At 35.1% G+C, this 69,247-nt stretch overlaps 4 protein-coding genes across 4 annotated transcripts; 2 read left to right on the forward strand and 2 right to left on the reverse strand.

Annotated features, from left to right (window-relative positions):
• The first annotated feature begins 9,638 nt into the window (after positions 1–9,638).
• LOC127857414 (period circadian protein-like) lies at positions 9,639–21,295 on the forward strand. Its single transcript, XM_052393809.1, has 3 exons — positions 9,639–9,660; positions 12,234–12,436; positions 21,011–21,295. Exons 1-3 carry the CDS (start codon positions 9,639–9,641, stop codon positions 21,293–21,295), a joined length of 510 nt encoding a protein of 169 aa, XP_052249769.1.
• Positions 21,296–21,363: 68 nt separating this feature from the next.
• On the reverse strand, positions 21,364–25,921 carry LOC127857415 (keratin, type I cytoskeletal 9-like). Its single transcript, XM_052393810.1, has 2 exons — positions 25,916–25,921; positions 21,364–21,720 (listed from the first exon to the last, which is right to left on the reverse strand). Exons 1-2 carry the CDS (start codon positions 25,919–25,921, stop codon positions 21,364–21,366), a joined length of 363 nt encoding a protein of 120 aa, XP_052249770.1.
• A 14,817-nt stretch (positions 25,922–40,738) lies between these two features.
• Positions 40,739–51,665, forward strand: LOC127857780 (alpha-amylase-like). The gene is made up of 10 exons (XM_052394435.1): positions 40,739–40,905; positions 43,807–43,946; positions 44,951–45,102; positions 45,561–45,975; positions 46,432–46,657; positions 47,414–47,522; positions 48,157–48,268; positions 50,005–50,131; positions 50,697–50,900; positions 51,547–51,665. The coding sequence occupies exons 1-10, from the start codon at positions 40,863–40,865 to the stop codon at positions 51,582–51,584; spliced, it is 1,566 nt and encodes a 521-aa protein (XP_052250395.1). The 5' UTR covers positions 40,739–40,862; the 3' UTR covers positions 51,585–51,665.
• Positions 51,666–55,860: 4,195 nt separating this feature from the next.
• On the reverse strand, positions 55,861–58,818 carry LOC127857781 (isopenicillin N synthase-like). The gene is made up of 2 exons (XM_052394436.1): positions 58,641–58,818; positions 55,861–58,125 (listed from the first exon to the last, which is right to left on the reverse strand). Exon 2 carries the CDS (start codon positions 58,109–58,111, stop codon positions 57,107–57,109), a length of 1,005 nt encoding a protein of 334 aa, XP_052250396.1. The 5' UTR covers positions 58,112–58,125; positions 58,641–58,818; the 3' UTR covers positions 55,861–57,106.
• Between the last annotated feature and the right edge of the window lie 10,429 nt (positions 58,819–69,247).

A 69,247-nucleotide genomic window follows, 5' to 3' on the forward strand; every position in this document is an offset into this window, starting at 1 on the left:
TATATATATATATATATATATATATATATATATATAGCTTATCAATTAATATCCTTACTGTTTCATACATGTCTTGTTTATACATATTCTCATCACGACTTGTGATACTTGACCTTTGCTGTTGAATGTATAATTTTTATCTTTTGAATTGTGATATAATGATGTTGAATTTTTATCCTGTTCAATAGCATATTGTTCTATAATGCTGTTGAATTTTTATATACTATCGTAGATCAACTGTAAAACACACATTAGTATTGTACCATGAAACCGTTTTCATTTACTTTTGACGCGTCCTTAGCTGTCGTCGTCGTGATTTTTTTTCACAATTAACTGTTGGTTATTATAGTGTATATATATTTATATCATCTTGTTGCAAAAATTAATAGCTTATTCATTTATCACGTAAGTCTGACATAATCACCATGTTTATTATATGAACTTCTTTATGAACTTCTGCTTCATAAAGCTTTATCCTTTTTTCTTTTTTTTTTCTAACTGTTAAATATCCATTATGTTTTTTTCACCTACATGTTACCGATAAGTTAATCATACTGAACCCCTCAAGAGTTTGCATGAACATCCTCTTGTCGGCTTTGATTGGCATGACAACTGCTTACATGTTGTTTTTTTGTTTCTGCTTCACATATCATGAGTAAGAGCCAGACAAGAGTAGCTGTCATGTCCAACTAACGCATCAATTACTTCTTACTGCTTGCAATAACTTTCTCTTACCTCGTCGCTATCTTTAATATGCCCGTGCTTGTAAAATATTTGGCTGTTAATATTGAAGCCGCGTCCGAGTGTCATCTGACAATACAGATATATATGTACTTATCAGTCCAGACAGTCACATAGTAATGCAGAATATCATGTTCTTTTTTTCGATATTTTCAATCTAAGTGACGGACATAGTCAGGTGTCACCTTAACTCCCCTTAAAAATAGACATACATAGTTATATCTTTTTGTTATCTTCGCAGTCAAAAGCATGGCGTAAGATGCTTTGATTATATCACTTAAAGAATTATCAGTAATTTAATTTTTTTATACATTTATTTCTTGACATCGGCAACTTGCACGCTTTACGCAGGAGTTGTGATCGTGTTGTGCGCATGTGCAATTGCATATTTTACGAGCCTTGAACATTTGGAAAGGATATTAAATGGGTTAGTCGTTTTATCCACAGATTAGTGGTTCTTTGTCCAACATCAAACGCAATACTTAGTAAGTATATTATATGGGCTTCATATAATAGTATAATAAAAACCACCACTTTACAGTGCACTCCTTAGAGATAATCCGTGTGTAGTTATAATATGAATGTGAGTCTGGGTGTAAACAAAACAATCCGTATATTCCTTTTATTATGCCATAATTAAATACAAACACAACCATAATATTTACCACACAAATGAATTCATGTCATTATTTGCTAACTATTTAAATTCGGACTTTTAAAAATGTCAAATATCTAATAACCTGTAAGCACAATAGTCAAAATATTGTGTTTGTTCAAAATATACGTCAGAACTCTCAACTGTCATGTTATTATGACACACATTGTTAAAAGATATTGATGTTGCTCGATTAAAACCGAAAGTGAAAGTACATACCACAAAAAGATTTTGCATTTTTATTGGATTAAATAGATTTTCATGTTTTAATATGTATTTAATCATAATCCCTACTTCTCAAGTGTTTTCGTAAAGTCAGAACCATAATTCTACCAAATAAAGGTTGATGAATAAGCTAGTATAGTGGTTGTTATATCGCAGAGACGTCGTCATCTGGTAAATGGAATTATGTTCAACGTCTGTGTAATCAATACCGTTGTAACAAAGACATCGAACAATACTAACGATACCAATCATGTTAAAAGTTAATGTTAAGAATCGGTTTTAGTGACTTTACCTATACACTGAAACAACGTTTTTGCTTTATCATAGTTTAAATGCTATTGGTAAAACAGACAGCAGTAGTGAAAACTTAAAAAATGAATGGTAGTGCGCACTATTGGTTTAATGCTTATTAACAAAACTTAACTACAAACTGCATGATATATAGAGAATAACATGTCACTTCACTATCGTTGTTTTATATATCTATCTATATATATATATATATATATATATATATATATATATATATATATATATATATATATATATATATATATATATATATATATATATATATATATATATATATATATATATATAAGGTGAGGCTTAGAATAGAAGAACGTCGAGGCCTACTTAGCCGTTGTTTCATTTATGCTAATTCTGATAAATTACAAAACGATAAGACAGTAATATGATTTTTAATATATCTTTACTCAACGTCCCTATGTTTAAAGTGTTAATGAAATATATTCGCTGCGACGCTGCATCTGTATCACGTTTTCTGTGTTAATGAGCGCGTGCGCTTGATATTTGTAAACAATGTGTTGTTTTTGTTGCTTTTTGTGTCTAGAATATTTCATCTTGGTATAACTTTGTAAGTAATGTTAAATCTGATTTTTTTTTCTAAAAATGATGACTTTATATTTGATTCCGAGTAATATGACCTATATCCAAACATTTACCGATGTAAACCATGTTGACCTGATATAAAAACATTATATCAGGCACATTCATTTCAGGCAGATATCAATGTAGAAATATGCTATATGTTTTGATTCCAAGGTCATTTTCACACAAAAATGCATAGATGCTTTTGCCAATAATATAGAATGTTGTTTGTATCAAAAATATAAATGGGAGTTCTACAAAAAATGAACAACAAAAATTAAACATTAGTATTAATTAGTAATACAACATGCGGATGGAATAGAATTTAAAAATTAAAGTCGTACACGTTAATGAACCATATGAACATTAAATCACAAAAGCTGAATAAAACTAAATCTGCAATAGAAGTCAATGTTCTAATAATAACAATACACAAATGTTTTATAATATATATTAAATATAGCAACATTTCATACTCAAATTCGAACATCTCGCATATCGCTCTCGTATAAATATTGTCTCATCTCAAAGAGCGTCTCCCATGGTATCATGGGGAATAATGCATAGTTAAAATATAGCATAGACTCATTCATAGTGTTATTACACAAGTATATTATATGCAAAGACGATCATACAATTGAAGGACAAGATAAAACTCGTATCATTCCACGTATAAATGAGCCAAGCTATTATTATTTATATACGCAAATACAATCCCATCGACGTATACAAATGTTTAAACAGTAACGTATAATCAATACATTTTGCAACGTTTTTATTTCATTGGTTTCAATTTTTAATAAATTTGTATTGGTTACCTATTTGTTGCATATCTGTTTGCTCCCAATAGCTACCCTTTAAGCTACAAGTATGTTTAAGATCTTCAACATTGATCAAATTACAGTTAATATCAAACCACATTCTTTAACGCATCGTCAATTTGTAAGATCATTTAACAGATGATAAGTTTCGTATTTAACCATTTTAAATTTGCATGACGTATAATGCTTTAGGAATGTTACATGAATGTCGTGTTGAGGAATATCGCACGAAAAGCAGATTCTAAAGACCAATTCGGTACTTTGTATTTAGAGAATACATTAGAAACATTTCAAACAGGAAGTTTATAGGGCCATTTTTAAGAATGTCTCGCACATGCATGGGGTATTTCCATCAGTGTAATTTATGCGTCGTACAATATATGTATCTTTAATCTATCCTTTCCTTTAACTTTAGCCAAACAGAATATCGACTGACATAACCAAATAAATGGGTTAGTTAGGTTGCCTTGTTGTGGAAAACGTCTTCTTACAATTACCCAGTTTTATAAGAATATTGAATGACATGCAGAAATGCTCCTAATCTATATTGAGCCTTATATGTTATTAATTTTTTGTTAATTTAAATTTTCTGAAGAGAAAGTGATCAAGTGCAAAATTTAGTCTTTAATTTAGTGAATATGATCAAATTTAGCAAACCTTATCGCAAAGTTAACACTGAAAACAACACATTATTTAAAGAAAAGGACGTCTTATTAATGGTTTACTGCTTCTATGTATAAGTGCTTTATTCAATGATAATTAAGTTACAAAGCACGTTGACCAAAACAGTTCTCCAGTATAGACGGATACACTACACGCAATTAGGTTGGGGTATAAATTAGTAGGATCACACACTGCTTGTATGCATTGAATTAATGGTTCATAAAAGATTTGAGCATAAATATTCAGGTATCTGGTATTCAGCATGTCTACCCATTATCATGAATTCCGGGAATAATCAATAAGCGGTGTGCTGGGTGTTGCTAGTTGTGAATAAATTTTATTAGTATACAGCCAAACATATATTATATGTCATGTTCTTGACGAATAATCAATAAGATGGCAATTTTCTGTAACACATATTTTAAGATTATTTATCCACAATATAATTTGCCCCCAATTCCAGAATTGAGTTGCACACATTATTCCAGCTGGTCATCAGTTCGTATTTTCCATCATCATTCAAGCGCCATACAATCCGAACATATGTGTAAAACAGGTCCTTAATTGCCTGTGGAGCATTTGCAATATCAACCTCACCCTTCAGCATCAGAACAATCGGCTTCCCTACGTGAAAGGCTATATCAAACTCTTTAAGGCAATATCCACTGTTACAAAAGTTGTCTGACATTAACACCACAACGGCTGCAGACAGCTTTGTGCACCTAATTGTCTCGTTTAAAATACATTGGCCGATTTTAAAATCCTTGTCTCCAAAGGCCACTTATTCCCGGTTGCAGTCAATTTCATGATGCATGTACTCTTCAAACTTCGCATAGACGCATGATCTAACAAATTCATCGTCCTGGCTTGAGAACAGTATAAATGCCGCATAGTGCAGTTCATTGTTTGCTATCCTGTCGATCAGTAGTTGTTTTTTCCGTCGGTTGAGTCCTGTTCGTCGTCTTCGTATAAATCCTACTATCAAACAAAGACCGATGCAGACGCCACAAAAGGTTGTCAAAATGGAAACTATAATTGTATTTCTAACATATATGTGTTTGTTACATATTTCGAAAAGATTTTGCTCTACAGACTCAGTTATAGCCACGGCTTTTGTATTCATACTGATACAAGTAATATTATTATAACCTATCACTTTATCTCGGTGTCCAACGATCCATTTTACTGTACCATGGTGTTCACATGTAGAGCACTGTATTATTTGACTATCAACAAACTTGATGGATGCATTTAAAGTAATTGAGGCGAATTGAGAAAGAAAATTTGGATCTAAATCAAGAAGTGAATTTGAGTTCAAGTCTAGTATTTCTAAATTATTCAGATCATTTAAATCCAAACTTACGTGTACAATATTATTTCCTGATAAATTCAGTAGCTTCAAGTTAGGGTTGCTCGTAAATGTTTTCTTTGGTAATGTAGCAATGTTGGTTTTCGATAGATCCAGGCTTTCAAGTTGAATGAATGGAAAAAACAGCTGAATAAACAATTCTTCATTGGTTGATATCATTTTGCCGAGATTGTTGTTGGAAAGAACCAGTGTCGATAATGCGGTGAAATTTGACCATGTCTGCGGATTAATATACGTAAGATCATTGTAAGAAAAGTAAAGAAATTCGATTGACAGATTACAGTTAATCATAAGTTCAAAGTCTAAACCCGTAAATTGATTCCTTCGCAGATACACGCGTTTCAGTTGATGTAATTTTTCCAAGCAGTTAATTGTTATTGATGAAGATATCATCCTTGTTCATTGCTTTTGTAAATAACCGCATAGATTGTCCATATAGAGTGTTTCTACTATTAGCCCAATCATATTGTGATCAGATATAACGTATTCATAGGGTGGCCACATGCACAACATGTATGGAACCCTACTTGTAATTGTATATGAACGACTGGCATCAAGAACCTTAAATGGAGCTGAAAAATTGCGTATATTTTCATTGCTGAGTGTAAAATTAATTACAGAAATTCCAGAAATATTCAAAAACAATAGATGTTTTGCGTATCGACCTATCAGCTCTAGATCATATGCTTCGATAATCATGTCCGATATATCTAACACATACACAGGTCTAGTCGTAAGCAACTTAGCGAACGAGTCTTTGAATACAAAATGCTTTGCCTTGTTACCGGTCATGTGTAAAATAAGTTGTTCAAGTTTAGGCAGGGTCAAATCGGACTCAAAAGCGGACATAAAACTGTCATAACCCAGTTCTACACAATCGCTCAGATCCAATATCCGGAGATTGTCCAGCCCTCGAAAGCAGCCGGGATATAAAGTCACTCTTGGGGTCCAAACGAATCGTAACTCCTCTAAACGGATGAGTCCATCAAACACATCTTCGCGCACGAATAAGTCGGCTGTGTAATCTCCGTATTTGTGGTTCCAATTCCAATCCCCAGTGATGTACAAATGTGTGATATTTGACCATTTATCGTCATACAACAATGTATTTCTTAATGTCAATTCACACCTGATTTTCATTTTAGCCATGTTTATTCGTTCAGAATTCGATCTTTACACATGAATTGATTTCTTCTATTCGTATACCAAAACACGCTTGCTGCACTATCAACAAGGATGTCCCCACAATAATCCATAGAGCTGTTTGGGGCATTTTTGCTCAGTTCGTTTGTCTTAATATCACCTGTCGCTATAACTTCAACAGGGCATTTGAAAATGCATTACACCCGTGCTTAAGAAAGAGTAGCAAAGCTTAACATTTTAAGCAGGTAAATACTCCCGGGTGCACAAATACTACTGAAATCCAATATCTTATGCTTTATTTGCTGGTCGTAGATTTATAAAACAACATGTTGATCGATTGTCATGGCTTGTTAACAGCATGCACGGCACACGGTTGATAAATTGTAAGTCTGTGCAACAATTGTTTCATTCTTGGTCTGTGTGTCATATAATCCATATAATGTGTGTCTCTTTTAAAAGCACTGTATCAACGTTTTGATTGAGAATATACTGGTTCACCCTCGCGCGATTCAAATGATCCCTTAAACCTTGTATATGAAAGGAAATAATATGTTAAACGTTCTTAATACAAATGTATTTAATACATATTTACATAGTAAGAAGCTATAATGAATATTCGGCATAAACCAAAAAGATTATAAGTTTTAACCAATATCATTAGCAAAGGCATGACATTAAAAAATGTTAAGCAAACGTTTTCAATGTGGACATTCACATAATTACCGTAAACCGGATTAGTGCACGATGTGTTGGCATGCGTTATTTGCATTAAGGTCAAAATAGAGCAACATGGTGTAAACCCTGAAAGAGTAGCAAAAGAAGAAATGGAAAGAGTTATAAAATAAGTTTAAACTCAGAATATATACAAAATGAACGTGAATCAGACTAGTGTACAACGAAACCGCATGAAAAATATCGACCATGGCATCGTATTTATCATTGGAAGTGATGCAAAGCAAAGTGATTGAAACGCGAAACAATAGAGACATTTGGAATTATTCTGTTGTTTCTATTAAATATTTGTTTCAACACGCAGATCACTTATATCAAGGTAATTACGGTCAGGATGACCGAGGGTTACACTGCTGTATACATGTACTATTAATCCAAAGGACGCGGGTTCGATCCCCGCTGAGCACAAATACCTTCTTTGTTATTTTTTTTTCTTTCTAAAATGCTATTTTTGTTATAGTAAAAATGCATTTACTGACACATTTCAAAATCTGTAAACAACTTCATGTCAAGCCTATTTAAAAGTAGCGACATATGAAAGACGCTGTATATAAGGATACGTTTATATAAAAAGGTACTTTCATTAAATTCCACTACTGCTATCATGCTAGCATTAATTTTCATATCGTTCTGATAATTATAGGGCTTCCATAATCTTACTGTGAATATCACAAACGCACATAACAATGCTGTTTCTAAGATTTGATCTGAATAGGCTTTGAACCCATTTGGCATAGGTTGTTTATGTATGCATATTTGGTCCTAATTTCATCTAGGTTAAGTCATTAAATAAACAAGAGCTGTCAGATGACAGCGCGCTTGACTATTCAAGTGCTTGACAGTATAAAGTAAGCCATCATGGGGAAATTGTTCATCTTTAATGAGGTCAAGTTAAAATAGTCATATTATAACTGGAAGAGGACCATAATTAAAACATATTGATCATTTATGTTTTAAAGAAGCGGTACATTATAGACGATTCTGACTGTTAACAAAAATGTTGGGAGGGGGGGGTGTCGGAGAGGATGAATAATGTGTGGATCTGGTTATTTATTAGATTATCTTTCAAAAATAAGGGAAAAAAGGGAAACAAAATATTTATTTTTTTAGGGCGTGGGGGATTTCTGGGTTGGGGCGTGTGGGATGGTTTGGGTGAAGTCCATTGTGGTATGTCAGGTAAGTGTTGTTTTGTCAAAGTATGAATCAAATCTGATCCTAAATAAAGAAGTTATGGCAATTTAAGCAAAATTTATTAATTTGACCTTAGGAAAAAACAAGGTGGAAAAAGGGCCATTACTCTTACCAAATGCTTGTTACAGTTGTTTGCTCTCGTTTATAGATTGGGGTCATGTTGGTAAAGAAGTATGCAAAATATGAATGCAATATGTCAAGGGACATAGAAAATATTTGAGGTGGTACGCAAACTTGAACAAAGATTTATCAATAATATGCATACATGTATTCTCAGTGTAAAAAGGGGCCATAATTCTTACAAATGCTTGTTACATTTGTTTGCTCTTGTTTATAGATTGGGGTCATGTTGGTTAAGAAGTATGCAAAATATAGAAGCAATATGTCAAGGAACATAGAAAATATTTGAGGTTGTACGCAAACTTTAACATTCCAACGCTCACGCTAATGCTCGCGCTCACGCAAACGCCGGGGTGAGTAGGATAGCTCCACTACTATATATATATATATGACTAACAATCAATAAAATTCATAATAATTATAGATATGTATGAAGATGATATACTGCTTTATTATACCACCACATTGATATCTGCTTGATATCCTGTTGCCTAATATCTTTTTTTATATCACGGTCAACAGGAAGTTCATATATAAGTCATGTGTGGAGGCTACTAAGACTTAATTAATATGTTTTGTTTTATTGTAAAACTGAATCAGATTTATCAAAACAAACAATTTGATACCAAGTTGTATAACATTTAATCCACAAACAGAAACAAAAACAGAAAAAAACGTATTTTCCAAATATTAATAATGAATAAGTACATGCTGATGAGGTCATGTAACAAACGGACTACTTTTTTTGGACACGCCTTCATATGCATACATCAAAGGTCAAAGGTTATGTCAAAAGTTCAGCACTTTATATAAACAGACCAAACAAATAAAACAAACAATAAAAACCAGTAAAAATAGTAAAAAATAAAATAGTAACACACTTCACAATAAAACCCAATGTAATATGCATTAAATAATGAAATAATTTTAAATCATAAATGATTATTAAGGTTACATTTGTCGTCTTCTACAGTTTGCCAATTTTGCCACAGGAATTGTGTCTGATAAGGCTAGTTAAAGCTAATTTCATTTGAAAATAAGGACTTAAACACAAAAAACATATTTAATACAATAAATAAACATTACCATGTCAGACTTTGTGGATGAAGGTAAGATGACGTTGTTTGGGACGATTTAATGGAGGAAGTTGTTATGTCGATCTTAGGAAGACTTTGCCAATTAGTTTGGAATAAATCTGAGTGTTTAATGAACCATTTGATAAAAGCACGAATGCAAATGTCAATTCAAATAGAAGTCATTTAGAATCCCTTACTGAAACAAAATCAAAAACTGAGAACAGTGAGGACATATCAGACGCCATAGAAATATCAACCTAAGATGTAAAAAATTAATTGAAGCCGAACAAAAACACCATCCGGAAAACACTGGCAGATGTAAGTCGATTTCAAAAATATCTTGCCAAGAAAGGCGAAACGAAGGCAATCCACAATTTATCAGGCGACCATCTAGATGAGTATCTTGTTGCATATATCTGCTCTCCATTCGCAAGAATGATGGTAATGAAAACGAGCTTGTCACATTGTGTAGCATCGTGGGTAGCTTTGAGCGGAAACTTCAAAGAGCAAAGTACCAATACTCTATCTTCCGGACCAGTGGTCCAGAATTTTCCCTTACAGGTGACTGCCTGAAAGCAAAGCAAAACAATCTAAAAATAACAACAAGGAAAAGGTAAATTTAATCACTGTTTAATCACGGCAGAAACTTAGTGAATTTGTTCCCCCAAATGTTGACAACTATGGCAATCGAGGCCGGTTTTGAAAAAAACAACAACACAAGTAATCATTCTGCTAGAAAACACCTTGTTCAAAAACTAAGGGATTCCAATATCGCACCCACCGAAATCATGCAAATAACAGAACACAAAAACGTATAGTCGATAATCAATTACAGTGAAATTTCCGAACAAACACAAAAAAAGACCTTTTGGCAACATGTTTTACTGCAACTCCATCTGTTTCATGCACTTCTGTCAACACTTCCGAAATGAACATTTTCTCTCCCCACCCACCCGGCAGTTTCACAAGCACAGTTTCCTGGCCTAAATCCAATAAATGGCATGTTTTTTGGAGCTGAACAGAACGTGCAGAACCTCAATATCTTCGCACAACTACCACAGTAAACCAAACGCACAGTATATATTCCAAATTCTAATAAAAACATACTTCAATTCTTTACACGTGTTGACACACTGCGAAGACTTGAGCGACTTCACTGACACTGGCCTTACCATGTTGCAACGGTTATCAATTTTTGCCTTTCAAATGTATAACATATGCTTTCATTTTGTGTAATAAAGTATTGCTGCTTAAAGTTTTGTTGCAGAATTAAAGAAGAAAGAGAAAACAGCGTTAATAAATTATATTAAATGGCTCTACGTTTCGTGTTGAGGAACAAGGCTATTTTTAGAAAGATACATACGCGATAAACGAATGCGGCGAATCGCGATTAGCAAAATGTTTAACCGATCCAGTCGATAGATTATACTGTAAAAAATCCAAATTAGTGACCGTAATCAGCTGATACGAGGGACCACCGCCAATTATGTTTCAGGCTTCCAACCGCAAATGCGAAACAACGAAGAATTACAGCAGTGCTGTGGTGCAATTACAAAATTCAACACTTTTTCAATAACATCCTGTTAAATATAAAATTTGATTAATATGTTCTTACTGGTCTGTCTGTTTACATCTAAACGTTATTACACAATATTTACCGTGAAACATGTTTTGAAAATGGTTTAAATGTTGATGCAAACTTTGTTGCTCTGATTCGCACTGTCACTTGAGAAAATGTTGGATGTTGCATTACTGCGAATACGAGACGGCGCTTGAGTTTTAAAGCGAGATTATACGATTTTGTAAAATATTTATTAATTTATATAAAAAGTGTAAAAAACTTACTAAACATATATTTCAATATAAATTAAAATACAAGTTAAGAAGAACATGTGTCAAAAAATGCGAAATAAGCCAGATAATTAACTCTGAAATCGAACTTGTATGTAAAGTCGAATTCGCCAGCATGTAAATCATGCATGTACGATGTGAATCCAAATTTAGTTTCACGGTTTATTTTAAATTCCTGCAATAAAATATATGTTCACGACACACGAACACGAAGACGAATGCTTCGATTATTGTAGGAAAATATGAACGAACTATCTTCGTCACAATCGGCTCGGGGCGCTAATGTGTCTTTGCTGCATTTTATTAAATTTGTCTTCAATGTATAATTGTTCTTGCCTATTTTATGTTATTGTAACATACGTTATAAATATATTACAATTTAACACTTATAAAAAATCGTATAATTTCGCTTTAACAACATTGCAGCCTTACCAATAGAAATATCAAGTAAATTAAACGTTCTGTTTTAAGATCTTTTCATGATTTGTTATGAAAACTCACTTCGCAATTAATTATTGTTCAGCAATTAAATTTGTTTCGAATACATGTATTGAACACTTTTACAATATTGCTTTCACATCGCTAAAAGAATAATAATGTCATAAAAGAAATTTATAAGAAGTTTATGATTGTTTTTAATGTATTATTATATCTTTAAATTGTATCGTTTAACTCATGTTGTGCCTTACTTTTTATTGCAAAAATCAATAAATATCAAGTAATGGGAAAAGAAGTAAATATAATAAATATTCCAGACGGAAGTAGCGACGGTCGTGCCACTGGTTTTCTTTGGCGCGGCTTTATTTGGGGCCGCCGTGGTGGTGGAGGCAGTGGTGGAAGCGGTGCTGGATGCGGCGGTGGTTGCGGCCATGGTTGCGGTAGCGGTGGATGCGGCGGCGGTTGCGGCGGCGGCTGTGGCGGCGGCGATGGCGGTGTTAAATCAACGTTACCAGACCTCGTATAGCGTTGAAAGTGTGGCTATTGCTATGAGGAACACTGATTATGCATGGTTTAACTTAACATTACGAACAAACATTGAACACAGCGCACGGCACTTCCGTTTTAACAGGTAAAAAGATAATATCCAATCAAGATAACACTAATATTATTCGGATTGTCAATGTGAATTCGGCCTTTTTGCAAACGTAAACGGAAACAATTGCAAATGAGTGAATCGATCTGTATGTCACTCATATATGCTGTATATTTCATTATATCAACGCCATTCTACCGTTAATCAAACTATGAGCGCAAAGTTTTATAATTGCAATGTATATTGTAAAGAAACTCAACATTGTTAGTGTTAAAATGCAAATCAACCAAGTCCGGTAATATGTGCTGGAACCGGGTTGAAGATTAAAGTGTGTTGTTGTTCGTGATTTTTTATCAAACATTGTATTGTGTTTTTATTATATTTTATTAAAGTCTTGCATTATAGTGAAGTCGTTCATGCTGTTTTTAGCATAGGTGCGTTTACGCACCTATGCTTATGGTATATACCACATTTCAAAAATCCACATCTATCGGTTACCCATTATGAAGCCTTACCTGATCAAAAATCAGACGAAATATCTATTTAATTTAGTATATGGTCATTCTTACAATTTTTTTTGGAAACGTTTTTCTAACGTTTTCTTCCAAGAATATTGCGGACACCGTTTTTAGTGAATTTTTCTAAGACCGTTTTGTGTCAAAAAATCTTCTTATAACCTAAAACAAATTTCGTTCGTAAAACAATTCTATCTGCACTATAAATCTCAAACTCCTACGCAGTGGCCTCCCTTATACGAGAAGTTACTGACCGGGCGAAGCAAGGGAAGTAACTGCTGTGAGGAGTTTCTATAAAAATCTGCATTCAGAAATCTGTATTCAGAACTAAATCTGTTGTGCACGTCTGCATCTAACGCTTACCAAAAGTTTTACGACAAATTCTTGACGCAGACGAATAGGGTAGCGTCTTTTTTCATTTGTGAAAAGAATAGTTCGATACAGATCTGTCCGTGCTTAAATTTTGAAAGGCTTGGGTAATTATTTTTCATAAGCGTTTCAAACACTGATGTAAATGGAAAGATTATCTATTTAAATAGTCGGTAATTGTTTGACATTATTGATTTGAGAAATTCGCGGATGGCGATATCGAACTACATTATACCACGTGACGCCATTCTTCCCTGTATCTTGCACCTATGCTTTTAACGCCATCGGCGCTCTCGTTATCAAACATTGTTGAGTGTGTTATAATATTTTTTATTAAAGTCTTAGATATCTCTTTACAAAGCGCAACACCAATATGTAATATAATAAATAGAGTTTGAAAGTACCGGTAGATATTTTGGCGACGTTTCTCCCTTAAACTTCTGATCTTTCTTTTCTTAATGTACACTTTCGTTTATTTTTTTCTCCCTCACTTTTGTGGACTTTTCTTTAAATCTAATGAGATTTTGAAGTCATCTTTACATGTTTATTTAAACACTTGCGAAATAAAGTTCATCAGTGTATTCAACAACAAAACTGTTTACTGATGCTTTATTATTATTTGTTTATTATTCCTTGTTTTCGTTGTTTTGAATTGAATAAAAAAAAACAATTTGTTATATTTATTTTCCAGAGTTACTATTCGCAGCATCTATTGCGATGAACTAGTGAAATATAATTATAAAGAAAATATTCTCTGACGCACGCTAAGATGCTCATTACGAAGCAAAACGGTAATACGGCAACATAAATTGTTTTCGAACAAATATAAAAATTACTTACCAAGTTGCTTTTCTTAACTAGATCGGTTATCCGACAGAATCTGTAGATGAAGTGAGACATTTATATTGTGGCATGATGTGCAAAAATGCACTTAGAAAAAAATAATTCTGAATGACATTAATTCTCATTGACTCATTTACATAACATTTACATAAAATGAGCGATTTTATTTTGTGTGTCATTATCAGCAGTGGTGTTGCCGCATTCTAAACAGCAGCATTGATTTAAATGTGGTTCATTATATCAACAACGAGCGCATTACTCAATCGTTAAATTTATTATTATAATAAACACAGTTGGATTAAGCACTAACACCACACCAAAGATCTTAAAAACGCTCCTCAAAAATTCAACCCGGGACCTCCCGCCTCCCGGTCTTAAGGGGACACAACATCAACTACATAATTGCTCTAAAATAAAAAGTATAAACATCATGAAATGTATTCGATTTTAACTATCGTATTTCAGCTATGCTTGTTTTAAGGAATGTTTTGACAATTATAACTTAATAAACACATTTTTGCTGGACATGTCAATGAAAATAAGAGATATTGGTAACGATGGAAATTGTTTCGGTTATTAATAAATATTAATAAGGAAAGTGTCATTGCGACTGTCATTCATTGTAACCAATGAATTTCAACATTATATATATATATAACATAAAGCTGATGTCAAATGTAACCTACCTCAACTACGCATGGAATAATTAATAGCTAAGTTTGGTTATTGCGGTAATAATCAACGGTTTGCGGTTTTGGTGGTCAGGAATTACACCGCGGAGATGATAGCCCGAGTTGTTTGATTTCAATTATCGGAAAGACAAACCGAAAGTTATAACCTCAATAACTAAAAATGAACCGTTAATTATTTTGAAAGTAACATAAATGCACATGATTCTATCGAATATTTTAACTGTTTTAATCTATGCTCCGTCATTTTTCCACGAAAATCATGCACACATGCGCTTCGCGACGTCAATATACAAACAATACAACATTAAGTCAGCTCCATCTATAAACAATGACAGATAATCATAAAATATGTGATGTAAAAAGATAATGATGTTTTATTTTATGCTTTCCGGTGGTTTATAGAGAAATATCAGTGAATTAAAACTGATAATTTCACTGTTTCAAACAATGAAAATTATCAGTGAAAATTATCGATAATTTTCACTGTTTATGTTAAATGACGTCATTTTTTGACGAAATGACGTCATTTGTCAAGCGAAATTCTTTAGTTTAACCCTTTAACAATGTATATAAACTGTGAAAAAAAAGCATAAAATAAAAAGAAAATGTGTTGGGTTCGGTGGATTATCGATTTTAATTCACTCGTGATCATATAAAATATATATTTTCACTCGTGGCTGCGCCACTCGTAAAAATATTATTTTCCATGATCACTCGTGAATTAAAATCGATAATCCACCGAATCCAACAAATATCCTCTATTTATTTTATGCTTTCCGGTGGTTTATAGGGAAATATCAGTTGATTAAAACTGATAATTTCACTGTTTCAAACAATGAAAATTATCAGTGAAAATTATCGATAATTTTCACTGTTTACTGTGAAATGACGTCTTTTTTTGACGAAATGACGTCATTATTCCAGCGAAATTCTTTAGTGAAACTCTTTGACAATGTAAATAAACTGTAAAAAAAAGCATAAAATAAAAAGAAAATTTGTTGGATTCGGTGGCATATATCGATTTTAATTCACTCGTGATCATAGAAAATATATATTTAAAAATTATTTTCTATGATCACTCGTGAATTAAAATCGATAATCCACCGATTCCAACAAATATCCTCTATATGATGCTTATACATGCACATTGAATTCAAAATTAACAAGACGTTAACATTGCTGTGAAATTAAATAAAAAATGTGAATAAAATGTGCTGTTAAAGGGATCTTTTCACGGTTTGGTAAATTGACAAAATTGAAAAAAGTTGTTTCAGATTCGCAAATTTTCGTTTTAGTTATGATCTTTGTGAGGTAACAGTATTACTGAACATTTACCATAGTCCAATATAGCCATTATATGTATCTCTTGGCGATTTGAAAACCTAAAAATTATAAAGCGTTGCAACGCGAAACGATTGAATAATTTGGAGAGTTCTGTTGTTGTCGTTTAAATTTACGAAACAACGAAGATTGCTTATATACGGTATACAATACATAAAATGTGTATACCCGGCGGAATAGCCGATAGCGCAAATGTGTTTTTGCCTAAGACTAACTCCAGGACTCCGGGGGTCACTGGTTCGAGCCCTGGTACCGGCTACTTTTCTGTTCCTTTTTTAAATTTTATTCATGATTTTTTACTGGAGCTTTTAAGATCCAACGTTTACGTTTATCAATATAAAGCATTTAATGACAAACTTCAAAATATGCCAAATTCTGTGAAAAGGCCATTTTAATGTGTCAAACGTTTGCTAGATCGCACGTTCATTAAACTTAACAATGTCTTGGACTTTCAAGACTACTTTCGCGATCTACCCATGGTTTGTTTTGTTTGTAGAAAAACTCAAACTTATTTTATCTCCTTCTTTGTCTTTAGAACACAATGTGCGGGTCGTGTAAGAATTAAACAATTATATCGCAATGAGTGGTCATTGAAAATAGAACATAGCATTTTCAGAAAAAGGTACATTTGAATAATCTATATACATTATAAATCAAACAATGTACGATAGAAATAATACACCGATTACAAAAGGCATGGCGAGAAAAAGTTTTGCTTATTAATAATAGCGCCAAAGAAATGACATGGCTATTCTCTTGACCCGTCTCAATCGAGTTTTCTCTCATTTTGTCACATTGACATCCAACACGACTTTGTCACGAATCGTGTAAAAGGTTTTGTCACCATACACACAATCTCTATCACTAAGGGTGAGTCTTGTACTGAATTTGTTGAGTGATTTTTTGAACGTTATGATTAAATTTATATCGGGCATAAACGAAGTTTGAAGAGGGCGGAACACATTCTTTGAAATGTTCGTAGATTACTCCTTGGAATGTAATTCCCATTGTTGTGAGATTTGCAGAATTGTGTTGCCCATCTCTCCTATCCAGAGAAATATATACGCAACATTTACTTTTACTTGCATCGGACCATCGAGCATCCATTTGATATGTAGCTCGAATTCATCGACAGGATATGGCCAGGTTCATTTTGGCGGTTGTAGTCAAGCTGGTTATATTTTAATCGGAACTTGACAGTTTATTTCATAACAGAAAATTGTAAGTTTCCGTTATTTTTTCCGTTCATAAAATAGTTCCTGTTCTGTAACTATGTTCCAGTTTTTTAGAATAATTCATTATGTTGTATTGTTATTATTTTTGCTATGATCTTGCATATTGCTATTCACCATTTTAATTATTTTGTAAGAATGTGCACTGAGTACGAATATTAGTGTTTACGATATAAAGCGTAGTGTATTCCTTTATTATTAAATACCATGATATTAATATTTTATACTGGTATATTATAAGCTTATTATTAATAACATATAGTTCACCGTAATATAATGATTACTTTCATAATATATTACATTTATTTCTCGTACATTTTGAGGTATTTTTCTTTTTTTTCCTTCATGTTGGATATTTACATAATTTATTACGTCATTCATTGATTAGTGGGAAGAACGACATCATATAGTAAGTATAAAGAAAGTCGTTTGACAATGTGACAATGGATCTATATGGGTAAAGGGTTAGATAGAGGACGGGCCTATAGATAGTTGAATGGTATGATAACGCGTGAAATACAAGAAACGATAACAACATGACTTAGATATTTTCGTGAACAAAACTTGTTTAATTGTAAGTCTTTGTCATGTTTATACCGTCTGACGGCCATTTGACAGACCGGCATTACATCATTCACGATCTGTGTGGAATGCAGTCCACGTGACTATTTCTATGAAAACGACTTAACACAACGCGTGTCTGACGGTATACGAACATGTATTAACTGAATATACAAGAGATAAATTAATTCATAAAGCGCGCATGGCATTCTTTGGAAAGTGCTGTACACATAAAAGACAATATGAAAGAGCTGCTAGGGTAACCGCAAGAAAAGCTGTCAGGGTTACCACCTTGAACAAAATCAATGGACTTAGTAATAATAATCCCTTTTTCATTCATATCGAATGACATAATCGTCCCCGATGCAGGGCGTTTTCGACAGCATATATGTTTATTTGTTTATTTAAGTCTCATCCACAATTCAACATAACAAGTATTGCATTAAATAATGTATAGCATGTATGAATGTGGCCATTCTTAGCGAATTATAAGAGACTATCAGTATCACAATCTCATAAAACCTGACATAAAATACAACATATCATAAAATATTACACTTATCAAACAAAAATGTATCTGTTTAAGGTTTTATAATTACGGTATTATGTTCATTTAAAACTATACGAATTTATTTACATATTAAAGAACTTGATTAATTTCTGCTAATCAAGACATTTAGGTATTTGACTAAAATGGTATTAAAACATGACATTAGGAATTGATGTTTTCATGTAGCTTTTCAAACCCATTTTCCAGTAAATAAACATGTATACAAAAATATATAAATAATCTTGTATTGTCCCTTATCAGATATTTAGAGATAAACAGGAATTTACAGATATATCATAAAACGTATCATTATTATAAAAACAAATTACATGCAGCATATATATTATAATATGCGATTCAGTTAAAAGATCTTCTATACAGAGACTTATTTCTTATTTGCAGTATGTTACAGCAGGCTTTGGCCAAAGTCTTTATCATATCTGGACGGGTGAACAAAAACTTAACTTTGTCTTCTTCGCACAAAGTGGAGAAGTTAACATCAATCTGATTGGCTTTATTAATTAATATGTTTCTATCATATTGATAAATAGGACATTCTAACAATACACGTGCTTCAGATTCTACATTAGATAAACATAGTGGACATAATCTATCCTTTTCTGGTTAATAATCATAACGTCCAATTTTCTATTCTAGGTGGAGCTACCCCACATTTGAATTTGACTAAAGCAGATCTATGTGGAAATGACATATTCAATTTACAATGATTTTCTACAACATATTCATTTTTGAAAGTTCTATACGTTCTAAGTTTATTTCTGCCTTGTCCATGATGACTATTTAACATATTAAGGCTAGTAGTCCATATACTGAGATGGTTACCCATAATAGCTGAGGATATATGTTCCAACATTTTATTTCTAGAGAATGGTAAATGAGTATATTGGTTTAAATGATATTTGTTCATAAATTAACACACAACAAATGGGAAATTGTTGCAACTGTGGTTGCCTTTATCGAGAGCCAAGTCCAATATCTTTGTATTTGTTCTACTATTGCTATATGTTAAACAACGAAACCAGTGATTACATATACTTATCCATTGTTGAATGTTAATAGGTGTCCACTCCATCTCACCTTGAACAGCTACATTTGGCGTATATTTCCCGGTTACAAGGAAACATCTCATTGCGCGGTAATGGATTGCATTAACACATGAGTATTCTTTAGTTCCCCAAATGGAGGCTCCATATGGTATAATTGGTACAACTCAGGAGTAATACAATTTATTATAAATATCATAAGGCAAACCTTCACTGCTTTTGAACTTTGAAATAAGAAGTCCCAAGGCACATCCAGCACTTTGCGAGACATATTTTGCTGTTACATCATAGTCTATGTATTCTGTTAACATAATAGGTAAATATATTTGTCCGAGTTAAGAATATTTAAGTTACCACAAGTAAATACAAATTCTGATCGTTGGATATTCTTAGTCCTTAAGTGTAAAACATAACTTTTATCTGAATTAACACTCATATCATTGGCGTAACACCAGTTATACAGTTCATTTAACATGAGTTGCAAATCATTTTCATTTTCAGCAATAATCACAATGTCATCTGCATAGAGAAAGATGCATACTTTTTCATTACCAATAGTTATACCCTTATTTAAGCTCTTAATTTTAGAATGCCAAATGGACTATTTATAGATGCGGATTTACCTACCAATCCTATTTATATGTTGTGTCTAGTAATACATTAAATGGCTTTTCTATTTTTGTGTCTAGTAACTGTATATTTGTTGTTGTTTTTTGTCAATTAGGCTTATGTTTTAATATAAAAATCATTGCTGCCTCTGTGTTACGTTTAGACAACCGTATCCCCCCCCCCCCCCCACACACACACCCACACACACACCACCACCACACCCAAAGTAATCGGTGACGCAAGTAAGTTACGATATTTATTATCATTATATAAAAGACTGATATCAAGTCAATTGCGAACATCTATACTTAATCATACTTTTATATATGTGTGACATTTGATACTTTTAAGTTTACTACAGAAACATCAAATGTTGCTTTAGAACTAATTGGAATCGTGATCTTGACATTGAATATACAATATATTATTTATGAATAAAATAACAAATAGTTGTGAACAACAAATTAATTCTGGGACGAACATTTATTAGAAGAAATTTTCCATCCTAAAGTACACACAGTGCACTCAGACTATGAAAATGAAAATAACAAACTGACATATTTGCATCTAAATAACCCCATTACTCACATTAAAGCCTTACTACATAGATATACATACATATACACTATTTGCAAAAGAACATTCCGAGATGGTTGCTAATGTATTTTGACAAATTAACTATTATATCACAGATAAGCTATGCGCATTAGCTTTTCGTTAAAGGATGTAGACTCCGCCAAAACATCTGCCTCCACCTCCGCCTCATCCGCCACCACTGCCGCCGCCACGGCCGCCACGGCCTCCATAGCCACCACGGCCACCATGGCCGCCACGACCACCGGGCTCGCCGTCTCCACCTGCAAAACCGCCGGCTCCACCGTTTCCACCGCTTTAAATACTGCCGCCTCCACCGGGCTCGACGTCTTAATCACCGCTGCCTCTTCGACCACCACGGCCGCCTCTGCCGCCGCCGTAAATACTGCCGCTTCCACCGGACTCGTCGTCTAAACCACCGCTGCCTCTTCGACCACCACGGCCGCCACTGTAAAATCTTCCGATTCCACCGGGCTCGCCGTCTAAACCACCGCTGCCTCTTCGACCACCACGACGCCTCTGCTGCAGCCGTTAAAACTGCCGCTTCCACAGGGCTCGCCGTTTAAACCACCGCTGCCTCTTCGACCACCATGGCCGCCACTTCCACCACTGTAAAATCTGCCGCTTTCACCGGGCTCGCCGTCTAAACCATCGCCGCCACTTCGACCACCACGGCCGCCACTGCCGCCGCCGTAAATACTGCCGCTGGCACCGGGCTCGCTGTCCAAACCACCGCCACCGCTTCGACCACCATGGCCGCCGCGGTAAATACTTCCACTTCCACCGGGCTCGCCGTCAAAACCACCTCTGCCGCCTCGACCACCGCGGCCCCCAGTCCGCTTTTGACGGAAATACCTCCGATTTTACGACCGTCGCCTGAAATGTTTCTTCCATTTGTTACTTGTCCAATAAATAAACTAATAACATAGATAAAGATATCTTTATAACTTATTGCCGAGCAATACTTAATTTATATATGGATTTGTTTTTAAATTGCATAAACACTTTCGATCGGTGAAATTATAATAAACAAATGAAACGTTTCATTTACCTTGGTAGGCGGCGTCCATTTTCAACAGTAAACATAATGTTAGAAGTATTGTAATCTTCATCTTGATATCTGTAAGAATAATCAACTTATCAAATCAAAACAAAGAACATAAATCGTACATAAACATCAAGTATACGTATTTATCAAATATTTTCAAATTAATATCATTAAAAAGCGCTTAAGTTAAATGATAAAAACAGTATACATTATTCTTAAACGGATAGGGGTTAACATATATTTAATAATTGACAGACACACATTAACCACAATTCATATTAAACTTCCGGTTACTTTTTCTCAGCCATTCATTTTTAGCATGTGACTATTTTTCGCGTAAATAAACGTAGAATTTAACTTTTAAAAACATCACTTCTGATTAAAATTATTTGACTTATGCTATAAAATGAATAAATAGTTTAAGTTAATTTTTAATCATATTTAGTTCTACTTTAGATTATTAACTTGGCTAGGAAAATACAAATAAAGCGAACGTGCAAGTCCAGAAGCGATGTTTTATTGAAAAATAAAAATAAAACAAATCATTGATTATCTGTCTGATGTTACGGGTCATGGAATTTCCAAAGTAACAAACCACAAACACGCGTTAAGAACAATACCGCAGATCTGATGCAAAAGGTTTGCATATGGTGCAGCAGCACAATTTAAAATAATTTATTAAAACAAGAAATATCTTTTTTTTTTAAATATACGGCGTTGATTGTGGTTCGAGTTTGTGAAAGGTAAAGAGTTCAAAAAATGAGACCAAGGATAGCAAATGTCTTTTTCTGTGCAGTTCTTAGCTGGATCACACGCAATACGGGATGTTACGCGGAGTTTTCGCGGCTTATTTTATATAATTACATATTGCTGGTCATAAACCTATAGATTCAAAACAGAAAACCAAATGAAGAATGGAAGTGAATTTAAACATATGAGTCAACCGGCCACACGCGAAGTATCCGTACATATTTTAAATATTTATACGCGCGTTCTTCGAACAAACCTGTTTTAGTGGTTTGTCGGGCATTGCTTTTTGATTCGATTATTAACAGTATCGAGAATCATCGCGCTCATGCTTAATACATTAGGCAATATGGTGGAATAATTCTTGTTAAATTAATTAAAAATAATATTTATCATGGTATTGTTAACAAGAAATATCTTTAAAAAAGATATACGGCGTAAATAGTTTAATGAATGAGATCAAGGATAGCGAATGTCTTTTTCTGTGCAGTTCTTAGCTGCATCACACGCAGTACGGGATGTTACGGGGAGTTTTCGCGGCTTATTTTACATTATAACATATTGCTGGTCATAAACCTATAGATACAAAACAGAAAACCAAAAGAAGAATGGAAGTGAAATTTAAACATATGAGTCAACCGGCCACACGAGAAGTATCCGTATTTATAGGCGCGTTCTTCGAACAAACCTGTTTTAGTGGTTTGTCGGGCATTGCTATTTGATTCGATTATTAACAGTATCAATTATCATCGTGCTAATGCTTAAAGTGATATTATGGGCATTTTGCACTGTTGAATTGAGCTGAAAAGAATTAACAGGTCAAAATAGTTAGTTAAAATGTGGTTACTGATTAATTATCTGCAACTCACCTTGCTACCAGTTGTTTATAAAAATATATTTTATATTCGATATTCTTACGTGACCCACCCAGTCCTGTAAGCTGAAATGATCCGTAAAACAATTTCGTGTCTTTGTGTCGTATGAACAAATCTGCACTAAAACTAAATTTAGGTTCAACTCGTAAACGCATGATCAGTTGTCAAACGAAAGTACGGTTGATATTCAAATGCATTATTTTTCTCTTTCTGGTATATTGTTTTAGTATGATGATGCTGCATTAATTAATATAAGTGTATATGAAGTAGAAACATCAAAAATAATCAACGGTTGCGATAGACACCTATAAACTGTTACATGCTTATAATATCACTTTAGTACATTAGGCAATATGGACGAATAATTATTGTTAAATTCATCAACAATAATATTTATCATTGTATTGTTGAAAACAAATTAAGAATCTATTATTTACATACCATAATTATATTGCTGAATATCTTCATTTAACATATTTCTGGTCTAAAGAAAATTCCAGGTCACCTAGTTCACGGATAGCGTCTTTATTATATAACGATTATTTTACTGGCCGCCAACTCCGGTGATGACCTGTATATAAACTCTGAATGTCCGCGAATTGACCCGATATACCTCGCGGGTTGAAATGCAATGCTTTAAAGTGAGGCCTCGCTTCCATTGCTCTTTATACTTTTACATGTTAACATGTTGACAGGAATAAGGAAGTAAGTACTAAATATGAGAACATAGCCTTTTAAGTATAAACGCTCTTGCGCTGGTAATACTCTGAAAATAAAAGGTGTACGCACAAACTGTATTGATGTCGAGAATTGAGTGTAAAACTGTTCTATCTATTAAGCCTTTTCATTCGAGATAAAATTGTTTCATACAGTAAAACAGTGTTACAAAGACGCGGATATGTTTCCAATGTTCTGGTGGTATACTCAAATCAGCCAATGGAATAAATGAAGTGTATTCATTCGTACCTAGCCGCGGGAAATTTTATTGGAATTCTATTGGACACTTACAAAGGTCAGGCTAAGGTGAAAAGCTGGCTTATGCAGCTTACGCCGAAAAACACATAAAGACTCTATTATTGACATACCATAATTATATCGCTGAATATCTTCATTTAACATCTTTTGTGGTCTAAAGAAAATCTCAGTTCACCTAGTTCACTGATAGGGTCTATATTATATAACAAACTGGCCACGAACTCAGGTCAGCACATAAGCGTCTTCGGACGCAGCGATGACCTGTAAATAAACACTGATAACTCGCGGGTTGAAATGCAATGCATTAAAGTGAGGCCACGCTTCTACTGCTTTTTATACTTTTACATGTTAACATGTTGATAGGAATATGAAAGTCAGTACTAAAATTAGAACATAGCCTTTAAGTTAAAACGCTGTTGCCTCTGAAATAAAAGGTGGGCGCACAAACTGTATCGATGTCGAGATTGAGTGTAAAATTGTTCTATCTATTAAGCCTTTTCATTAGAGATAAAATTGTTTCATGCTGAACACGCAGTAAAACAGTGTTACAAAGACGCGGACATGTTTCCAATGTTCTGATGGTATGCTCATATCAGCCTATGGGATAACTGAAGTATATTCATTCTGAACTAGCCGCGGGAAATTTTATTTGAATTTTATTGGACAGTTACAAAGGTCAGGTAAGGTGAAAAGCTGGCGTATACAGCTAACGCCGAATAAGAGACAGAACATCCAAAACAAATATAAGGCAGTGTACAAGTTGATTCCGAGCAATTGCTTTCGAATAGATTTTTAGTAATTTGAGTACTTGATTCACTGAGTGTTTTATACGAACTAAGCAATTTTGGATTTTTCTTCTATGAGAACTAAATATTGTCTTGCAAGTACATCGTAATTATAAAAATAAAGATTCAGTCAAAGATTCAGTGAATAAATTTAACTGCGTATCAGACAATACAAAGTTATTTAAATCATTCAGCATATACTGTGATGTCAATACATGTTTTATGTAACAACATTATTATAGAGTCAACATAAATTAGTAATATGCGAAAAGTTGCCACTGAAGATATTACAGACACAAATGTAATGTTTCAGTTGTATATCTTTAACATGCACGTTAAATGGAAGCCTATATTGCGCAAGTTCGTCGTTCCGACATAAACTCATTTGTGACTCTAAATCATGCATATGGTATGATCGCTCTTATAATTATTGGTGAGCATTTTGTATGTCAATACATTGTTTATATATTAATATTTCTAACAATGAATAAAAGTCAACTGAAGTTAACTGCGGACATCACTCATCATAACGCAAGTTAAGTAATCTAGTTTTTCGATCGAACTAATATCGAGTCAATAGTCTGAATAGACAAATAACTTGTACTTCCATTTAACATTATACGTTCATAGTTCACTCATATGTTTAAAGTATACGGAGTTTATCCCAATTTTGAAGCAGGCAACTATATACGGCTAGCTGTTAAATTATTAATATCAATTAAGAAGAACATACCTGTGCCTGTCTCTGCGTCGTTATGATGTAGTACTGAGTTCAAGTTACGCTTTATACTTTATACTTTTCAGTAGCGTGACGATGAAGGCCATTGTGCAATCTTTATTCAACACAACGATATGAGTGGTTCAGCAAGTATACAAATCGCAAGCGCATAAACAGCTCCGAAACATTACATTGTATATATAAGATTATGCTGATATATCTAATGACGTGAGAGAAAATGTGTTCACATTTATGTATGAAGATGGTGCACTGTTCTATAAGTTTGATTAAAGTGGCCTTGTTCACAGATCTTTGCGAGTATTGGAGTTTGTCATTAAATGCTTTATATGGATGAATTTAAGCATTGGATCTAAAAAGCTCCAGTAAAAAACAAGAATACAATTAAATAAAAAAGTAGCCCTCAACTGGGCTCGAACCACTGATCCCTGGGCCCTCAACTGGGCTCGAACCACTGACCCCTGGAGTAAAAGTTAGACTTAGACCACTCGTCCATCCGTGCTCATTCATGCACAATGAGTGATGTATTTTATTCTTTATATAAGCAATCCTCGTAGTATCAGAAAATATAACGACAACAACAGAACTCTCCAAATTATTCAATCGTGTCGCGTTGCAACGCTTTATAATTTTCAGGTTTGTAAATCGTCAAAAGATGCATATAATGGAAATTTTAGAGCATGGTAAATGTTTAGTATTACCGTTTCCTCTCAAATATCATAACTACAACGAAAATTTGCGAATCTGAAACATTTTTTTTTATTTTGTCAATTTACCAAAACGGTCCCTTTAAAGTCCCAAAACAAGCTGACAAACCCTCTGTTGCTAATACAATTTGGGCGTTGGGCGAGTGTTCTATTCTCGAAAAGCTAGATGATTCGGTACAATATGTCCATGATGGCGGTTTTTTTCTCGAACGTTTGACCTGGAAATACGGAGAAACATTTGGGGACATATGTGAGTTTGTAAGTTTTCAGAACCTAATGCTTCTTATATTGTATTTAATAAGTTATCTTGAGAGGATGGTAAATACGCCGATTTAAATATGCTATATGTTAGTAAAGCTAATTTGTTTGAAAATATTACTAACAATATAATCCTAGAAAATGACAATTTTAACACTCGTTTTCATCAATTGTGTGAACTGATGTATGATGTCTCCTTTCAGATACATGGACGTACTTTAAATTTACCAAAACCGCGAAATATACGCAAATCTTTAGGGTTCGACCAAAGCTGCAAAAGTCATAAAACTCGTTCTATGACTGTAAACGCATATACAAAAACGATCCATCAATTGCGAATAGAACGGCATTTTTACAAGCCAGATCGATATATTGTAAAACAAAACTTATTGCAAAAAATAGTAAAGAAAGTAAAACATTGTCATTCTTAAGTAAATCAAACCCAAAGAAATTTTGAAAATACATAAATAAATGTAAACTTAATAAAACGACTGGTACAAATGACGTTAATATCGATGAATTAATAGAATCGTATTTCAGATTTCATATCAAGGTGGGATTTGGATTTGATGTATAGAATGGATTTTTTATCAGGTCTCTCATGTCTCTCCTCTGGTTGATCTAACTATCTCTGAAGAATTATTTAGATTACAGGCTGACTGGTAGTTTAATTTGTTTCAGAGTCACAGTTGGGAGGACCTAAGGACCTAACCAAATCCCTTAAGTCAGCTTTTGCGGAGGGAACAAACCAGAAATTGCGAATGCAGTGGGAGTCTTTTAATTTATTCTGTTCATAATTAAACCGGCGTCCTTTGCAACCTTACAGTTTTACGGTCAATTTCTCCGCAGATCATTTAAGTATATTGATAGTATAAAGAATTATGTCAGTGGAGTGAAAACAATGCATTTGTATCTAGGTTAGAATATAGATCACATTATTGGTTATTTGCTTAATTTATCATTTAGGGGTTTATCTAGATTAAATCATTGGACCGTGAAACGTGCTGAACCTATGACGCTAGAGATTTTATTACGTATATTTGTCATTTTAGATTTTTTCCAACCCGGAAAATATTGTATATTGGTGTTTATTTCTATTCGCATTTTCTTATGTGCAAGAAAGTCTAATCTAGTCCCAACTATCTTATCTGATATTGATTCGGAGAAAAAATAAGCACGGAGAGTATTCAGTTTCATGAAAATAACATTCTAGTACATTTTAACTGGTCAAATACTATTCAGTTTGGTGAAAGGGAGATAATTACTCATTTACTAAGATTATAAGATACAAGGTTATGTCCCGTGGCAGCGTATGAGCACTTATTGGCTTTAAAGTTAAACCACAAACATGTATTTTTCACTTTACCTAACGGCTCGGTCATTACATACTATTTGTTTCAAAAGAAATTAAGATAATGTATTACTGAAAAAGGTTTAGATGCCGATAAGTTTTCAACACATTTTTTTAGACGGGGTTTTACAACATTAGCACATAGAATGGATATTCCTCATACGCATATTCACATTCTTGGCGATTGGAAATCCGATGCGTATAAGGCAACTTTGGAATTAAATTGGTCGGATAAAGTGGCCATTTTATCAAAAATGTTTAGGATTGTTAAATAGATTGTTATATCAAGGAATGTTTATGTTCTTACAAGAGTGGTATTTAATATCATATTGTATTCCATCGCCAAGGATGTTGGTGGAATATGGCACGGAAATATCATTTCATTCCCGGGTATCAGCCAGAATAGGGAGGTCACCTTCACTTGTGAGCAAGCCGTTCACACTCATTCATGTTGGTACGAACGATATAACCACGATAAACCAGAGTGATTCATACTCAGTTGATGAAATCATTAGTTTGCACAACAACTTAATAAAATTAATCAGACGTTTTAATCCTAACACACATATTGTATTTTTCCATTTTACCACGCCCTTGTGACTATGGGCTTACTTAAGGTTCGTGTAGAGGCTTCATTTTGAAAAATATGGGACCCCTAGCATTGAACTCAAATTTGACTAAAGGAAGAGTGCCACATTGATAATGTATACATACATGTATATGCTTTAATGGGTGTTTTTCCTTCAAACTGCTACCAATTTTGTACATCAACGTATCATAACATCCACAAAATCAATCAAAATACAAAGCGATTTTAACACTAAAATATACATTTTTTTTTAAATCTGAATCATGTTTATTCCACGTATTTCAGCGGAAAATTATATAACTAGTGAATAATATCGACAATGACGAGGGCAAGTTACGCTTAAATAGTAAAAAAGTTTACATATCTAGAAATATCAAAACTCGAACACATGTCACTTCATCACCATGGGGGCAGCCATTTTTAAATTAATAAAATAGAAAGAAACATGCAAAAAACTCACTCATCGCCTAATTGACATTCCAAACGGTTGACGATGACATATGCATTGGATTGTAATCTTTCCGTAGATGTTTGCAAACTGCACGATCAGACCTCATTAACACTCAAAAGAATAACTATGTAAGAAGCATTTCACCAATGTTTACAATCGTTGTCGAATCACATGTACTTTATTATTGCGCATAAAATAGTACGCTTACAGACTGACAGAAAGATCGATACGTTACTCCGTTCAATTCATCACGGTATACTATTCTATTGATAATATATAATAATACATCGCTTTAACAATCTAAAAGTAGAAATAATTCTTTTAAACGGAGTTTTTAATAACGAAAGTGAAAACAACGGAAGTTGGATGGATATTCTGTGAGATGCACGTCGGCTCCAGAAAAAACAATACAAATTAACTAAAAAAGACGTGTGGGGGACAATTTTCAGCTGGAAAATATTTCAAATAGGGTAAGTGTTGATATCTCTACGTGGTCATTTCTGTTATTTAGTGCGATCTCTTGCTGATTCATGTTAATAGTTGTTTTACTAGTTGCCACCCAACTGTCAAAATAAGTATGTGTTATCTCAGGTATGTGTATACACATACCCGGTTTTCTCACCACTGTACGTGGTTTCGACCGATTTGTTTTGCACGTTTTTCTACGGATCACAGCGATGGCCACGCTTTCAAATGGGTAAAAGGAATCGAAATATAAAATCAATCGTTTTCCCAATCTCTTTATATTTCTTTACAATTTTATATGTCGTCTGCAATCTATTCCAATTTGAGATGGTTTAAAATTTGCAATTTGGTTGAGAGGTAAATAACAAAATTGTTAAGCCTTTGAAATAGAATTGTGACTCTTATTATCCATCATACCTGGATTTTTAAAAAGTAGTTACGTTTTAGTTATTTTTAGAACTATGTTTAGGATATTTATCCAAAAAAGGCAGTTGAATAAAAACTCATTCGTTGTTTTATGACAATAATTTTCTGTGAAATGTTGCTAACTTGACCTTGTATATGTATATAGCTTTGTATTTATTCAACTTAAGGTAGTGCATATCCTTCCTAACTTTAGATTGAGATTTTGTAAATTAGTGTAGTATTGGTTTTAAACCAAAATATGAATAAAGCACACAAATATTGAATGTCAAAAATGTGTTTATGTTATTCTATCCGTCTTTAGCTTTAAAATGATATATAGTTTGACCATATTGTACCACATTCATGAAAAACCAAAGCGAAGTTTTCATGAATTTTATCCCCCCCCCCACCCCCCCCCCCCCCCCCCCGTCCGCTTAGAGGCCAAATGTAAAGAGATACAGTGCCAGTTCTTATAAAGTTACAGGTCTTTTTTCAAATTCGGAAGACCTGATCGTTCAGTTTTTGCGGTCCTGGATGGAGGGTTACATCTCAATTTAGAGGGTACTCGTTTGTTAAGAAAACTTTTCATTAGGGCTGTCTCACATTTGTTAAAAGGTAGAAATTATTGTGTGAAATTGCTGTTTTTGACTTTTCAGATAGAGGACTATTTTATTAGTAGACGTTTTCTGAAGCCAACATGTAGCACAAATAGTTATCATTATGGTAATACTTATTTTGTGCTAGGAATGAGTTACAATAGTCTTTGTCAGGATTTATATGTAAAGTGCTAGTGGTTTATATAGTGATGTTGTTATTTGGATGCATTACAGCATTTTTAGTTAGTTATAACAACTACGTAATTATGAAAGTCTGTTTAAAGGTTTGGATTTCGGTGGACGTATTGATGCCAAATTTTAAGGTTGTTTGTCTGTTTCCTATCGTCTTGAAGGGAGTATAGGTTATTCCTTCAGATCTTAGCACTTGTGATGACAGCATCATTATGTCATTCTGGTGATTTCATCCTTTAAAAGAAGGCATCATTACTTTTTCAAAGGTTAAAGACTTGTGGTGATGGTATATACTGACGTCACTCTTGTCTTTTTAGGTTCCTCGACTTTTGGTATTACTACGTTCATTGATGTTCAACTCTCAATTGTTATGTGGAATAATTTGCATTGTGACATACATGATTTAATATATATTGCAGTTTTCTGGTGATGTCTAGCAGTTATGTTAGTGAGAATTAATTTATAAATGTGTTTTGTTCGCATTGTACTGTCATTTAATTCGCTTGCACGTACTTTGTGTTTTATTTTGCTTTTGTTTTCTTTGACGAGTATTGGAGGAATTCGAGGTATTTAAAGGGGCCTTTTCACAGATTTTGGCATTTTTTAACTTATTCATTAAATGCTTTATATCGATAAATGTAAACATTGTATCGTAAAAGCTCCAGAAAAAAAAACAAGAATAAAATTAAAAAAAGGAAAAGAACATTGTCCGGACTAGGTTTCGAACCAGTGACCCCTGGAGTCCTGCCAGAGGCCTGAAGTAAAAACGCTTTAGCCTACTGAGCTATTCCGCCGATCACACTAGTTGATGTATTTTATACCTTATATAAGCAATCTTCGTAGTTTCACAAAATCTAACGACAAAAACAGAACTCTCCAAATTATTTAATCGTTTCGCGTTGCAACGCTTTATAATTTTTAGGTTTTAAAATCGTCAAAAGATGCATATAATGGCTATATTAGACCACGGTAAATGTTCAGTATTACTGTTTCCTCACAAATATCATAACTAAAACGAAAATTTGCGAATCTGAAACAACTTTTTTCAATTTTGTCAATTTACCAAAGCGTGAAAAGATCCCTTTAAGCTATTAGGCTTAGTTATTTATTTTATCAAATTGACTTGATTTGAAATTATTGTCATGTGTTTAGACTGTCTTGTATATTTGTGATTGCAAGTTCTATTGAACTTGGATTATAATGATCGTGTCACATATTCAGACCTTATAAATATTCCATTTAATGTAGTTTATGTTCTTGTTGTATTTGAGTCTCGAGATTATGAGATAATTAGCGATGCAAAACTATATACCAAATTATCAATACTATTGATGTCTAAGATGTCACTGTTATTCAATATTCCGTTAAACTCAGGTAATTTGGAGGTTATAGCCCTTCTAAAATTGAGCTTGTGTTCTTCAGACCATTTAGAGCATGTGTAATCCGCTACCGCTATCTACGTGTAATGGGTTTACATCAAGTTCAAAATATAAGGGCGCATGATCGCTGAACGTGTTTAATGGCAAAACGTTGAAGCTATTTATAAGTGAGAAATACATGTCGCTTAAAACTAAGTAGTATGTTTGTTTACTGAAATATGTAAACGAGCCGGTGTCACCGATTCGACCGTTAGCGATGCGTAACGAGGCCGCTTTGCAAAAATCAAGCATTCGATTTCCCCGTGAAGTACATGTCTCGTCTACAGAGACCCGTCCACTGGATATATCTGGTATTTAAGACTCAAAATCGATGGGATTATTGATAACATCGAAAGGAATATAATTATAACGATCACCAGTTCTAGCATTCCAATCACCTGCGATGAGTGCTTTACTATACTGTTCGTAAAAAAACACATCGTAATATAAAACATCAAATAGGTCGCTATCAACTATATTAGCAAAAGGTGAATCGTCAGACCATAAAGAGAGCCCACATAAGTAAATAACGGAATTAAGAGAGAAATTGTTTTGTCAACTTTAAGCCTAATGTTAGTATCAAAATTATTTTTCACAATAGATTTAATTCGGAACTCGCGCGCTGTGGGTTTTTCCGATTTCTGAGCGCGCGCGGGAGGTACAAACATTGTCATAAATACAGTAATAACCAGTAACGTCGATATCCGATTTGCTTCCCATTCAGTAGTGGATAATAAGTATTTAAACGACAGTAGCGTTTCTTTTAGGAAAATACAAGTCTTGTTGTTATTACTATTATTAATAATAATTACACATAACAAATCTAACAATGATATACATGTATGTCAGACGTTTAATACAGGATTAAAGTCTAAATACACCGTTCAGATGTACAGCCGTCTACACGAATGGGTCCAGTAGCTAACATCCTTAAAAGACATGAAAAACAGATTTTTATCCCCACGCTTTTTGAAAAAAAGGTGGGGATACTGTGGTGATCTCCGCCGTCAGTCCGTCCGTCCGTCTGTCCGTCCGTCCTGGCCACTATCTCCTCCTACACTAAAAGCACTAGAACCTTGAAATGTACACACATGGTAGCTATGAGCATATGTGCGACCCTGCACTATTTGGAATTTTGATCTGACCCCTGGGTCAAAAGTTATAGGGGTTGGGGTGGGGCCGCGTCAGAAATTATCACTCATTTTTTTAGGTTATTTTACATTTACTTCTTTATTTCTACACCGATTCACTTCAAATTGAGACTGGACCTCACCTATGACAATACGGTCAATCTCAACCATGCATGGCCCCATTCCCAACCCTGGGGCGCCCCGCCCACATAGGCCACACCCACCAAAAAATTCCATTTACTATAATTTTTTCATTTCTACACGGATTCACTTCAAATTGATACTGAACTTTTGTTATGACATTAGGGTCAATCTCAACTATGCATGGCCCCAATCCCAACCCTGGGGCGCCCGCCCACATAGGCCACACCCACCAAAAAATTCCATTTACTATAATTTTTTCATTTCTACACGGATTCACTTCAAATTGATACTGAACTTCTCTTATGACATTAGGGTCAATCTCAACTATGCATGGCCCCATAACCAACCCTGGGGCCCCGCCCACATAGACCACACCCACCCAAAATTGCCTTTACTATAATTTCTTCATTTCTACACCGATTCACTTCAAATTGATATTGAACTTCTCTTATGACAATACAGTCAATCTCAACTATGCATGGCCCCATTACCAACCCTGGGGCGCCCCGCCCACATAGACCCCACCCACCCAAAATTGCCTTTTACTATAATTTCTTCATTTCTACACCGATTCACTTCAAATTGATACTGAACCTCTCTTATGACAATACGGTCAATCTCAACTATGCATGGCACAATTACCAACCCTGGGGCGCCCTGCCCACATATGTCACACCCACCCAAAATTGCCTTTTACTATATCTTCTTCATTTCTACACCAATTCACTTCTAATTGATGATGAACTTCTCTTATGACAATACGGTCAATCTCAGCTATGCATGGCCCCATTACCAACCCTGGGGCACACCTAGGTCAAACATTCGGCGTGGGGATACGCGTCGGCCTCTGCCGCGCCATTTCTAGTTTCAGCTGTTTTGTAATGAAGGAACATATACAAATGGCTTGAACTATGCAATTTTTCTTCTGAAAAAATATTCATGTTCTTTTTTTTCGGCATGCTTTATAGATATAGCAAATAAAAGTAATGTATGATATAAAGCTCGTTAGTGATGTTCCTTCTAATCTAAAGGTCTTAGTCTTTAGCGAATAATTTCCGTTACTTTTCAGATTAGATTAAAGAAAAGCATCACAATAGAGCTATGTCAATAGATATATAAATATCCAACTGATATAGAACGATATATTTGTTCAAGTACTACGAATTGACTGATGATAGTAAGGTTTGTGTTGTTTGGTACTTGTCTGTATGATTATCCCCACGCTTTTTGAAAAAAAGGTGGGGATATTGTGGTTATCTCCGCCGTCCGTCCGTCTGTCTGTCCGTCCGTCCTGGCCACTATCTCCTCCTACACTAAAAGCACTAGAACCTTGAAACTTACACACATGGTAGCTATGAGCATATGTGCGACCCTGCACTATTTGGAATTTTGATCTGACCCTTGGGTCAAAAGTTATAGCGGTTGGGGTGGGGCCGCGTCAGAAATTATCACTCATTTTTTTAGGTTATTTTACATTTACTTCTTTATTTCTACACCGATTCACTTCAAATTGATACTGGACCTCTCTTATGACAATACGGTCAATCTCAACCATGCATGGCCCCATTCCCAACCCTAGGGCGCCCACATAGGCCACACCCACCAAAAAATTCCATTTACTATAATTTTTTCATTTCTACACGGATTCACTTCAAATTGATACTGAACTTTTGTTATGACATTAGGGTCAATCTCAACTATGCATGGCCCCAATCCCAACCCTGGGGCGCCCGCCCACATAGGCCACACCCACCAAAAAAATCCATTTACTATAATTTTTTCATTTCTACACGGATTCACTTCAAATTGATACTGAACTTCTCTTATGACATTAGGGTCAATCTCAACTATGCATGGCCCCATAACCAACCCTGGGGCCCCGCCCGCATAGACCACACCCACCCAAAATTGCCTTTACTATAATTTCTTCATTTCTACACCGATTCACTTCAAATTGATACTGAACCTCTCTTATGACAATACGGTCAATCTCAACTATGCATGGCCCCATTACCAACCCTGGGGCCCCGCCCACATAGACCACACCCGCCCAAAATTGCCTTTTACTATAATTTCTTCATTTCTACACCGATTCACTTCAAATTGATACTGAACTTCTCTTATGACAATACGGTCAATCTCAACTATGCATGGCACAATTACCAACCCTGGGGCGCCCTGCCCACATATGTCACACCCACCCAAAATTGCCTTTTACTATAACTTCTTCATTTCTACACCAATTCACTTCTAATTGATGATGAACTTCTCTTATGACAATACGGTCAATCTCAGCTATGCATGGCCCCATTACCAACCCTGGGGCACACCTAGGTCAAACATTCGGCGTGGGGATACGCGTCGGCCTCTGCCGCGCCATTTCTAGTTTTAAATATATTTGAATATTATAATATTTATATACGATGGAGTTAATGTATTGGTAGTTTCGTTGACAAACTTCCATAAAAACTGAATGCCAAGACCTACGCACAGTATACTTCAGACATAGCTACGTGACCGAAGCTGTTTACATGTACATGCAGCATTATATCGTGTTACATAGCATTGATACAAATTAAACACGATCGAGATTAGAAAAATGCTTTAATCATGGTATGTTTATGAACTATAACGAACGTTAGAGCAGGATAATGGTGCTCACGATTCAGCGATAAGAGAAATTATTGATTCATTCTCTTTCAAAATATGCTAGTCAGCTTTTGTTTGTACCTACAGCGCGTGCTGAAATATCGAAAAAAAAAACAGATTGGAGAGTTCCGAATAACAACTATTGGAACACCATCGGACATTTTTTTGTTTATATAAACAACAATGCCCCCACAATTTCTTTTAGCTCTTCTTTGTCTAAACTTGCGATATAAATTATAGCATAAGTAACCATCAATACCTATTTTTGAAAGATTATTAGTCCAAGATTCAGAAAGAATAGCAATATCACTATTTTGTAACAAATCAACAAATTCTTTTTCAGTAAGTTTACCGTTAGTAAGACCGTTACAGTTCCAAACTAAGATCCTGAGTCGACTCTCCGACAAGTTGTGACAACCGTTACTTTTGCTGCACTGGTGTGCCGTCGACATACAGGGTGTCGTATGCGAGCCATGCTCTCTTACCGGCGTCATGCGCGGCTCGTAACTGGGGGAGCAGCTTTCGTCTGCGCTCGACGATCTCAGGTGGGAATTGTTCCCTCATGGAATTGTTCGTGTCCTTCAAACGGCGGCCCTGTTTGCGAATGGTCTCTCTATCCTTGAGAACGTGCAGACAATCATTCTACTCCGGTTTCGATTCTGGTCTGATACCTTTGCTCCGATCCTATGCGCCCTTTTGATGACCATTGAGTTAACCAGGTCTTGTGCTAGCTGCAACCTTTCAACAATAAATTATCTAACTCTCGCTTCGACATCCTGTGGGCGTTCATTTTCAGGTTCGTCAATGCCTCCAAATAGAAGATTACTGCGCATGCTCTGGGATTTCAAATATGTAAGTTCGTCACGTAGGTCGGAGCGTTACCTGAAAACCCGATTTAATGGAAGTAGAAGTGTAAGCCAATCTCCAATCGGGTAAATTTAGTTATAATGATGTCATTATGGCCATGTCGGACCGACACTGAACCATTTTGTGCATCCGATCTTAAGTCGTTTAAAAACCCGACATTATGCCGATGTAAACTTCAATAACGTCATTTTCTAGGGAAAATATAAAACTTTTGCTGGGCCCAATCCGTTAGGTGTGTCGCTTTTTTTTATGTCCAGCGTAAGTCAAAAAAAAGTTTTTACTGCTAGCTCGATTAAAAAAAATCGAAAGCATTCGAAGGTTTTGCCAATGATTCGCTAGTGTATAGCATGTGCAGAGTGGTGTTAACACCCCAGGAAACCCGATACCTTGCGGGTCGTGTAATTCCAATTTACTTACCCTAGTTCATGCCAAAATGCACAGCACTGTCCCCTATGGCATTACACGACCCGCAAGGTATTTGGTTTCCTGGGGTGGTTAAAGGGACCTTTTCACGTTTTGGTAAATTAACAAAGAAAAAATGAAAAAAGTATTGCAGATTCGCAAATTTTTGTTGTAGTTATGATATTTGTGGGGAAACAGTAAAACTAAACATTTACCATGCTCTAAAATATCCATTATATGCATCTTTTGACGATCTAAAGACCTAAACATATAAAGCGTTGCAACGCGAAACGATAGAATAATTTGGAGACTTCAGTTGTTGTCGTTATATTTTGTGAGACTACGAGGATTGCTTATATAAAGTATAAAATTATTCTCTTCATGTATGAGCGTGGATAGCCGAGTGGTTTAAGCGATAGACTTTAAATCCAGGGGTGAGCGTTTCGAGACCAGTTGAGGTCTATTTTTTTCTTTTTTTTAATTTATTCTTGTTTTTACTGTATATTTTTAGATCCAATGTTCACAAATATAAAAATAAATCATTTAATGTCAAACTTCAATACATGAAAAAATCTGTGAAAACGCCACTTCAATATTCCACCCTCATACTCAAAATCCTGCAGCGTGTCCCGATGCTTGCTGTAGGTCCTCAAGCGCTCTGCGTACATCTTCCGTTGCATAAGTTGTCCTTATATCCTTATCACCATGCAAAGATAGCCAGCTCCTTATTTGGTCTACGTGCTCATTAGAACTCATTTTTGGGACGGAATGTGTCATGGTGTATCATACAGCGTGATGGAAGTGTACACAGTAAACATTTCACGCAAACAATAATACTTGCCTTACCGTTCCGGTGTCAAGCCTATACAAATATATTTTACGCAAATAAGACAACACATTACCATAAATTATACGGCCAATGTTACATCTGTAAGTCATTTTATTTTCTGGAATAAAAAACAGTCTTTGGATGTGGAATGGTATCGATTTTGAGTTTTCACTTTTGACTCAAATGCCTTTCTACATGTATTGTTTAGTATCTTTTTTTTTGAAAGGTAAAAACAAATCAAATATGTATATCTTTCTTTATTCTCCTCCTATATCACGAATTAATTCCCTTTTAAAATGCGTGTAAACAGTGTGTAAAATATGAACGAACAAAGGTCGAATCCAATTCTATTAGTTTATAGATTGGCCCGTATATCACATATATTTCCTACCTTATACACACTTTGATTCTACATTTAATCCTGATCACTTAGGCCAAAAAATAGGTCCGTTGTATTATTGCATTATGGGTCAGATAAGGTAAATGTTTTCGAACTTTACCTGAATATTTCTTAACGATAGTTTCCTACATGAAACAATTAACCTATTTATGCCTAGCGTCTAGAAAAAAGGCCTTGGCAAACAGCGTAGACCCAGATGAGACACCGCATGATGCGGCGTCTCATCAGGGTTTGCGCTGTTTGCTTAAAGGAATTTCTGTAAGAAATATTCAAAATATAGAAATAAATATACTAGACATCCCTAACTTTGGAAATAAATTGATCCAATTTAGAAGGATGGGAGAGTCCACTAGGCATAAATGGGTTAACAAGTAATCGGTTGATAAACCCTTAACACATTGAACGGTCCTGCTTACAGTTAGACGAAAGGACAATTGTCAATAAATATTCAATCTTTAACAGAAGGTTTATTTTAAACAATCAAAATAACACTTCATACTAGAAAAATGTATAAAATATAAAAAATATCGTACATCGACAATCATCATTCGAAAGCGGTGAAACATAAGCATTTGAAACGCGTTTCGTCGATAATTTGGACAGTGTGACAGATACTAAAATGAAATGAATTGCTTCGATTTTTACCTTCGATTTTTCTGCAAAAACGTTGAAATCCCGATGGTGAAGGCCAAAAAATTGTATTTTATAATAGTATAGTATCGTTTTCTCTTGCTATCATAATTATTTAGACTTCTCTAAATACAAAAAGTTTTAAGTTGATGCATTACATGCATTTTTTTCGTAAGTACGGAACAAACAAACGAGCCTCTTTTCATTGTATAATAGGTTTTTCTAATAATCTGAATAGGATGCATTTTTTTAGGATGCATTTTGAGGAAAAATAATTAACAACGACAAACCTTATGAAATACAAAGACGTCGCTCATTATTAGATAATGATATGTATGAGATGTAAAATCCAGAAACCGGATTTTTTTTTTTTTTTTCTTAAAGGGGCCGTCAACCAGATTGATGAAAAAAGAAAAGTTCTAAAATACCTATTATCTATCATTGTCAACTGGGTCATGCGAGTTGTGTATCGTGTTATTTCTTAAAAGTTGACCCAGCATTTGTACAAATATTGCAAGACATATACATTTCCAGAAAGGAAATTCATTTCTGCGTTGAATAAGACCGAGATCGTGAAAATCGCTGCACACTTGATGAAGATATGGCTGTTCAAAGCGATGCACCCCGTTTTGGGGTGATTTTGAGTTGCATACCTTGTTATATATATATTTGATAGTGAATTTTTTTTTCAGAAAATATATTTTTTCGTTATAATATGATTATTTATTATTCAAAATGATGTTTTCACTAATTAATATCATAGCAACACGCTAACCACCTGTGATTTATAGTTAACTGATAGTTACCTGGTACACATACTCATTACAATTTTATTACAGAATATACTGAAAATATGAAAACTTAACAACTTTTTTCAAGTAATGTAATATACAAGTCGTGATATTTTAATCAATATAAACTAATAATTGTAAAAAAAGACGTTTTTTAGAACTTTTCTTTTTTCGTCAATCTGGTTGACTGCCCCTTTAAAATTGTTGAATTGTTTAGTCACGGTTGTACTGGTTATAAATGAAAGCTATCAGAAAATAAATAAACATTGAAGACCATAAAATCAACATATGTCAATTCATTTTCGTGGAAATCGTTTCATATACTTTGAAATCTATGTTGACGTTTTAAACGTCCGGTATGTTACATGAGGCGTCAACAATTTAGAAATAACAGCCTCATATGAACTCCGATGTTTGTGTTCACCGCGTGTGCCTACTGCAGGAGAGATAAGACATTCACAGACCTCACGTTTGATTCAAACTTGTTAAAAGGAACTGTATATACGATAATACTTCCACACGAGTGATCACTGTCGACGCCATGGTACCAACGTGGATATTCGCAATAGCGTGCATGATACATGGTAACACTTCACTCTTAAGTCACTCTTAACCCATTTATGTCTAGTGGACTCTCCCATTTTTCTTATTTGGATCAATTTATTTCCCAAATTAGGGATGTCTAGTATATTTATTTCTATAATTATAATTTTTCTTCCAGAAATTCCTCAAAGCAAACAGCGTAGACCCAGATGAGACGCCACATTATGCGGCGTCTGATCTTTGTCTACGCTGTTTGCCAAGGCCTTTTTTTAGACGCTAGGCATACGTGGGTTAAGAATGTGTATAGTCTAATTTTGAAGTTTTTGGACCATGTAGTTTTTGTTCAATATGGTCCGATAGAATGCGTGATACATGGAGAATAAGTGGTTACTGCCTGATATTTTTGTAATATATCAGGCGAGACTTATAATACATGTATAATAAACGGCGAGGCTTGCCGAGCCGTTATTTTATTCGTGCCGAGCCTGATATATTACAAAACGATCAGGCAGTAATCTGTCTTCTGCTTGTCATGACTCTACGTCACCCATTAAATAAGAAATAGTGGACAATAATCGCAACGACGCTGCATTTATTTCGGGAATGAACATGATTTTTTACCTTAGATGCGTTAATAATTGCGTCATGAGTACTTGCGCTTACTATTTGTAAATTACGTTTTTTGCTGTTTATGTTGCTTTTTGTGTATACAATATATCAAATCTTGGTATCAAATTGTTTGTCCTATTTAATCTGATTTTTTTATAGTAAATCACGATTTATGTGAACTACCTCCAAACATTGACTGATAAAACAACTTCCCGTTGAACTGACATATTTTTTACATCAGGCAGCGCTATATCAGGCAGATATCAATGAAGCGGTATAGTAGAATTCTGATTTTCAATTTATTGGGCCATATTTTGTTCGATATGGTCCACATGGTAAACCCGATGCATGTTTATTCATTAAATTACATGTTCTATTTTTCGTTCCAGTGTAAGTCAATGTCAAACCGTTTGTTATTAAATGAAACAAATTTAAAAGAAAAACGAATGATTATATGAGTCGCTTTCTGAGAAAACTGGGCTAAATGAATGTGCGTAAAGTGTCGTCCCGGATAAGCCTGTGCAGTCCGCGCAGGCTAATCAGGGACGACACTTTCCGCTTTTATGACATTTTTCGTTTAAATAAAATCTCTTCTTAGCAAAAATCCAATTAAGGCGGAAAGTGTCGTCCCTGATTAGCCTGTGCGGACTGCACAGGCTAATCTGGGACGACACTTTACACACATGCATTATGTCCAGCTTTTTCAGAACACGACTCATATGTGCAATTTTTGACATTAATGTCGCTCGAGAACAACAGCTTGTCTAATTATACAACGAGTTATCGCTTAACAGATGTTGAAACCCGATTTATTTAACCACTTCACTGTGGATCAGCAGATGATTTATTGCCTATCTTACGGTGGAGTCCGGAGATAGCCGATGTATCACGATTGTAACCACTCTGGGATCAGCAGGCGATTAAGTGCATAACTCGGAGTCCGGAGATAGCCGATGTATCACGATTGCATATTAACAAGAAAAAAGTTCGCGTAAGCCTATATTACAACACGTAAAATACACTTGATAAATATGCATGTATTATGATAGTGGCAAGCTAAAGAGGGTTTAACAACTAGTCTTGAGTGACATATTTCGAACCTGTTCATTCTACGGTTGGTACTTTTATGTTAAGTCACACAAAAGACATTATTCTTTCAATTACCAAGCCTGTGCTCGACATTTTATTTGATATGTTCCTAAACGCAGCATCATGAAACAAGCATTGCAATTTAGCTTTCATGCATGTAATATTTGTCATATTTATTGTTTTTTCTATCTTATTAAAAAAACATAAAAGACGCGTGCGTGAACAAATAAATTAAATATGAACCTTGCTCTGTGAAAATGTAGTTTAATGCATGTGCGTTTAGTGTTGTCCCAGATTAGAATGTGCAGTCCGCACAGGCTAATCAGGGACGACCCTTCTGCTTTTATGGTATTTTTCGTTTTCAGAAAGTCTCTTATTAGCAAAAATCCAATTAAGGCGGAAAGTGTCGTCCCTGATTAGCCTGTGCGGACTGTTTCTCGTTAAATCTATGTTACAATACCCCATCTAGCGTTGAAACTTTTGCTATTGCTTTCATGAACACTAATTTTGTAAGGGTTAACTGTATTTGACGAAATATTTTCCGAAATATTCGTTGATTTTGAGAATTTATGTCACCTATCTCTTACAAGATAATGGTAATACTTTACAATACTTTTACAACATAATGGTAATACTTTACGACAAACAAATTGGCACTTATTTTATTGATTATTCCTTTCTATTAAATAGCATCTTAACATGTTTTGTAAGTTTTAAATATTTAATTATTACTTATTTTTTTAATATTGGAAAAATATCAGTTCACAAGAATGTTGTTTTACTATTTCAAGCCCAGAATCGGTGACGGCTAATTTAATTTAGTGTGTAAAACGGGAACCGGTTTGAAAGAGTTAAAATTACTCGAGTTTACGATTAGGACCCTGAATTAAAGAACATGCAATATGCCAAGAATTATTGTCCCATATTCCAAAATACAACAAAATATTTCAAATATAGAAAAAAATCACTATTTCCGGATATATTTCGCTAAAAGAGGATTTTCAAAGATTAAGAAATTGACTGTACTTTGTATAGTTTTATTAACAAACCATGTGTATATTGATGTCAAAAAAGCAAACAAAGGAAATGACGTCACGACATTGTCAATTTGTACAATCAAACTTTGTAGACGTCTATTAAGGCGAAATATATCAGGAAAGAGTGAAAAAAGTTATGCTTCAATTTAATGTTATCACTACGAATACGAAACTGGGTATTTTCAAATATTTGTATTTGTTCTTCAGTCGCGTTTGCGGGTCCATACAGCGATCCCCACTGTGCGGCTGGCCGAGATACCATCGTCCACTTGTTCGAGTGGAAATGGACGGACATCAAAGCCGAATGCGAACGGTTTCTCGGACCGATGGGATATTGTGGGGTTCAGGTATATTTAATTTGAAAACCTATAGTCAATGTACTTTTTGGAGTTAATCTGTGAAACTAAGAATTTCACGAAATTTCTAAAAAATTAAGACTTTTCGTGAAATGAATGTTTTACTTAAGTACGTATTTTTCAGGAATTTCGCGAAATGACTGATAATTGTGCTATCTTGTACAAAGTCATGTATAGCCATGATTAAAGTCCCGATGCAGATAAGAGTGGCCCAAAGTAAAGTCACTATACTTTTAAGTAGTACCTGAGCCGACAGTGACCAATCAAGCATATCATTTGTATACACTTATGTTTCCGGTATACAAACAGTTAAGTCAAAATGCGGTTGTGACTTATCGTAACAAGCCTTGGTATGAGCGTTACCAGCCCTTCAGCTACCACCTCAATACCTGTTACGTCTTTGCAGACTCTGTCTTATTTCGACCATATAAACTTTTGGGTTAAACATTGCAATGTACACGTCAAGTTTCAATTTTATTTTGTATACAAACCAATCACGCCGAAGACGCCGACTAGAACAAAGACTACGTCGACAATGACGTCTACGACGATTATGGCAACGATGACAAATTCGAAGACTATGACGAATATGACGAATAACGTTAACTATGATAATTTCACTGACGAATATAAATATGACGTATGACGTCACGTAGGACGTAAAACGTAAGTGACTTTGGACGTAAGTGACGTATATAACGTAGGACGGTTATCTGTAATGATAAATGTAAAGTATAGTAAACAACTACAACATTTCAATAGATACATTCTAGTTTAATAAGTGTATTTTATTTTGCTATGTTGTATAATTCGCTAATAATGGCCACATTCATACATACAATGCATCTTTGATTATAATAATTGTTATGATGAATTGTGGATGAGACTTAAATAAACTAATAAACTAAACGTTCATACATTATCTAAATACATGTTTGTCATCATATAATGTACTATTGTTTAAAATACATAAATACTTTCCATTCTCGCATCAGGTAAGCCCTGTCAACGAGAATGCGGTGGTAACCAATCCCAGCAGGCCCTGGTATGAGCGTTACCAGCCCGTCAGCTACAACCTCAACACGCGCAGCGGCAATGAGCAACAGTTCAGGGATATGGTGTCCGCTTGCAACAAGGCCGGCGTCAGGTTGGTCAAGTTTTTGATGCGGTTATGTTTTTGTGGTACATATTTTTTCAATACTCTTAAATTGTTTTTCGTTTAAACCCATTTATTTTAGCTGATCTGCATCGAAAGCCGAAGACTGATGGAAACGCTCTCGAGTTCGTTTTCAGAGTAGGGCTAGTGCATGGTGTCTTTCTGGGAGATCTAAAGAATGCTCTGACAGTGGGCATAGAACCCGTGACTTCCCAGTCACTTAGTGGACACCATGTCCACTACACTACGGCAAACTTCTAAATTTGTTCATTGGTTTTCAACGAGATAAACCTCAAATAGTGTTTAAAACGTATTGTGAGAAATACGCAATACACAATGCCTGCTATTATCTTGTTTATTTATAAATGACAATATGTATTTTTGTCATTATCGAGTTACCGTCATGTTAATGAACGGTCACAATAATTTTATGTTAATCGTTAAAACAGGATCTACGTAGACGCCGTCATAAACCACATGACCGGAAGCTACTCCGGACAAGGGACAGGTGGAAGTAGCTTCGACGGCGGCGCGTGCAGGTTCCCGGGCGTGCCGTTTGGTCCAAACGACTGCAATGGGGGCGACAATTGTCATACGAGCGACGGTAGCATCCACAACTACGGAAATCCCGAAGAAGTTCGAAACTGTCGGCTTGTCGGGTTGGCCGATTTGCGGCTGGGCTCCGACTACGTCCGGGATAAGATCGCCGGTTTTATGAACAACCTCATTGATATCGGAGTGGCGGGTTTCCGAGTTGACGCCGCCAAGCACATGTGGCCCGGCGACATCGTGGGCGTTTTTTCTAGGCTGCACAACCTCCGGAGCGACACGTTTGGATCCGGAAAGAAACCTTTCATCGTTCAGGTATAAACGTACGCCGTGTCAAAATATTATACAAACACACACACACACACACACACACACACACACGCACGCACGCACGCACGCACGCACGCACGCACGCACGCGCACGCTGATACATTTTACCCATACCTGCAGGTAATTAGATCCAACGTTCAGAGACAGCACAGTATATTACAGTATATAATTATGATGTTATTTACCTTCTCTCCCATTGTCAATATCTTAATTACTCATTTCTACGCATGTATGAATGTCTAATAATTTAAATGTGTAATCACGATGATTTGTGATATGCTTAACTGAATAAACATATTTGGTCTAGTTCTTCTGTTGTGGTTCTTGTCATTCAGGAGGCAATTGACATGGGCGGAGAACCAATCAAAATGAGCAAGTACTTCGGAACTGGCCGCATGACGAATTTCATTTAGTTCTTCGGATGTTGTTATTGTCTTTCAGGAGGTCATTGACATGGGCGGGGAACCAATAAAAATGAGCGAGTACTTCGGAACTGGCCGCGTGACGAATTTCATTTTCGGCGTCAAGTTGGCAGATGTGTTTTTACGACACTCCAACCAGGCTAAATGGTTGAGTAATTTCGGCGAAGGATGGGGCATGCCGAGTACTTACGACGTCCTGAATTTCCTTAGTAACCATGACAACCAACGTGGGCACGGAGGTGGCGGTAGGTGATGATTTTTTTTCATACTTACAAGAAGTACCGGTATGCTTAAATCTAGAATGGGTACTTTCATGTGTGGATAGTTTTTTTACACAGGTCTTTGTATAAGAACTCTATGCCATATCATCGTCCGTATCACATCTGCATTACACTATTTGTTTTCTTAACCCTGTTATTGTAAACGCTCACACACGTCATTGAATTTGACACGCAGTACGTATATTTACATATCGTTGGACTTTTTGGTTTAACCCATTTATGCCTAGTGGACACTCCCATACTTCTAAATTGGATCAATTTATTTCCAAAATTAGGGATGTTTAGTATATTTATTTCTATATTTAAAATATTTATTACAGAAATTCCTTTAAGCAAACAGCGCAGACCCTGATGAGACGCCGCATCATGCGGCGTCTCATCTGGGTCTACGCTGTTTGCCAAGGTCTTTTTTCTAGACGCTAGGCATTAATGTGTTAACATGTAAATATCGACCTATTATGCAAGTGTTGTAAAAACAACCTTGGCACTTGTTCAAAATATACAAATTTCAATCCCTGCACAGCGCATGAAAGAAATAGTGAGAGAGAAAAAAAACCTGAATATGGGGGTGGTGTCTAACAACAATATACGCCTGTTGATAGCATTGAAATAAGTTTCTATGCATTTGTTTATCACATTAACGGGTTTGTAAGTGTGTGTAATGACCTTCATGTATGTAACTTTGTATTTCCTTACTTGAAAACAATGTGCCTTTTGTAGGTGCCCCGATTACTTTCCGTGAACCGAAGGAGATGAAAATCGCCACTGCCTTTATGTTGGCCCATCCGTACGGCTTCCCGAGAGTCATGAGTAGCTACGACTGGCCTGTGTAAGAAAATGTTTCAATATTGACCGAACAACGTATGCGATTTTACATTTCAAACGCAGATATAAGTCAAAAATCATTTGTACTATTATAAAAACATAATCCCCCGTTCACTTTTAGCAACATTCTGTTGCATGTTTACCTCAATTATGACTCAAAGAAATTAAAAACCGATTGATCGAGTGAAATTGTAGCATCAGGCTTTGCATTTGCGGATGTGACGGCGACTAAATCTTAAATCACAGTTATGTGTAATGGAATGCTTATGCGTTGGCCTGTACCGTACATTTCAAACCACTTGAAACAATTATTTAATTTCTGATTATGTTTTTTTTTTTTAATTTCATTATTCTTATTTAATGTCGCGCTCTGGGAAAACGGGGCTTATTGCACGTGCGTAAAGTGTCGTCCCAAATAAGACTGTACAATCCGCACAGGCTCATCAGGGACGACACTTTCTGCCTAGACTTGAATTTAAATCAGAAGAGTATTCCTTTAAACGAAAAAGTCGATAAAAGCGGAAATTGTCGTCCCTGATTAGCCAATGCAGAATGCACACAGGTTAATCTGAGAAGGCACTTTATGCGCATGCGTTAAGCTTCGTGTTCTCCCATAGCATGACCTGTATTCATTTCAGAAACTATCAAAATGGAAACGACCAGAACAACTGGATGGGTCCACCCCACAATGGGGATATGAGCACGAAGGACGTTCGTATAAACGCCGATAATACCTGTAATGACGGATGGGTAAGTTTTGGTCGTGATACGTATCGCGCTCTGTGAAAACGGGGCTTAATGCATGTTCGTAAAGTGTCGTCCTAGATGAGCCTGTGCAGTCCACATAGGCTTATAAGGCATGACTCTTTCCGCCTTCCTGGAATTTTTCGTTTCAAGGAAGTCTCTTCTAGACAAGCCTCAGTATAGTCGGAAAGGTTCGTCCCTGATCAGCCTGTTCATACTGCACAGGTTAATCGGGGATGACACTTTACGCACATGCATTTAGCCCAGTTATCCAAGAACGCTTCTCAGATAGTTAAAAAACTCTTATGGTTTACTTCAAACTCAATTTCAGCTGTTCAAAATTTTCTTCCATAGACGCAAACAGAATCAGTGCTGTATTTAGCAATAAATATGATTTGATGATTTGTTAGTCCACTTATAACACTTAAGACAAGTTGATTTTATATCGTACACGTCTAACTTTTGTATAAATAACGAACACAGGTTCATTTAAATTAGATGTTATAGCTTTGGTTATTATTATTATTATTATGAACATCAAATACGCGTCTTTCATAATGAATTGCTTTAGATTTTAAAAGTAGTATGCGCGCAGATGACAATTCAAATAAACTGACCTTCTTTGCCATAAAATGTGACGACTCTTTAAAACGAACAGCTTAAGTTTTTATCTCATAATTGAAATAAACAACCATGGAATACATTATTAAAGCTTTACTACAGGGTACAGGGTAAAAGCTGACATCCACAGAACGATGACGTCATTTTTATGTCAAATAATCATGACGTTTATCGTTGTGTCTGCCATTAGCATTTGTATGCGTTTTTAAGGAAATGACATTTTTTAGAAAATAAGGACAACACGATTTGAAAAAAGTGGGTCAAATAGAAAACATGTGAATTTGAACACATGTACGGTGGCATAGAGGTCACATTCACTTCTCTATTTTTAAATTGCTCTCCTCTTTTTTCTATCTCGTGGCCACGAGTTAGCTATGTCGTGGCCACGAGATAGAAAAAAGAGGTGTGCAAAACTAAATTAAAGCGGCGTACAATAAAAAAAGAGCGGTGCTTCTTTTTTTTAAATTGCTCTCCATTTTTTTCTATTTCGTGGCCACGAGTTAGCTATGTCGTGGCCACGAGATAGAAAAAAGAGGAGTGCAAAACTAAATAAAAGCGGCGTACAATTAAAAAAAGAGTGGTGCAGTAAATAAAGACTACTACTACTACTACTACTACTACTACTACTACTACTACTACTACTACTACTACTACTACTACTACTACTACTAGTAGTAGTAGTAGTTGTTGCTGTTGTTGTTCATGTTGTTGTAGAAGTAGCAGCAGCAGCAGCAACAACAACAGCAGCAATAGTAGTAGTAGTAATAGTAGTACTAATAGTAGTATGTTATGTTATATCAGAGCCTTGCCTTTAGGACGTTTTCATTGGCTGATTAATTTTAGGGAACAAGATAGTATTTGATTGGCTGACTAACTCGTGGCCACGAGTTAGCTAAGTCGGGATCTCGAAATCGCGAAATTCTCTCCTCTTTTGTTTATTGCACCCTTCCTTTATTTACTGCACCGCTCTTTACTTACTCGAGATCCCGAGTTACTAAGTCGTGGCCACGAGATAGAAAAAAGAGGAGTGCAATTTAAAAAAAAAAAGAGGAGTGAATGTCACCTCTATGCCACCGTACACATGCGATGGTTCTCTTATTTCAATGGCTTCATTTCGACAGATTTGCGAACACAGATGGCGCCAGGTGTACAACATGGTTGCCTTTCGCAATGTGGTGGCCGGAACACCTCTACAGAACTGGCAGGCTCTAGGCGATAATCAGATAGCCTTCTCACGAGGAACCAAAGGTAATACTTAACACGAACTAAATACTAAACACAATTTATACTTAGTTTTGTTTCATTACTTGTTATATGCTTCTCAACTTATCGCCTCGTGTTTCAATTATAAACGTATGCAGAATGTTAGTTATATCCGGAAAACGACTTATCTGTTTTACCCAAACCATTTTTGCGTACATTACATAATGCAAATATATAGAAATGATAGAAATAAATACCTACAGACAAATCGTATGTTACATACATAACAGCATAAATCGAAGACTTAAAGATTGTGCATAAAACATCGCTCTATGGTACATATTAGAATACGCCAATAAGGAAAGGACATACCTTGGGTGCAAAAAGAATCCATATGAAATTGAATTAAGAAGGCACATTGTACCTTTTTGCACCAATGGGGCGAATATTTGATATACATTGAACTGATTGGTATATAAGGGTCAAATTATGAAATGTCGTAAAAAAACATTACAAGTTTTGAGGTTGTGAACATTTTCTGGCATTTTTACACTAACCTGTTTTCACGAAAGCGATGAGTTACCACTGAATACCTCGTTTTATCAATTAGGGTTTATCGCCATCGTTGGTGATGGAAGCCACATGAACAGTGATATTAACACCGGTCTTCCATCTGGCGATTACTGTGATGTCATTTCCGGAAGTTACGAAAATGGCGAATGCACCGGAAAGACCGTGCACGTCGATGGGAGTGGGCATGCGCATTTCAATATCAATGGCCAATCAGACGACCCGGTTGTTGCCATACATATTGGTATGATTTTGTGTTTTACACGAAGCCAAATCTTTACATTTTCTATTTTAGTCACAGCATATGCTTGTATTGCGACAGTTGGATGAGTAATAAGTAAAAATACAACAGATTTATGTAGCATAATTATCCAGCAACCTTAAAATAGTTCAGGGAAGAAACTTTATATTTTGAAAAATACTGTGGTATATTGTCGGAAACAATGCGCTTATAATAGACAAAAATCACTCGTTTTTCAACGATCTCAATAGTATCCGAAGATTAAGTCCTTTTTAATATATATATATATATATATATATATATGTTCTTAAAGAATTTAAATATATATGTCATTAAAGAATTTACATCCAAAGTTCTTATAATGAGAAGTAAAGACGAATGTATTGAAACACAGGGATGACCTTTGCCTCATTCAAAGTAAACAGTTAAAGGACATACTTTTCGGCCATTTGCATTTGAGGGATGTTTTGGCAAAAGAATTTTGACGATATAAAAAAAATCATGTTTTTTTTTTCTGAATTTTGAACAATGTGTGCACGTTAGGTTCTTGTGTAGAAATGTAATGATTCTTGCCTTTAATAATAATATGAAAGCGGCAAAGTTGTATGCAGAAGTTTACGGTTGAAATGACCTTTTTCCCCTTTTTTAGGGGCAAAGAAAGGAAGCCCGAAGAAGGTGACAACCTAAGTTGAGAAATTAATATTGTGCATAATATGAAATATTGTTTGATTTTATGTTATCGCATTAAATCGCTTCTTTTAAATGCAATTGTGTGTTAAATTGTTGGTCATCATGACAATAAATATGTTAACCTTAATGCAATTAACATACAGATAGTAGACGGTTTGAAAAAGAGCAACACCGTTTATTAATAACAAAACGGTTAAATATAAGAGTGTAAAGTTTAAATCCAACCCGTGAAAGCCTTTACGCAACCGAACTCATAATAACAAACTCGTTTAAGCTTTAAAAAAAACTTTGTATACTCTATCGCATTGTACACAATCTAATTTTCGTGCAATTACTTTTAATCATCGTACACAATCATTCTTTAAAAAACTTCAATATTTTTGACAATACTTTCAACAACCGTACGCACACAACAACTCAACCGACATAATAGTGACGTTTAATCGATTTACCACTCTAGATCAGCAGACGATTTATTCCATAATCGTACGGAGGAATCCGGAGATAGGCGATGTACCACGATTGTCGATTTAAATGTGCTTAGAAAGACTCACATGTTTTCCCCCAAAGGGCATATCTACAAATATCGTACGTAAGAAGACAAACTCAACGAAAGTGTGTGTCCACTCTATGACGTTGGCGTGCGAGTACACAGTGAATAAATACTTACAACGTGACTCTCATAAAAACAAAATGTATACGAGACGGGCATGCTAGCTCAACTGGTTTCGCGATGAAGATCCGGTTATGGGAGGTTGCATTCCCAGTCTGGCCACACAATTTGAATATATATTGTTCTTTCTTGCCTGTTTCCATTTCCCCAATACCTGGACTCAAGTAGGACTGTTGCCACTGATCTACTGTGATTACTATAAAATCCTAGTACTGCTTCACAGACAGGAAAAAGATCAGCCTCCGCGCAGAGATTTGACTTGAACCAGCATGGCTCGATCAAATCCCTGCCTTCATAACCAACCACGAGATGATAGCCGAGCCACGTGGTACAATAAATTTACCGTTGTTATTTTTACCTTTTTTATTTAGGTAATTTTCTTTTGTTATGAACCTAAACGTGTACACTATTTTAAAAAGATAAATGAAAATGATTCTACTTTGCATAATATTATACTTAAACAAACAAAAACTCCTTCTAAATCTGGTAGGATTTTATTGTTAGGGCAGAGATTGTATGTGAGAGCAATGAAAGACACCCGGGGAAAGACAACTCTGCGTGGAGCTTGGAAAAAGATAAATTAGTTTCAAAACCGCCTTCTTATGACTTACCGGTATACGCCGAAAGATCAAAATTAAACAAGCGCGAGTTCTATGTTTGTCCATAAATAATACCTTATTTCTAGATGCATTCACTAGGCGCAGTTAAACTGGATTTGTTGTTCAATAAAAATCGACAATTTGATGGAAAATCTATTATTTATTGACCCAAAAGTAGTTTGCACACTTAACGTTGAATTGCAGCGAATTCCATTTCGCATGCAATTGATATGAGAGCTTCAAACAATTAGATAGAAATCAGCATTTCAATCAATTTGATAATTTAAAGAAAACAAAAATGAAAAACCAGCGAAGCTTGCGTTTTAAAGCGAAAAAGTCAAACTAAGAAAGAACTTCTTTGTGTTCATTAATATGAAAAATAATTAAAATGTTGTACAAATATATTTTTGAGCGAAAATAACACGTATTTTATGCAAGTAACTGTATTGTATAGGCACGTTTTAAACGCTCGACTATCGCATAACGCAATTAATTAAAGACATGTATTTGTGAGAACATTTCATTGGTTAATCTAATTCCCCACGATCATTTTCATTGGTTCATCAAGTTCACCACGATCATTTTCACTGGTTCCTCAAGTTCACCACGATCAAATTTCATTGGTTCCTCAAGTTCACCACGATCAAATTTCATTGGTTCATCAAGTTCACCACGATCATTTCCAGTGTACCGTGTTCTAAAAAGCGTTCATTACGAGTTGCAATTTTTGATCCACTTACGCCACTATCTAAATTATCAGAACATGAAGTGGTTTGCAAACGATCAGTCGATATGAACGCGGACAACCATAAGACATTATAAACAAGCCGCTAAATAGGTTTGGTTCCAGATTTTGGTATACATGTTTTTGAGGAATATCTTAATGTTTAAAGAAGACACATCAAAGCATCGGCAATTCAAAATTCACATATAATAACCAAGATTTTGTTATTATATCAAAAAGAAAAGCATAATTTCGTTCTCACTGTATCGCTTTTACTGATACCTAACGTCTGTGCAATGCAGTATAATTATAACTATTAGCTGTATGTTTAACTCGTGTAACCGATATCCGTGCTGTCAGCAATGTAACAGAAAGGAAATAACTATCGTTTCACATGACATATGAATTTGTCTATTTCAGCTGATAACTTCATTAACAAAATATTTTGAATGTGACTCCATGAATATAGTGCTATCTAACTCGGTATATACATTCTTGGTCAATTTTAGATACGCATTTAGAGACTTCGTATCTAATCGCCAATATGTAAATAGGTAACACAAATTAATTCATTACATTAGGTGTTGTCATCAATTTATGTAATATCATGCGTGTCTGGAGACAGATAATTGTTGAAGTATCATACGTATAAATAGTTGTTCAGATAGACAATGAGAACGAACAGAATGGTCACACTCACAAGCCTGGCCAACCTCCACGCAGAGATTTCACTGAAACCAGCGTAGCTGAATCAAATACATGCCTTCATAACCAACCACTTGAGGATAGTCGAGCCACTTGGTACAATAATTTTCCCGTTTTTCTTCTTACTTTTTTTTTTAATTTCGGTAATTTACTTTTTATTATGGACCTTAACTTATGCACTTTTTTCAAAATTTGAAAGAAAATGATATTACTTTCATAAAAAAATATAAAATCCTACCAAATCTTCTAGGATTGTCTTGTGATGGCAGAGATTGTATGTGAGAGCATGGAGCGACAACTCTGCGCAGAGATTTAAGCCTCACCTCATAAACGGTCGGGAAGCAAATATCAATTTGTTTAAACCGGTTTAAACCCCTTATGCTTTGCATTGACCGTTGCAAGGTCATTGCTCTAGCATTTATCTGTTTTATGTATAAACCCCTTATGCTTTGCATTGACCGTTGCATGGTCATGTTAACTGTGAAGGTACCGGTACGTGGTCTCTTGATATAAACAATAATTGTGTACCTTTCGTGCACCTGGAGAGTAATTATTAGTATATCTTTGTAATTATACAAGTATTTTTCTATCAATTAGTTTAGTTTTAGTTTGATGCATTTGGTGATTTATGCCACGCACAATCTCGTCTATTGGCATTAACAGAAATCAGGGCTGGTATTCATAAAGCTCCTAAGGGTAAACTCAAGAAAATTCCTTAAATAATAAAAAAAATCCGCACGTTTTTTGCTCTTTCATTTTGGTGTCTTTTTTTCATTAAATTTGTTTATTTAAGTAAATTTTGCATAGAAGTACAGTATTTTGGCATTACAAAGCTGAAATCATTAGAATTTCAATAGAAAACAGAATTTTTAATTTTTCCCTTAATCCAGCTTATGTAAAGATTTGCATTAGAAGCTTTATGAATACCTGCCCAGTACTTGTTCAATCGAAACACAAAAGAGCGTGATTTTTTAAAATGTGTGTTATGATTTCGGGAGTTGGCATTCATACAAAAGCTTATTCATACACGAGGTTTTGAAATTAACAAAAAAGGGGAAACGAAGAAATAAAGTGCATCACATCACTTTATGTAAAGATACAATCCAGATGCAATATTGGTCAAATGTATGCATCAAAGATAAAGATACCTTCGCTTGATAAATGAAGTTTCATGCTTAAACACGATGTTATGCACATTAAATGCATTGTCAGCCATTAATATCTGCACTCAAGTTTAAGTAATACCGATTTTGTTTTAAATGTCTAATCCCAGTGACATTATGTAACCGTTGCTGTAACATATTTATGTAAATATATTCTCATGTAGTAAGTTAAACAGCCATTGTGTAACATTATCTTTAAAGTTGGCCACTTTGCCCGTACGTCTGCCGTTGTGCTCATAAAAGCTTCTGCTGCCGTGGTCTTCAGATGGCTTGTTTTTTTTTTAAATGGGTGGGATATTGCATTATTGCGAAAAAAATCAAAATAAATGAGCCGTGCTTTTAAACGACACTTACCGCTTTTACGATATTTTCTGTTTAAAGAAAGTCTAAACTAGGACGACACTTTGCGCACATGCATTAAACCTCCACCGTCAGTAGAGAATCTTCATTTTAATCCGAAGCCCTTCATTAATGGAAAGTGACTTATTAAACACACATTCTGATATAATCGCTATCCATGTAGCGGGAACATATTCAGCATTATATCTATAGCTATTCATGTAACGGGAACATATTCAGCATTAAATCTATAGCTTTTCATGTAACGGGAACATATTCAGCATTATATATATAGCTATTCATGTAGCGGGAACATATTCAGCATTATATCTATAGCTATTCTTGTAACGGGAACATATTCAGCATTATATCTATAGCTATTCAAGTAACGGGAACATATTCAGCATTATATCTATAGCTATTCATGTAACGGGAACATATTCAGCATTATATCTATAGATATTCATGTAACGGGAACATATTAAGCATTATATCTATAGCTATCCATGTAACGGGAACATATTCAGCATTATGTATATAGCTATTCTTGTAGCGGGAACATATTCAGCATTATATCTATAGCTATTCATGTAACGGGAACATATTCAGCATTATATATAGAGATATTCAAGTAACATGAACATATTCAGCATTATATCTATAGCTATTCGTGTAACGGCGACATATTCAGCATTATATCTATAGATATTCCTGTAGTGGGAACATATTAAGCATTATATCTATAGCTATTCATGTAACGGGAACATATTCAGCATTATATATATATATATATATATATATATATATATATATATATATATATATATATATATATATATATAAACGTTTTACGTAAGGAACATTCGGTTATATCCTGTTAGTGAATCTGCAAATAGATAAGTTGTCATTTCGCTTAGTACGACATTCTCATTTGTGTTATAGCAAAATATAGTACTGTCGTGGATAATACAATAACTAAGAATGCGGATGCATACATGGTCAGGCATTGCAAAGACTAAAGGATCATACATTACATAATCCTGGTAGAGATGCATGAAACATAGAGAATATTTGATAGGTGTCTGTGTGTCTTGAATTTACCACAAGAGTCAAAGGAAAGATTGCCTGCTGAGGCTTTAAGATTCACAGTCATGTCATATATTCATATATTTATTCCATGGCCAGATTCAATCAGATTAAATACGAGTAATAAAGATTCAATAATCTTCAATCAGATAAAATCATATTAATTCAGATGAAATCTGATTAAATAATATCCAAAAACAATAAATAAGATTTAATCAGAATGAATACGATTAAACGTCCTCGATCTCAGGCAGAACTTTATACTCAAAGTATTTCTTCTTGTGCTTCATCGTGTACAGAACCCATGGTCCGAATCTCTCGGGCACATGCGCATCACCCTCTTTCGTATACTGCGACAGGAAATTTATCCCGATGTCTCCGTGAAATTTGGGACTAAGGAAAAACGGAACAGAATATCTGCCCTCTCCGATATCCAGGACTCGATGACGAGTCGCCTTGAAACGTCCCCCAAGCATTCGCGAGAAGGTGTCGCCAATGTTCATAATCAGACTTCCGGGTCTTGTCTTCACTTCGGCCCACGTTCCATTGGCTTGCATGACCTCAAGACCACCAAAGTGAAACGGCGTCAGAAGGGTCATGAAGTCCGAGTCCGTGTGTTCCGGTGTTGTCACCACTTTTCCATCTTCGAGCCTGGCAATTGCCGGTGGCTCCCCTACCCACGGTGGGTAGTGCTGTATCCTAAAAGTTGAGCAAGGGTTTGGATTAAAAAGATCCGTAAACGATTCCTCGGGAATGCCAAGTCCGATTGCGCACAGTCGAAGCAATTCCATACAGGCTTCGTGCATGAATTCGTACTGTCCCTGAAGGAATTCCTTGAATGGTAAAGTTCCATCTTCTTCCGGCCAAGTGGATTTCTCATAAAACCAGTTCGATTTCGAAACAGTCGGATCATCTTCTTTCACGTCTCGAGCAAACTCAAAAGCCTCCTTTCTACTCGGTTCTCCGGGAACTACCGGAAAGTATCCTCGGTAAATATTGGAGCTTTCCGGATTCCACTGCTGTCGCATAATTTTTCTCTTAAAATCCGTGGGTTTTGCGAAGAACCACTGGCAGCAATCCCATAAACCCTTGAAATCTATGCCTTGTACGTTATCGATGAATGCAAATCCAACGCTTTCTAAGACATCAACTATTTGTTTGGCCTGCTCCTCTCTGTCAGTCTTGGCCTTTGCAAAGTCGATGATGGGTAGATCAATTAGTTCGCCGGACGCCATTTCGAATGAGGGCACTTAAAGATAAAGACATCATGCACGTAACAGTAAAAATATGCATAGACATATTGTTTAAATGGTATGTGGTAAACCTTTAATTTGATTATTTATTATTTTTTCACTATTTTAACAGTATGTACAATATGTACATTTTTGTCTTTGAGGTGGAAAACACTTATTTGTTTAGGTAGTAGACATTGGACAACACGATCTTAATAGACAGCAAGAAACACAAGCTAATTTCTTTCCTAACGTTAACATATTAAAGAAGGTAAACATAATAGCATGTAGCAAATTTGAGAAAATAAATTATCTTAGCCCCAAAACTGTGAAAGTAAGAATTATAAATCGACTGAGCAAACGTCATGCTCGTAATATTCACTCTAGAAGAGTTGATGTTTATGTTCAAGTTTTATGACACACTTTCAATAAAAACCAAAGTGCGTATAAAAGTTAACTTTACTAAATGCAACAAAACTTTCACTAACTACGTGTAGTATACACAGTGCATTACATATGTAGGTTATTTTACCTTGCTGAATAAATCACACAAACAGCAAACACCACAACCAAAATCAAACAAAAGCAGGCAATTACTAGTGATATCTAGTTTACATATATCCACATGTTATCGGTTGTTATCTCGTGTGTTGAACTTTGTCATTTAAAGTGAATATTGACGTTCCAATCCAACAATTGTTGCAAGCAGGGTGCAGGATCAACGGGGTTTTCAGGGGTTTACACACGGGCTGGAAAGAATGTAAACACATCGTTAAGAACTTTATTTTTGTAAATATCTTGTTATTGAAGTACCTTTGCAAAAATATTAAGATTAAAGAATAAATCCTTGAATACGTCTGAATTCGGTGCCAAAATTTCACGTTGCGTGCTACATAACTGTATACATGAATGCAGCATACATCGAATTTTTGGCAAAGAACACAGGCTTTTTAAATAAAGTGATTCTGATACATTTCACATTGTCACAAGCAGCATAAAACTGTCTTTTATTCACTACTTGAAATTCTTACGAAAAAAATGTTTTAAAAAGTTATTTGAAATAAAGCACCGCTTAACGTTGTGTTTACATCCATGAAAGTTTAATTGGGAACCCCACAAAGTCACGTGATCCTGCATCCTGGCAAGGTGTGTTCATGATGTTAATAATTGGAGACCAAATATTTAATGGGATTGTGATCTTCGGTCTTTTGTTTTTTATCTGTTTTCACGCTTTGCCTCACTAAACATTATAAAAGAAATAGATGCAACTTGTTTTAATTAAATTTTGGGGAAAGAAATGATGTTTAATCATCCCTTTAAAATATTTGTATATGTACATGTACCGGTACACCGTGTTTTTCATTAAGTAATTGTATAACTTTATCAAACTATTTCGCCTAGATTTTTTGATGCATAGCAACACTTATCATCTTGTTTTTAAGCCTAATCTAACATTATCTGACGATATAATTATTGAACTTTCAACTGTTTAGACCTATTGTTCTATTCTACGTGTGCGTTATATTGTGTAAAGATAACTGTGGGTTTCATGACAGAATTATAGAAAAACATTTACAAAACCTTTAATAAGGCATCCATGTGCATGCATTTGTATTTAAATGAGAACTAGGAAACTGATTAAACCTGAGTCAACCAACCGTTGCATTAGAGTACATAGTCACGTAGTGATACGTGCTCATATAATGTAGCGATTAGTTCACTTCGCATGTAATTTCTTTTAACAATATAAGTGTCGTCCCGGATAAGCCTGTGCGGACTGCACTGGCTAATCTGGGACGACACTTTACGCACATGCATTAAGTCCCCTTTTCACAAAGCACGGCCCATATGTATGTTTCACCATTCTGGAGGAGTGAGGGACAAAATCAGCGAAGCCACATAATTAATCAAAGTACTGAAAGTACTGGTTTGACGATGCTTTTGAAGAGGGTGGATATATAGAGGATATTTGTTGGATTCGGCGGAATATCGATTTTCCCAGAAAAACAGCGAAAAATATCGATATTTTCACTGTTAATTTTCACTGTTTAAAACAGTGAAATACCAGTTTATTTCACTGATATTTCTGTATAAATCACCGGAAAGCATAAAATAAATAAGCATCAATTTAAGTTAATCTACATCACCGCAATTGTGTAATTTTTATTGCTTGTCATTTATCCGCAGGTCAATAGTTAATGGTTGTGGTGCAATCGTTTTCGTTCTTGGACACTGCACTCCCTTCAATGAGATTTATTAACCTAAATATTTCATATTTGAACTTACAATTCTTTTGGGAGTAATGGTCCAGACAACTGGATAAAACAGCAACAATATGCTAACCCATTATTTTTCGAGGAACATAATTGAGAATTCCTGTGCTAGCCCCCAATCACAGTATGTTGGGGTATAATAATAGTCAAATTTTGTTTTTCTTCTCAAAAGATTGTCGTAGATTATAAGTTGAGGAATATATCATCCAAGACTACAACTTTTAGAAAGCCATTTTTTCATTTATTTTTATTGATTAACAAGGTTTTGTAACAATCTATACTATACATAGATAGCTTTAACAGCATAATGTGGCTCACCTGAAACTGATTGTTTCCTAGAGGTGTTAACTAATTTTTCATGAAGATCTAGAAAAAAAGGCATTGTGAGTATGAACAAACTATTTGCGTCTATCCGATCTAGTTGAGCCTTGTTACCGAGTTCCTACTTTTATTTATTTGAACATTCTGATCAACTGCCATGAAGATCAGGTAAAAAATGTAAGTGTTAACATAGATTTTAATGATTTTAGTAATTGATCAAATGCTTGGAAGCACATCACCCACTTTGGAACGTGACCTGTTAATCACTGAGACTAGACCGTGTGACCTAAATGTTGAATATGCTACTTTCAAGCTTGACTTTGAAATCATTTAAAACAATGTTCTAACCAATTTACAAGTGGATCAAAGAGAGAATGTGACCACTAAAGTATTAACAGACCTTTTCTTATATTTGACATAGTGCCCTAATTTTTGATAAAATATGAAACCCAAAATGACATAGAAGTGACTAGTTTCATAAGAATCTGGCAAAGAGGTGACACCCAAATTTAAACATTGTAAAATGATATCTTATGTGTTCACAATAAACTTTGGATAAAATACAACAGACAAAGAATGATAACAAAAGCTCACCTTGTCACATCATAACAAGTGAGCAAAATAACCAAAACTATGACATCATAAAATTGCTCAGTTACTTCCAATAACAATAAAATGTTACTTTTGAAACAAATACAATACATTCCCTTTCTTACTACAGGCTGTTTTAAAACAAGATAGCCCTGTATCGCTCACCCAAAACTCCTTCTTTAGTGTCAAAAACTTGTGTATGATTTGACTAAGTTGTAACCTAGCTTTAGCCTGCACATGACCAACTTGAAAATTCAGCTTTTTATTTGATTAAGATGGACATTGTAAGCAATTTTCATGAAAATCAGGAAGATAATGTGACCTGTAGAAAGGTAAAGGAAGTTTTCTATATTTTGACCTAATGACCTAATTTTTGACATACTACCAACTTTCAAACTGAAACTTTATTTCATCGAGAAAACATTCTGTCCAATTTTCATGAAGATCTGGAATAAAATGTGACCTCTGGAGTGTTCATTAACCTTTTCTGTGATTTGGTTTGTTGACCTAGTTTGGACCACATATGACCTACTTTCAAACTTAACCTAGAATTGACCGAGATGAATATTTACCAACATAAGACAAACAAGGGCTCTTTGTAAAACATGCATGCCCCCCATATGGGCTGTCAGTTGTAGTGGTAGCCATTGTGTGAATACATTTTTTGTCACTGTGAACTTGACCTTTGACCTAGTGACCTGAAAACCAATAGGGATCATCTGCCAGTCATGATCAATTTACCTATGAAGTTTCATAATCCTAGGCCTTACTATTCTTGAGTTATCATCAGGAAACCTTTTTACTGTTATGAGTCACTGTGACCTTGACCTTTGACCAAGTGACCTGGAAATCAATAAGGGTTATATACCAGTCATGATCAATGTACCTATGAAGTTTAATGGTCCTAGGCGTAAGCATTTTTGAGTTATCATCCGGATACTATTTTACTGTTTTGAGTCACTTTGACCTTGACCTTTGACCTAGTGACCTAAACATCAATAGGGGTAATCTGCAAGTCATGATCAATGTACCTATGAAGTTTCATGATCCTAGACGTAAGCATTCTTGAGTTATCATCCGGAAATCATTAAACTGTTTTAACTCACTGTGCCCTTGACCTTTGACCTAATGACCAGAACATCAATAGGGGTCATATGCCAGTCATGATCAATGTACCTATGAAGTTTCATGATCCTAGGCCTAAGCATTCTAGTCACTGTGACCTTACCCTTTTATCTAGTGACATGAAAATCAATAGGGTTCATCTGCCAGTCATGATCTATGTAACTATGAAGTTTCATGATCCTAGGCCTAAGCGTTCTTGAGTTATTATCCAGAAACCATCTGGTGGTCGGACCGACTGACGGACTGACCGACATGTGCTAAACAAAATACCCCGAACAAGCCACATAAAAATGCAGCATAACACATTCTAAAAGTAAAAGACATCTGTGCAATGATATCTTTTCTTCAAATGGTAAGATGAACAAACAAGTGGGCCTGAAAGGCCCAAAGTCGTTCACCTGAGATAACAAGATATTATTGGGACAAATATTGTGACCAAAATTCATGAAGATCGGAAAATAAATGTGACCTCTCGAGTGTTAACAATGTTTTACTATAGCAATATAAGGGAAAATGCCCCACCCCCTGGCAGCCATGTTTTTCAACCAATTGTTCCATTTTCGAACTGATCCAAGATATCATTGAGACTTATATTCTGGCCAAATTTTATGAAGATTGGAATATAAACATGGCATCCACAGAGTTAACAAGGCAAATGTTGACGGCTCACGACGGCCATGAAGCGATCACAAAAGCTCACCATGAGCACGTTGTGTGATTACACTCAATGCGTTCAAATTTTTCTCACTGACCTTTATAGTATGGATGGCTTTGTTATTATTTATTGCTATCATGTACCTGCAATATTGTGTGTATGTTTACAATACACAAAGCATATGACATAATTGAGCTTATAATAATCTGATTACTATAGCCAGGTCAATTAAAGCGGGTATATACGATCTTGTCAAATATTTATTAATTAATATAAAATGTGTAAAAAACTGATTATACATATATTTCAATATAAACTAAAATAAAAGTTAAGAAGAACATGTGTCCAAAAGTGCTAAATAAGCCAGATATTTAATTCTGAAATCGAAAAAGGCTGTACAGCCGAATTCGCTAGCATGTATATCATGCATGTACGATGTGAATCTAAATTTATTCTGACGGTTTATTTGAAATTTCTGCAGCAATCGATTCATACGACACACGAACACTTACTTAAAAGACGAATGCATCGGTTATTGTAGGAAAATATGTACGAATTATCTTCGTCACAATCGGCTCGGGGCGCTAATTTGAATTTGCTGCATTTTATGAAATTCGTCTTAAATGTATCATTTTTCTTGCATATTGTGTGTCATTATAACATATTTGCATCAATATATTACAATTCAACACATATAAAAATCGTATAATCTCGCCCACAAATAAAAAGTATTTTTGATCTGTGTTGTGCAGGCTCTTTTTCCATGACTGTCAAAGTGAAATTTCCATGTGAAAAGGATGTCAATTTTTTCATTCAACCATTGTGTATAAAGAACGGTTCTGCATATAATTTGCCATTTTGATAAGAGATTACCAGGGTGACAGAGAAAAGGGATATGCATTTGAGATCTGGTCAGGACTCCATATAAAAGTTGTTATATTTAAAAATGTTTAATTACCACATGACCAAGGACTCTATCTAGATCTCCGTGACATGACAAAGGTTCTAAATTAATCTAGTATGAACATTTGAAATATATCTTTTTAAAACAATTATAAAATAATAATTGATGTACAAATTTAATCTACCAATGTGTACAGATACTACTTAACATATATTTGACTGTATTGAATGTAGGAACTAGTTAAAATATCCATTAGAAAAAGAGATCAGGATATGAAATATTCATTGAAGCAAAGACCCTGGAGCTATGTTTATATATATTTAAACACACTGATTAAAGAAGTAAAACAATACATTGATACAACAGAGGTAAAATCATCCCCTCTGAACAACATGATGATACATAATTATGTATCATATCTTTTTATCTGGATCTGGATAGGTACACAGCAGGATGTTTAAGTGTGCGCGCTGCGGGAGAGATATAGGAGTTACTTATATTTTGGATTTAATTTAATTCACTGAAATTCATCACTGAAGTTACAGTATGATCTTATTTGATATAGATGTACATGATTGTATCAAGCAAAATATATTAAATAATTATCAGTATTAATTCACTGTCATGGTTTCAGTATCATTAAAATGATTTCAGTAAAGTCTATAATTCATATGCATCGATTTTGTAAATATCAATACATGTATAAGTATACTACATGAAAACATTTTTGAAACAAGGGCTGTTTGTAAAACATGCATGCCCCCCATATGGGCTGTCAGTTGTAGTGGCAGCCATTGTGTGAATACGTTTTTTGGCACTTAGACCTTGACCTTTGACCTAGTGACCTGAAAATCAATAGGGGTCATCTGCGAGTCATGATCAATGTACCTATGAAGTTTCATGATCCTAGGCGTAAGCTTTGTTGTGTTATCATCCGGAAACCATTTTACTGTGTCAAGTCACCGTGACCTTTGACCTAGTGACCTGAAAGAATAGGGGTCATCTGCGAGTCCGGATCAATGTACCTAGGAAGTTTCATGATCATAGGCGCAAGCATTCTTGAGTTATCATCCGGAAACCATTTTTCAAAGTTGAGTCACTGTGACCTTGACCTTTGACCTAGTGAATTGAAAATCATTAGGGGTCATCTGCGAGTCATGATCAATGAACCTATGAAGTTTCATGATCCTAGGCATAAACGTTGTTGAGTTATCATCCGGAAACCATTTTACTATTTCGGGTCACCGTGACCTTAACCTTTGACCTAGTGACCTCAAAAGGGGTCATCTGTGAGTCATGATCAATATATCTATGAAGTTTCATGATTCTAGGCATAAGCGTTCTTGAGTTATCATCCGGAAATCATTTTACTATTTCGGGTCACCGTGACCTTGACCTCTGACCTTGTGACCTGAAAATCAATAGGGTTTATCTGCGAGTCATGATCAATGAACCTATGAAGTTTCATGATCCTAGGCATAAGCGTTCTTGAGTTTTATCATCCGGAAACCGTTTTACTATTTCGGGTCACCATGACCTTGACCTTTGTCCTAGTGACCTCAAAATCAATAGTGGTCATCTGCGAGTCATGATCAATATACACATGAAGTTTCATGATCCTAGGCATAAGCGTTCTTGAGTAATCATCAGGAAACCATCTGGTGGACGGACATACGGACCGACATGTGCAAAACAATATACACTCTCTTCTTCGAAGGGGGGCATAATAATATTATACTGTTTGATATACTGTAAATAATGTAACTACACATCCAAGTAGTGAGTCCATCAAACTATTGCAACCGAAACACCTGGTGTGTCAAGGCAGCAGCCGAAGTCAAATGCCTTCTGACTTAGTGCATTTTACTATTTATATTTGTATGCATGTGTATGTGTTTGAAAAAATGTATAATCTTAAATGACATCTTCTGACAATGCATGTCCTAGATTTCAAAATCAAGGCCCTGGTCTGACACATTGGTAACATTAAGGTCGCGGTGGTGTAGTGGATGAGGTGTCCGCCTAGCGATCGGGAGTTCGTGGGTTCGCTCCCTACTCGGGGAGCAATCTCATTATCTCCTCCACATACACCAAGTACTGGTTCTTCCCAGGAAACGGACTCGACAATGTCCACATCTGCCTATAATAGGCCTTCCTGTAATAGTCAGCAATTGACTGTAGGAAGTACGAAGTAGAAGTTAACGTTAAACTGTTACCAGGCTTCTGAATTTAATTAGCCAGGTCACAGGAAAAGGGCAGTCTAATCAGTAGCCAATTAAACTATTTGTCATTGTCAGAAAACCGCTCTTATGCAAACAGCTTTAAAGCAGCTGCAGGCTGAACTGGATTTAAACTGGCCACAATCGCCTTAATGTCTCTTTTACTGGGATACAGTTCATTTAAAGTGATATTATGGGCATCTAACAGTTTAAAGGTGTCTATCGCAACCGTTGTTTATTTTTGGTGTTTGCACTTCATATTCACTTATATGTTAATGCAGCATCAACATACTAAAACAATATCCCGGAAAAAGAAAAATAATGCATTTGAATATCGACCGTACTTTCATTTAACAACTGATCATGCATGTACGTTTTGAACCTAAATTTAGTTTTAGTGCAGATTCGTTCATACGACACAAAGACACAATTTTGTTTTACGGATCATTTCGGCTTACAGGACTGGGTGGGTCACGTAAGAATATCGAATATAAAATATATTTTTATAAACAACTGGTAGCAAGATGAGTTGCAGAAAATTGATCAGTAACCACAATTTAACTAACTCTTTTGATCCGTTAATTCTTTTCAGCTCAATTCAACAGTGCAAAATGCCCATTCCATCACTTTAACTTTAAAGGGGTCTTTTCACGTTTTGGTAAATTGACAAAAATTGAAAAAAGTTGTATCGGATTCGCAAATTTTCGTATTAGTTATGTTATTTTTAGGAAACAGTATTACTGAACATTTACCATGGTCTAATATAGCCATTATATGCATCTTTTAACGATTAAAAAATTATCAAGCGTTGCAACGCGAAACGATTGAATAATTTGGAGAGTTATGTTGTTGTTGTTTTATTGTGTGAAACTACGAAGATTGCTTATATTAGGTATAAAATACGTCAACCATTTATACTTGGCAGAATAGTTGAGCAGGCTAATGCGTTTTTACTCCAGGACTAAGGGGGTCACTGGTTCGAGCCCTGCTGCGGACTACTTTTTTTTAAGAATTTTATTCTGGATTTTTAACTGGAGCTTTTAAGATCCAATGTTTACATTTATCAATATAAAGCATTTAATGACTAACTTCAAAACATGTCAAAATCTGTGAAAAGGCCCCTTTAACATAATTAATATCTACTCCTATAAATATGAGGTCGATATACATGGACTAAACGGTAAATTACGTCTAATTATTTGGACTATAATGATAACAACAACATTAAATAGAAAGAAGAAAGAATTCATACAAACCAGTAATTTGAGTAAAGAGTTTGTAATCAATGTTGTATTTCAGGACAGCTTGGTGATATGCAAATCCCATACGACATGTTGATTTCGGGTATCATAGCCATTCAATAGGTCGCAAAATGCTCGAACAAAATTTATAAAGCAAAATGTGACTTAAATTGATAACTAAAATTACCAGTATCATCCGTATGCCAGTTTTGCCTTGTCAAGCTGTCGAGATCCAGAAAGTGCTTCATTCACATTGAATATATCCTTCGAATTCCATTTATTGTTGCATTACTAAATAGCGAAACAAGCCGATTTAAGCTGTAAGAAAGTTTTGACACGAGTGTTATAAAGTCTCTCATGGGCGAAGTCATTGTTGTAGAAAGTGATCCATTCACAACGAATATATCCTTCGAATTCCATTCATTGTTGTCATTAGCGGAGATTTAGTGAATAAATAATTCATATATCATAAATGACTGCTTTTAAATAGCGAAACAAGCCAATTTATGCCGTAAGAAAGTTTTGAATCGAGACTCTCGTGGGGGCGGCCATTGTTGAATGTTGAAACACGAACGACAACTCTGCTAGGAGAATCGAATGCCCAAGGGAAGTAACTGAAAAATCGAGTTATCTCAATCGGACTGGCTCGGTCTTTTACATAGGTCGCCATTGTGAAGAATTTTTTGATGGTTATCATACCTTAGACGATGCTGTTCCAGCATCGTCAATAATATTGACTATTATAAAGTATGTGGCGTCGCTGATTTTGTCCCTCACTCCTACACATGTACTGCACATCGAATCGAAACGAATATATTTGCAGCTTTAAGTACATTTACATCAAACTATTGTATCATAGCATGGACGCACTTAGTCTTTCAGACGATTTTTAATATTAAAACGGGATGCCTTAAAGGGACTTTTTCACTGTTTGGCAAAATGACAATAAAAATTTCATGATATTCAAAGAAGCAAAAGTACACTCCTGCAGGGGAACGTTTCAATAAACATCGTAGTACAAATTTACGATACGATACATTTTACGAAGATACATAATTGCTTAAGTCCATATCATATGATTATACATTAACAGTACTAAATTAATTACATTGGCATCTCAAGCGCCGTATATATTTGACGGGCATGGCAAGCTAGTTCGTCTACTTTTTAAGATTACAAAATTCTCTCGTAATTTAAAATTGTTGTACGATCGTCAATGAAACGGCTCCCTGGTTAAGAAAAAAATAAGAAGAATATATGTTTGATCGATACTTTTAAATTGTAACCGTAAAAATAAAAAGCGTTAGTACCGCTTTTTATCGTTTATTTATCAAAAACGTGTATGAGCGACTTAGGGTTTAAACTCCGTTTTTTATCCACATGACTTTTTGGCTTCATGATAGTGAGCTATCTTTTGCCACCACATGTGCCGGGTACAGTGCCCATACCTGCCACCACATGTGCCGGGTACAGTGCCCATACCTGGCACATTATTGTATTGTGTTAATCTTACTTCAATTTAATTCAAATATTATAGTTATGTTTGAAAAAATAAATTTATAATATTAAAGGGGCCTTTTCACAGATTTTGGCATATTTTGAAGTTTGTCATTAAATGCTTTATATTGATAAATGTAAACATTGGATCTTAAAAGCTCCAGTAAAAAATCAAGAATAAAATTTAAAAAAGGAAAAAAAAGTAGCCGGTACCAGGGCTCGAACCAGCGACTCCCGGAGTCCTGGAGTAAGTCTGAAGTAATATCGCATGAGTCCTCTCGGCTATTCCGCCGGGTATACACAAGTATTACTT

Source organism: Dreissena polymorpha, chromosome 14, assembly GCF_020536995.1.
Source record: "Dreissena polymorpha isolate Duluth1 chromosome 14, UMN_Dpol_1.0, whole genome shotgun sequence".
In the NCBI taxonomy this organism is placed as follows: domain Eukaryota; kingdom Metazoa; phylum Mollusca; class Bivalvia; order Myida; family Dreissenidae; genus Dreissena; species Dreissena polymorpha.

Bases quoted from the DNA above. Each gene is read 5' to 3' on its own strand.
- LOC127857780 (XM_052394435.1), top strand. From the start codon at position 40,863: ATGGTACCAACGTGGATATTCGCAATAGCGTGCATGATACATG. The intron at 45,103-45,560 runs GTTGGTCAAGTT...TCGTTAAAACAG, and splicing joins TGCAACAAGGCCGGCGTCAG to GATCTACGTAGACGCCGTCA. The intron at 47,523-48,156 runs GTAAGAAAATGT...TATTCATTTCAG, and splicing joins AGTAGCTACGACTGGCCTGT to AAACTATCAAAATGGAAACG.
- LOC127857414 (XM_052393809.1), top strand. From the start codon at position 9,639: ATGTCAGACTTTGTGGATGAAG. The intron at 9,661-12,233 runs GTAAGATGACGT...TAAATATTCCAG, and splicing joins GTCAGACTTTGTGGATGAAG to ACGGAAGTAGCGACGGTCGT. The intron at 12,437-21,010 runs GTATAGCGTTGA...TTTTCGTTAAAG, and splicing joins AATCAACGTTACCAGACCTC to GATGTAGACTCCGCCAAAAC.
- LOC127857781 (XM_052394436.1), bottom strand. From the start codon at position 58,111: ATGGCGTCCGGCGAACTAATTGATCTACCCATCATCGACTTTGCAAAG.